The sequence below is a fragment of the Mirounga angustirostris genome, unplaced genomic scaffold, assembly GCF_029215605.1.
Source record: "Mirounga angustirostris isolate CCGP_5_RB_7025 unplaced genomic scaffold, mMirAng1.0.hap1 SCAF_3, whole genome shotgun sequence".
Lineage (NCBI taxonomy): Eukaryota > Metazoa > Chordata > Mammalia > Carnivora > Phocidae > Mirounga > Mirounga angustirostris.
In genome coordinates, this window is record NW_026991711.1 from 24745604 (window position 1) to 24808956 (window position 63353).

The 63353-nt window shown below is 34.6% G+C and overlaps 1 protein-coding gene and 1 pseudogene across 1 annotated transcript; both read left to right on the plus strand.

Annotated features, from left to right (window-relative positions):
• Positions 1-19547: 19547 nt before the first annotated feature.
• LOC135363728 (large ribosomal subunit protein P1-like) lies at positions 19548-29570 on the plus strand (annotated as a pseudogene).
• Positions 29571-50934: 21364 nt separating this feature from the next.
• Positions 50935-54223, plus strand: SLITRK1 (SLIT and NTRK like family member 1). Its single transcript, XM_045867735.2, has one exon. The coding sequence runs from the start codon at positions 51185-51187 to the stop codon at positions 53273-53275; it is 2091 nt and encodes a 696-aa protein (XP_045723691.1). The 5' UTR covers positions 50935-51184; the 3' UTR covers positions 53276-54223.
• Positions 54224-63353: the final 9130 nt, after the last annotated feature.

A 63353-nucleotide genomic window follows, 5' to 3' on the forward strand; every position in this document is an offset into this window, starting at 1 on the left:
GAAGAAGATGGAGGAGGAGGAGGAGAAGAAAAAGGAAGAGGGGAGGAGGGAAGAGGAGGAGGAGAAGGAAGAGAAAGGAAACAGGATTGAGAGAATCTTGACAGTATTTGCTGCTAAGGTTAAGAGGCTTCACAAATTGAAGCCATAATTGATATCAGTTGTAAGTCTTCTGTAAAAATTTTATAATTAAATCTTTTACTGTATTGAAATCTCTTAAAAGCCAACAAAAAAGGCATGCATCGTATTTTAAAGCTAAAAAAATGTCACTTGTTTTTAGTTTGAAAAGAAAAAAAGAATTTATTAGCTAGCTATAATAAAGACATTTTTACAATTGTCTGTAACATGTTATTATTTTTAAATCTAGAATGTTTTAAGGCCAAATCAGTAAATGATAGATCTTTGCTTCACTAGCTTTCAGCTTTGACAAAGTGTGAGATTCTAAGTTATATCATCGTTAATGACTATAATTAACGTATTAAGACTCCTTGAAAGTAAGATCTGAAGCTTTTCTGTTTTTTTTTTCTCTTTTGTAGGAAAGCTTCAGACAGTAAGCCTTTAAAAAAGAACTTAGGTCTTTGACTTTTCTCAGCAAATAATTCCTACCTTTCTGATTGTTTCTTTTAATTAACACAAAACAAAGCAAAATAGTTACTAGTATTCCTGAGAAGTACAAGGTCTTTGATTGATCAAAGTATAAAGCTTTTTAATTTTAAAATAATACATTTAAAATTTTATGTCTGGTATTCTTAATAACATTTCACTAAATTTAAACATAGTGTACTTTTACATTTGCTTAAATATATAACTACTGGTTTCATGCATTTATATAGCCACAGTATAGAATTGGTGAATGTTCCAGTATAATGGAAAGCTTGTCTAGGACTTTTGTGGATACTGACCATTGATTTCACTTTCGAGATATTCTTTTCTCACGTGACAAGCTTTTAATCCTTGTCTGTACTGCTCTTGGAAAGGACAAATATGAATTTCTTTGAGAATGGCTTGTAAGAGCTGAGTGGACCCTATTTTCTATGACCACAATAATTCAGTGACTTTCCCCTGCAGCTAAGGGCTGATCACCTTTCTATTATGATTTACTTAGAGGCAAGAACTCAATGAAACCTTTCACAATGGTAGAATTTGGACATCTAACTGTGGGTTAAAACTTTGATGATCTTTCTCATATCATAGCAGTCACTCAAATAAGCCCCTTGCAATTGTGGTACTCCAGAAGTACGGTTAGCATTCTTACTAAAATGTGTATCCATGTATCTCAAACTAGATTGTAAAAGATCATAATTTGGATATAAAAATGCTAAAATTTATAATAGATATTTAATATTTTAGGTGGAATTTTTCTATAATTTCCCTCTAGTTTAATCTTTACTTGTCAAAAAAAAAAAAAGGCTTTTTAGAGGGGGAAGGGAAGGGCAGAGGGAAATGGAGAGAGAGAATCTTAATCAGGCTCCATGCCCATTGGGGAGCCTGGTGGGGGACTTGATCTCACAACCCTGAGATCATTACCTGAGCCTAAATCAAGAGTTGGATGCTTAACTGACTGAGCCACCCAAGCGCCAATACCTGTCAAAATTTATCTCATATGCCTCAATAAGTAACACATTCTTAATTTGTCTGATTTCTTTCACGATTCTGTTTGTGTTTTGCAGTCTAAATAGGCTAGGCCTTAGTGTAATGAAATACTTAGCATTCTCTAAATTTTCTGGATCTGTGTTTTGGTGTGTGTTATTAATTTTCAAAAATTCTCAGACATGGTTATTTCAAATGTTTCTGTTGTTCAGTTCTCTTTTTCTTCTCTTCCTGTTTTCCAATTATGGATATGCTATGATTTTTTAATTGTCTCATGGATCTTGGATGTTCTTTTTTTTTCTTTCGTGATTTTTCTTTTTATATTTCAGTTTTATAAGTTTCTATTGACATATCTTCAAGCTCACTGATTCTGTCATTGGTTATATCAGTCTGCTGATAAGCCCATTAAAGGCATTATTTACTTTTTTAAAAGATTTTATTTATTTATTTGACAGAGAGAGACACAACAAGAGAGGTAACACAAGCAGAGGGAGTGGGAGAGAGAGAAGCAGGCTTCCCGCTGAGCAGGGAGCCTGATGCTGGGCTCCATCCTAGGATCCTGGGATCATGACCTGAGCTGAAGGCAGACGCTTAACAGATTTAGCCACCCAGTCGCCCCAATTATTTACTTTTCTAATAGTTTTTTATTTCTACCATTTCCTTTTGAGTTTTGTTTCCATTTCTCTGCTTATATTTCCCATCTATTCTTGCATATTGTCTATTTTTCCATTAAAGACTTGATGCAGTTATTTTAAATTCCTTATTTGCTAATTTCAAGATCTATGTCATATCTGAGTCTAGTTCTGATGCTTACTTTGTCTCTTCAGTTTGTGTTTCTCTTGCCTTTTAATATGACTTACAATTTTTGATGAAATTCGAACATGATGTATCAGGTAGTAGGAACTGAGGTAAAAGAATTTTAGTGTGAGGTTTTATTTTAGCCTGGCTAAAAGTTGAGCTGTTCGTAAAGTTTGCTATGACTGCAGATGCCAGATGCTTCAAATTACTCTAGTGTTCTATTGAAGACAATAGATTCTATGCCTTACAGATTACTTAGGTATAATGTACTATTAGTTAGACTGGAGTCCTGTTGATAATGGTGATAGATGTGTGTGTGGGAGGGGGAAAGATGCATTCTATAATGTTATGATTAATTCTCAGTATTTTACTGGACCTATGACCCTTGGCTATAAACTTTACAATGTTTCTTAGTGTTCTTTTTCTCATCATTAAGTATGACAGGAAAGCTAGAGGGCCCGGGAGTTGACTACATGTCTCTCTCCCTAGGTGGGATGAGACTCTATTTGTTTGTTTTTGTTTTTGTTTTTCCCTCAGGAGAAGGATTTGAACATATTTCAGAATGGCTACTTTCTCTTTCTCCTTCCAGATCCAGGAATGGGTTTTTTCTTGGTTCTTCACCATGAGAACATGGTGGCTTTTTTTCCCCAGAGGTAATATGTACAAAAGTTTTGGGCCCCACTAAGATTAAGGCCTCCAGGACTTTCTGAATCTCACATTTGTCCACAATCAACCTCTAGCAATTTGCCACAATTATCATATAAGAGTTTCTAACAGTATCGAATCCAGCAGTTTTTGCTTTAAGTAAGCAGATCTTGATTGTGATTTTCTTTATTCTCATGCCTTTCCAGATTTGAGGGTGGTGGTTAGCCCTGAAATCTCAATTCCCTGATGGGTCTAAGAAAAGTCATTAATTTTCAGTTTGTTCAGATGTTTCCTTATAAGGATGGAAATGATCATTTCCAAGCTCTTGTCGGAAATGAAAAAGGAAGTTTCGTATTTTTAATTTGAACAAATTAGAACAAACAACTCTTCTTTTTATGTACTAATTTTGTATTTGCATAGCTTTACTTCCACACTTTATGTAGATAAAATTCATTGAAAATGAATCACCAAATGTTCTAAGATTATAGGAGTAAATTTTATCAATAAGAAATAAAGAAATTGTTAAAACTAATTACCCTTGCGATAGCTGCTTTAAATTAGATTCAAAGAGATACTGAAAACTTATTTTAAATTTGGCTGCCCATAAAAAGAGCATCTAGGGTGTGAGTGAAGGATGTGAGTAGGATTGTGGTTTGTCTCTGAATACTGAGCTAATTAGAAGAATTTGATATGAAATGAAGTAGATGCATGTTGTTTTATATCCAAAGGCAAATTCTTTCAATAGAATACTTTTAAAATATCTTAAATTGTCACTGTTTGGTGACAAATAGTTTGATGGTAGACAGTAGGTATCATAGAAAAGTGACTGCAATCTATAAAATAGATTTATAACATGGATGATGTTCCTTGGCAAAAATCTAAAGAGGCAAAAAAATCCTATTTCTCATTTTTATTTTTTAATTTTTTAAAGTTTTTATTTAAATTCCAGTTAACATACAGTGTAATATTACTTTCAGGTATATAGTATAATGATTCAACATTTCCATACAACACCCAGTACTCATCACAACAAGTGCATTCTTTAATCCCCATCACCTATTTAACCCATCATGTACCTACCGTCTAGTAGCCATCAGTTTGTTCTCTATAGTTAAGAGTTTTGTTTCTTGGTTTGCCTCTCTCTTTTTTTCCCTATGCTTGTTTATTTTGTTTCTTAAATTCTACATACTAGTGAAATCATATGGTATCTGTCTTGACTGACTTATTTCATTTAGCACAGTACTCTCTAGTTCCATTGATGCTGTTGCAAATGACAAGGTTTCATTCTTTTTTATGGCTGAGTAATATTCCATTGTGTATATATACCACATCTTCTTTATTCATTCATTCATCAATGGGCACTTGGGCTGTTTCCGTAATTTTGCTATTATAGATAATGCTTCCATAAACATCAGGGTCCATGTATTCCTTTGGATGAATATTTTTGTATCCTTTGGGTAAATATCTAGTAGTACAGTTGCTGGACCATTTGTAAAAATAAATCCAAAATGGGGGCGCCTGGGTGGCTCAGTTGGTTAAGCGACTGCCTTCAGCTCAGGTCATGATCCTGGAGTCCCTGGATCGAGTCCCGCATTGGGCTTCCTGCTCGGCAGGGAGTCTGCTTCTCCCTCTGGCCCTCCCCCCTCTCATGTGCTCTCTCTCATTCTCTCTCTCTCAAATAAATAAATAAAATCTTTAAATAATAAATAAATAAATAAATAAATAAATAAATAAATAAATCCAAAATGGACTAAAGACCAAAATGTGAGACATGAAACCGTAAAAATCCTACAGGAGAAGGCAAGCAGTAACCTTTCTGACGTCAGCCATAGCAACTTATTTCTAGATAGGTCTCCTGAGGCAAGGGGAACAAAAGCACAAATAAAATATTGGGACTTATCAAAATAAAAAGTTTCCAGAGGTGCCTGGGTGGCTCAGTCAGTTAAGTGTCTGCCTCTTGCTTTCAGCTCAGGTCATGATCTCAGGGTCATGAGATCAAGCCCCGAATCTGGCTCCATGCTCAGCTGCGAGTCTGCTTCTCTCCCTCCCTCATTACTCCTCCCCCACTGCTTATGCAGTCTTGTGCACGCTCTTATTTTCATTTATTTATTTATTTTTATTTTTTTTTAAAGATTTTATTTATTTATTTGACACAGAAAGAGATAGCGAGAGCAGGGACACAAGCAGGGGGAGTGGGAGAGGGAGAAGCAGGCTTCCTGCAGAGCAGGGAGCCTAATGTGGGACTCGATCCCAGGACCCTGGGATCATGACCTGAGCCGAAGGCAGACGCTTAATGACTGAGCCACCTAGGCGCCCCCATGCTCTCATTTTTAAATGTTAAACTGAATAATCCATAAAGAAAATTTCTTTTTATACCTTACAGACTTTTCTTTGGCTCATTTGGAAGTCCAGAGTCCTCCTTGGGAATTCAGTTTGGGGAATTTTTGCTATTAGAATGTTTTGGTTCAGTTATATCTTCTATATTTAATTGATCTAATTTAGTCTCTGAAAAGTATAGTGTCATTAACTGCAAGTTAAGATGAAAAATGGAGGAAGAAAAATCAAGGACAGTTTTCAATATAATGTAGAAAATGATGGCCAAAAAGTCTAAATGTATGTGACTATTTATTATATACTGGTGTTTGTTTTAAGATCCTCAGTGAAATTAAGTTAATGACGTGCTTTTTACAAGTCCACTGTATTATAACATTGTAAATCTTTTTCTTTAATTAAAAAAAAGCAACCAAAGTAAATAGAGAATTTTTTAAAGATGTCTTTCTTTTTAAAAGCTCAAGATACAATGTCTCACTGCTAGTAAATAAAAGAGGTGGTTTTCACTCACAAAAATTAACTCAAACTGGATTTAAGACTTAAATGTAAGAAATAAAACTATAAAACTCCTAAAAGAAAGCATAAGGAAAATTCTCCTTGACATTGATCTTAGCAATGATTATACAGATATGACACCAAAAGCACAAGCAACAAAAGCAAAAATAAACAAGAGGGACTACATCAAATTAGAAATTTTCTACAAAGCAAAAGAGACAATAAAAAAATGAAAAGGTAACCTACAGAATAGGAGAAAATATTTGCAAACCACGTATCTGATGAGGATTAATACCTAAAATATATAAGGAACTCATATGACTCAATAGCAAAAAAAAAAAAGTAATTAAAAATAATCTAAGTGAAAATGGGCAAAGGACCTGAATATGCATTTTTCCAAAGAAGATTATCAAATGGCCAGCAGAGACATGAAGAGATGTACAACATCACTAATAATCGTGGAAATGCAAATCCTTATGATGATTAAGATGGCTATTATCAAAAAGATGAAAGATAACAAATGATGAGGAAAATGGGGAACCTTTGTACACTCTTGGTGGGAATGTAAATTGGTATAGACACTACACAAAACAGTAAGAAATGTCTTGAAAATTTTAAAATAGAACTACAATATGATCCAGCAATCTCACTTCTGGGTGTATATCTGGAGGAAATGAAATCACTACCTAGAAGAGAAATATGCACCCCTGTAATCATTGTAGCATTATTTACAATAGCCAAGACATGGAAACAAGCTAAGGGTCCATCAGTGGATGAACAGATGAAGAAAGTGTAGTGTGTGTATCCCCCCCCCCACACACACACACAGAAATCTTAGCCATAGAAAAGAAGGAAATCCTGCCATTGGCAGTAGTATAGATGAAACCTGAGAGCATTATGCTATGTGAAATGTCAGAAAAAGACAAATACTATATGATTTCACTTTTTATGTGTAATAAAAAAAAATCACACAGGAACGGAGAGCAGACTGGTGGTTGCCATGAGAAGGAGGTGGGGAGTAGGGAAAATAGATGAAGATAGTCAAAGAATATAAACTTCCAGTGATAAAATTAATAAGTTCTGGGGATGTAATTTATAGCATAATGACTGTTTAATGATACCATATTATATATTTGGAAGTACCATATTATATATTTGGAAGTTCCTGAAAAATAGATTTTAAAAATTCTACATATACAAAATGTAAATATATGAGGTGATGGATGTGTCAACTAACCTTATTTTGATAATTATTTTGCAACATATACACATACAAAATCACTACATTATACTTTAAACTTACACAATGTTATATGTCAATTAAATCACAATAAAACTAGAAAAAAAATAAAGAGATAGTTTACATAGGTAAGATTTATACAGCAAAAAGGAATAGAACAGGAATTGTATATTAGAGAAACATTCTAAATGAAAACTAGAGAGGAGATTGAGCATATGCATTTTGTGCTCCATATAATAGAATGATATATAAACAATTCATCATTTAACAATTAAGAAGCTTACAGATGCGATTATCTGCAAAACTCTTCCTAAGAGAAAAAAAACTTTAAATCAGGTTTGAAGATAATAATGAACTTGAGTTGGTAGAGCTAGGTATATAGAAAGAGTGAGATCAGAATTTGATTTGGGGAATTACTTGAGAATAGATACAGACAATTAGGACTGAGCAGTAGCATGTTGGAAAAGACTATTGAGCAAACTAGAATAAGATATATTAGTGAGTAAAGAGAGATAATTTAGTTAGGGTGGATTTATATGACAGAAGGAGCAAGATGAATGTTTAGATATTAACGAAGCATACTCGATGAATAACTAGAAAAAAATCTATCTGTTAGATAAAATAAATGGTTCACCAAAGAAATAGTCACCAGTTAATTCTAATTATTTGCCTAGTACTTTTTAATACATGTATCATTATTCCCAAAATCTAATTGGCTTTTGATTCTTCAACATCATTGGAACAGAATACAGAGCTCAAAAACATTCAACAGGATAGAGAACCCAGAAATAAACCCGTGATTATATGATCAATTAATCTATGCCAAAGGAGTCAAGAATATACCATGCGGGAAAGACAGTCTCTTCAATAAAGGTGCTGGAAAAATTGGACAGTTTTATGTAAAATAATGAAACTAGACCACTTCCTTACACCATACACAAAAACAAACTCAAAATGGATTAAAGACCTAATGTGAGACCTGAAACCACAAAAATCCTAGAAGAGAACACAGGTAGTAATTTCTCTAACATTGGTCATAACAACATTTTTCTAGATATGTCTTCTAAGGCAAGGGAAACAAAAAAATAATAAGCTTTTGCACAGCAAAGGAAATCATCAACAAAACGAAAAGACAACCTACTGAATGGGAAATATACTTGCATATGATATATTAGATAATAACCAAAATATATAAAGAACTTATACAACTCAACAGCCAAAAAACAAATAATACAATTTAAAAAATGGGCAAAGGACCTGAATAGAATTTTTCCAAAGAAGACATGAAGATGATCAACAGACACAGAAAAAGGTGCTCAATACCACTAATCATCAGGGAAATGGAAATCAAAACCACAATGCAGTATCACCTTACACCTGTTGGATAATGGCTAAAATCAAAAAGACAAGAAACAACAAGTGTTGGTGAGAATGTGGAGAAAAAGGAACCCCTGTGCACTGTTGGTGGAAATGTAAATTGGCACAGTCACTGTGGAAAACAGTATGGAGGTTCCTCAAAAAAGTAAAATAGAAATGCATGATCCAATCGTTCTACCATTGGGTATTAAAACAAAACATTAATGTGAAAAGATATGTGCACCCTAATGTTTATTGCAACATTATTTACAATAGCCAAGATATGGAAAAAACCTAAGTGTCCATCAATAGACGAATGGATAAGAAAAATGTGCTATATATACAATGGTATCTTATGCAACCATAAAAAGGATGAGATTGTGCCATTGAGACAACATGGATGGACCGAGAGAGTATTATGCTAAGTGAAATAAGTCAGACTAAAAAAGACAAATACCATACAGTTTCACTTATAAGTGGCATCTAAGACAAACAAACAACAACAAAAGATTAAATAAACAAAAAGCAGAATCAGATATAAATATAGAAAACAAACTGATGGTTGCCAGAGGGGAGAAGGGTTAAGGGTTGGGCAAAATGGGTGAAGGGGAGTAGGAGATACAGGCTTCCAGTTATGGAATGAATAAGTAATGGGAATAAAAGACACAGCATAAAGAATATGGTCAGTGATACTATAATACAATGATATTGTTTGGAGACAGCGGGTACACTTGTAGTGAACAGAGCATAATGTATAAACCAGTGGAATCACTATGTTGTACATGTGAAACTAAGGTAACATGGTGTGTTACCTCGCTAAAAAAAGTCACAAATTTGCAACAAAGTAATTTATGAAAAAGTTGATACTGCAGTACAGTGGAAAAATGATGTATTTTCAGTTAGGCTGTCAATTAGCTATCCATTTTTTAAGTGTGAGTTTTGATCTCTTACTCTGCAGACAAAAAACTATTTCAGATGGATTATAGATCCACATATGAAAAGTAACATAATGAAGTTTCCAGAAAGTAGCAGATAAGAATATCTGTATAATTTTTGGAGCAGGCAGATATTTTTTAAAGTGATACAAAGTCAGTAATCAAAGTAAAAATTATAAATATCACTACATTAGTGGTAAGAACACCTTGTCCTCAAAAGTTACCAGTAAGAAAGTGAAAGGGCAGTCCATATCGTAGGAGAAGAAATTTGCAGCACATAAATCTGACAGATTTCACAAATATAAAGACGTCTTCTGAATAAATAAGGAAGAATTCACCCAACATAAGAGAAAAATGGGGGGAAAATTTAAGCACTTCAAACAATAGAAGATAATCTAAATGGCCAATAAGTATTAGAAAGTGTGCTCAACTTTCTTAGTCATCAGGGGAAATAAAAACCTAAAATTAAAACCCTAAATTGGTACTGCTGTATACACAATGGAATGCATAAGAAAGACAAAAATGTTAAATACTGGTAGGTATATGGAGCAACTCAAACTCTCATAGGCTGTTTGTAGGGGAATAAATTGGTACAGGAGCCCCTCTTCCCCCAACCCGCACCCTCATCTGTAGGTTTACTTTCCACAATTTCAGTTGCCTGTGGCCAGGTAAGATGAGGAAGCAGATAATCCTCCTAACATATCACCAGAAAGTCAATACTAGTCAAAATGCCTACATCATTCATCTCATTTTATCTCACCAGGTAAGCATTTTATTATCTCATCATCACAAGAAGGGTGAGAACAGTACAATAAGATATTTTCAGACAGACAGAAACCACATTCACATAAATTAATATATTATAATTTACTTTATTTTATTATAGTTCCTGTTGTTAATTTCTTACTGTGCCTAATTTATAAATTAAACTTTATCATAGGTATGTATAGGAAAGAGAACATAGTATATACAGGGTTTGGTACTATCCATGGTTTCAGGCATCCACTGGGGGTGTTGGAGTGTCCCCTACGAATAAGGCGACTATTGTATAAGCACTTTGGCAAACTGTGTAGCGGACTCTACCAAAACTGTATATACTAACACCTTTACCCAGCAATTTAGTACCTAATATTACCAAATAGAAATGTGTTCCAAGGTCGACTAAATATAGGTATGAGACTTTTACAGAGCTATTAAAAATAGCCAAATATTGAAAAAAAAAAAACCCAGAAATATTCCTCAATATTGTAATGCATAATTATGCTATGGCATATTCAGTCAATGAATATTTAATGAATGAATACATAGCAGTAAGGGTGAACTTTAATTACATGTAACAACATAGGTGAGTTTCATAAGTAAAATATTGAGCAAATAAAACAGTCACAAAGGAGCAATGCTATACAATTCTACGAAAAAATAGAGAAAGCAAAATATGTGAACATATGTATGTGGCAGAAGTTAGGTTAGAGGTTCTCTGGTGCACTGTGGTCTTGGAGGGGGAAAGGGGCTTCTGGTTGCTGTCAGTGTTCTGTTTCTTTATCTGATTCTTGTTTACATGGTTGTGTTTACAAAGGCAAATTCATCAAGCTCCATAGTTATGATTTGTGCACTTTTCTATATGGGGTGCTTTATTTGAATAAAAATTTTAATTAAAAAAATTCTTATTGGGCAGGGCCACAGACATGAATCTCTAGGATTGCTGATGTAAACTCTTGTTTTAAAAGTTCTGAAATCATGGGTCACTTGGGTGGCTCAGTCAGTTGAGCATCTGACTCTTGATTTCAGCTCAGGTCATGAGGTCAGGGTTGTGAGATCTGCCTTCGGTTCAGGTCATGATCCCAGGGTCCTGAGATCAAGCCTCACATGACTCCCTGCTGACCAGAGAGCCTGCTTCTCCCTCTCCCTCTGCCTGCCACTCCCTTTGCTGGTGCTCTCCCTCTTTCTCTCTCTCTGTCAAATAAATAAATAAAATATTAAAAATAAATAAATAAAACTTCTGAAATCCACCTGCCTCTTAGGGCAGTAGGTACATCAGCCTCATAAAATTCTGACACCCATGATTTCATTCTTTTTTTTTAAATAGACCATGTCTTTTTTTTTTTTTAAGATTTTATTGATTTTATTGATTTTTTTAACAGAGAGAGATAGTGAGAGAGGGAACACAAGCAGGGAAAGTGGGAGAGGAAGAAGCAGGCTTCCCGCCAAGCAGGGAGCCCAGCGAGGGACTCGATCCCAGGACCCTGGGATCATGACCTGAGCCAAAGGCAGACACTTAATGACTGAGCCACCCAGGCGCCCAATTTCATTCTTTTTTAATTTAAGTCAATCAAAGACAAATTTTGCTTGGTATTTTGTTATTAAAATAAATAAGTTTGAGGTCATATCTGTCCAAGATGAAAAAGAGGCAGAATGGGTGGGTAATTTGTGTATGTGTGTATTTGAAGGGCATAATTGAAGAGTAGTGAGTAGACTGGTATGATTAACTCATGAGTTTCTGAAAGAAATGATGCAAGTGATGAGGTCGTAAAAAGGGAAAGATAGTTTGGTTTTAAATGATGAAAATGGAAAGGTAATTTAGAGTCAAGTAATTGAGATCTTTGAATGCTATGTTAAAGAATTTGAACTGTGTTTTGTAGAAAATGAGGCATCACAAAGTTTTTGAGAAGGAAAGTGACAGAATTTTACCTGTTTTTATGAAGATAATTCAGGTGGCAATGTGAAGAACAGATTAAAAAGATTAGAATCCAGAAACCTGGAGATCAGTTGGATAGATTTTACAACAGATAAAGCAGATGATGAAAACCTGAACCAAGATATTAACAAGAGGAAACGTTAGAAGAGAAAGGCAGAGAATTTTACAAAATGTAGTAGTAAGAGAACAGACAGAATTTAGCAGGTTAGTGGATATGGGAAATGGGAAAAAATGAATGAAGTAAGAATAACTTTAATATTTCTAAATATTGTGAGAAAAGTGATGAGAGCAAGCATAGAATTTCACCAGAAATAATAAACAAAAAAGCACCTTCAGGGAGAAACTAATGAACTCATCCTAGAGTATTAGAATTTGATATAATGGAGTTTGGTATAACCCTAGTATGAACTGGCAATGGAAAGCAAGGTGTAGAAGCAGGACTGGATGCAGGTGTATATTTGGTAGTTTGGGCACAAATGTCATCTTTGAAACCATAGAAATGATTTCCCAGAATCTTCCTGTCAGATTGAATCTTTATCATCATAGTTTTTCATTGTGTTTATATGTAACTTCATTTTATCCCACTTTACATATATATTTCTGGATTCTCTATGCTGAACGCAACATTTCACATTTATATGTTCTCCCACAGGACCCAACATGGTGTTAGGACCCAAAATGATCATTTACTACTAAATTTTTGGTGCTTTGACCTTTCAGATATCTGATAGCCTCATGCTTTTATATTCATTATGAATTTTACAACTTTCAAATATTAATACTATAAAATATATCACTCAGCTTCTCAAAATATATGTAGCAGAATAATCTACATTATATTTATTTATTTATTTATTTATTTATTTATTTATTTGAGAGAGAGAGTGAGAGAGAGAAAGAGCACAAGAGGGGGGAGCGGGAGAGGGAGAAGCAGACTCCCCGCTGAGCAGGCATCCCGATGCGGGACTCGATCCCGGGACTCCAGGATCATGACCTGAGCCGAAGGCAGTTGCTTAACCAACGGAGCCACCCAGGCGCCCCTACATTATATATTTTTATAATAGCAAATAGTCTCAACAATAGCGTGAAAAACCCTGATTAGATCCTATAGCCAAAATTTGGTTACCACCAGTACTAGGGATACTGAGTTAATTTATGCCTTCATTATTCCCCACGTGGATTATTGCATTAACCTCCAACTATGTCTCTCTTCAGTCTGGTGTTACATTTCCCTTTTCACTATGTAGCCAATAATCTCCCTGTCTATAATTTATACTCTTGCTTCCAGGTAGCTTTTAAGAATTTTCCAGACATTCCTCTTGTGGTTATTCCACATCAGTGCAGTTTTTATGAAATTCTACTATTAGGATTTAATGAACTGTATTAGTTAGAGCTCTCTAGAAAAATAGAATCAATTGGAGATATATAGACATATATATATGTCTATATATCTCCATCAATAGGATGTGAAAAGATTTATTATAAGGAATTGGCTCACACAATCATGGAGGCTGAAAAGTCCCCTGATTGCCATCTGTAAACCAAATACTGAAGAAAGCTGGTGGTGTAATTCAGTCTGAGTCCAAAGGCCTGAGAACTGGAAGCAATGAAGGCAGGAGATTGATGTCCCAACTCAAGCAATCAGGCAGAAAAGGCCAAATTCTTCCTGCCTCTGCCTTTTTGTTCTATTCAGGTCCTCAGCAGATTGCATGATGTCCACCCATATTGGGGAGCATAAGCTGTTTTACTGAATCTACTAATTCAAATGCTAATTTCACCCAGAAACACCCTCATGGACACACTCAGAAATAATGTTTAGCCAAATATCTGGGTACCCTGTGACCCAGTGAGGTTAATACATAAAATTTAACCACCACAGTAGCTGTGTTCCAGAAGCTCATTAGTAGGAATATTGTTTTATTATTTAAAAATCCTTTTTCCCCAGATTGTCAGATTATATGCTAACCTATGTAAGTGATTTTTCCCAGAATAGAAACCTACCCTTTAAAAATTAAACATTTAATGTAACCTTGGTTTAACCATTTTAATGGAAATTTTTCCAAAATTGATTATACATGTTCTTGCCTTTTAAATAACATGTACTAAATATAATTTAACTTTTATGTAATGATTTAGGACCTTTATTACCTACATCAGCTGGCTCTAACTTCAAGATTATCTGTTTCTACCTCTTTATATCACCCTCACCAATACCACTTTGGTCCAGAAAAATATCATGTATCATCTGGCTTGCTTTAATGTCTGCTTTCTGATTTCTTAACTTTTCCCCATACCCATTGCAGCCTGTTGTCACAGAAACTGGAATGATCTTTTTAGCATTTAAGTCAGATCATGTCACTTCTCAGCCTCAACACACTCCAGTTAAGTCCTATTGATTCTTACAATGGCCTGCAAACCCTTACATGACTTGGTCCCTCATTACTGCTCTTATCTTACTTTCTACTACTCTCTCAAGATACGTGTCATGTTTAGGGTTTTTGTGCTAGCTGTATTTACTTGTAATTTCTTCTACCCTTACCAATATTTTAATATATCTCCGAACCTTTGACACACTCACAACTACCCCCCACACACAAACACTGAGACAGAGAAAGACTTTTACTTTACTATGTAGCATTCACTAATGCTACAAAATCAAATAGCAACTAAATAATCTCATCAAAATGATGTCTAAAATTAACATGCACAGGCTCTAAGTGGCAGCCTGAAGAACTTCTTTAAGGAAATTGTATAATTTTTTGCACATGATTGAGTGGAATGAGTTTATTGCTGTCATGTTTTTAACTGTTCTAAATACTTGACATTACTGAAAAAGTCATCTCAACGTAAGTGGGGTGTTATTTTCTACAGCATATAAGGCACTGATGAAAACCATCAATAGAGGGTAGGAAGGAAAACAGCGTCATGTGTGATTGATTTAAAGTTCTAATTACATTGTTTCCATTTTTATTTTAAAAGGGATTGTTTGTTGAACCAGTGAAGAATGCATTTGAGATGCAATCCAAGGCATTTAGCAGATTCCCAATTATTTAAAAAGTGAAATTGAGAAAACAACAAAGGAAACACAATGGGAAATGTTTAGCTTTGTCTAAAGTATCAGAATCAATCCTGTTGAGAAAGATGAAAACTGAATTTTAAGGCATATAGAGATATTTAAGACATAAAACCAAGGAAAAGATGGCTGTTTTCATAATGAACATTATGACCTCATTCCCATATTACAGTGTTAAATATCAAAATTAAATTAGTTATCTTCTTTTCATTGGAACTCTAATGAAGTGTTAACAGTGCCAAATAAGTACCATGATAATTTGTTGCATAGTTTAGCATAAGCAACATTTTATTATTCTAACTTATAATAATGTGATTCATTATATTTATATACCTCTAACATCCAGAAGAAAATCCATAAGCATAAGTGATTTATGTATTCAGAAACTCATTCAATAGCTACAGAAATAAAGATATATGAAAACTGAACATGCTATTGATTGAACAGAGATTGACAATAGTTTGTGTTCATTGTTTGAACGGCTGACTTAATTATCCTCATTTCCTACATAGGGAAACCCAGATAATAGATAATGATTTGAGCCCCCCAAAAAAACAAACAAACAAAAAATCCAAAAGTGGAAAAAGGAAAACAACAAACATTGTGTTATATTGGATTCTATGATAGAAATATAGTCTTAGATCAAAAGCTAGTGGGAAATTTTCATTTTGGTACTGAATGACCAAGTGTCAAATATACTCTGTACGTAAAAATCAGGTCTCTGCAATAGCCATATGTTATCAGTCCATTGAGCTATTATATAGGAACCTCATTTATGTATGTATCATTCACTCTTCAGAGTAATTTATGGTAAGATGAGATGAGGTGACTTTAGATACTTCATTAACTATCTGTGCTCAATGCTGGTTAAGTAAGGATTTATTCTATTGTAAATATTAAAATAAAATCAAAGCTCAAACCATGACTGATTATTATATCACCCCATCATCATCATCTTCATCATCATAGTTAACATTTAATTTGTGTATATATCAGGCTCTGTTTTACATACTTAATAGCCTAATATTATTAATTCCATGACTCTTCAAAATAAACGTATAAAATAAATACTATGTTATCCTCACTTATGGTAAAGATTTTGAAGGATACAAAGATTAAGTAATATGTCTAATATTACACAGCTAATAAATGGCAGAGGTGAATTTTCAACACAGGCAAACTAATTCCTGGTACAAGATATAGAAAACAATTCAGTATATTGTGTAAGTGAGCAAGAGTCATTAGGAAACTTCTAATTTATAAATTTTAAACAATTTATTAACAGGGTTAGTGTTCAATAGTTATTTTAAAAACTACACATTATCAAAAACTATGATATAAATATAACAAAATAAATTGTTCATAAAATAATACCATCATGTGTATTATATCCTGTGTCTTTTCTTTTTAGTAATAATTTCAAATATAACTTCATTGGTATATTTTTCTTGTGTTGTCACATTTTTTTTTTCCTCACTTAACTCCATCCATGACCCTGATAGTATATTACTGTCATTTCTACTTGTCTACCCAAAGTGTTTTACCAGGACAGAAAAAAAAAAAAAAAAGAAGAAGAAGGAGGTTAGGGCTTTTATTATTTCACTCCATATTTTTTAATTTATTTTTATTTTTTATTTTTTTTAAAGATTTTATTTATTTATTTGACAGAGAGAGACACAGCGAGAGAGGGAACACAAGCAGGGGGAGTGGGAGAGGGAGAAGCAGACTCCCCGCAGAGCAGGGAGCCCGATGTGGGACTCGATCCCAGGACCCTGGGATCATGACCTGAGCCGAAGGCAGACGCTTAACGACTGAGCCACCCAGGCGCCCCCACTCCATATTTTTTTAAATTTGGTTTAGATTTATTAGGTATGTGTGGCGTTCAGTCTAGGTTTACAATGTTATTTCTTCCCACAGGTATTTCCTACAACACATTTTTTCTCATTTTTTTAGAAGAGCTTAATTTTTACAGCAATTTTAGGTTCAGAACAAAATTGAGAGGAAAATACAGAGATTTTTCATAAACCCCCTACCTCCACAAATGCATGGCCTCACTCATTATCAACAACTCTCACCAGAGGGTACATTTGTTATAATTCATTAATCAACATTGACATATCAAAGTCCATAGTATACCTTCGGATTCGCTCTTGATGTTATGCATTCTATAGGTTTGGACAAATGCATAATGATATATATCCATTATTATGGTATCAAACAAAATATTTTCACCACCCTAAAAATCATCTGTGCTCCACCTATTCATCTATTCTCTCTCCCTATTTCTATCAACTACTGATCTTTTCACTGTCTCTATAGTTTTACCTTCTCCAGACTGTCATATATTTGAAATGATATAGTATGTACTTGTTCAGATTGGCTTCTTTTACTTATAATAGGTAGTTAAGGTTCCTTCATGCCCTTTCATTTCTATGTCTGGATATACCAAAGTTTATCCATTTACCTACTGTTGGACATCCTGGTTGCTTCCAAGCTTTGGCAATTATGAATAAAGTTGTTTTACACCTCTGTGTGAAGGTTTTTCTGTGGACATAAATTTTCAACTTCTTCAGGCTAAAACCAAGGAGAATGATTGGTGGGTCATATGGTAAGAGTATTTTTATCTTCTGAAAGAAACTGTAGAGAATTGGTATAATTTCTCCTTCTGTGTTTGGTGGAATTCATCAGTGAACACACCTAAACGTGATGCTTTCTGTTTGTGTAGGTTCTTAATTATTGAATCAATTTCTTTAGTAAATATAGTAAATATAGTAAATATAAATCTGTTTCTTCTTGTGTAACTCTTAGTAGTTTGTATCTTTCAAGGAACTGGTCCATTTACCTAGGTTATCAAATATGTCCAGCATAGGGTTTTTTATAGAATTATTTTTTTTATCCTTTTAATGGTCGTGGATCTGCAGTGATGTACCATCTTTCACTTCTAATATTAGTAATTTGTATCTTTCCTCTTTTTTTCTTAGACTGGCTAGATAGAAGCTTTTTGATTTTATTGATCTTGTGAAAAAAAATCAGTTTTTGGTTTTGTTGATTTTCTCTATTGATTTCCTGTGTGTAATTTAATTGATTTCTGCTCTAAGTCTTATTATTTCTTTTATTGTGCTTTGTTTGGGTTTAATTTTCTCTTTTCTCTCAAATTTTCTAATATGGAAACTTAAATCATGATTTTAAATCTTTTTTCTTTATAATTTAAATACCCAATGCTATAAATACCCTCTGAACACTGCTTTTGCCGCATCTTACATATTTTAATAAGTGTGTTTTCATTTTCATTTAGTTCCAAATGTTTTTCATTTCTCTTGAGGTGTTTTCTTTCACCCGTGTGTTAGATGTATATTGTTTAATCTCCGTGTCTATTGGGACTTTTGAGTTATCTTTCTGATACTGATTTCTAGTTTAATTCCATTGTGGTATGAAAGACATTATGATTTCTTTTTTTTTTTAAGATTTTTTATTTGACAGAAAGAGACAGTGAGAGAGGGAACACAAGCAGGGGGAGTGGGAGAGGGAGAAGTAGACCTCCCGCCGAGTAGGGAGCCCGATGCGGGGCTCGATCCCAGGACCCTGGGATCATGACCTGAGCTGAAGGCAGATGCTTAACAACTGAGCCACCCAGGCGCCCCTAAGATATTATGATTTCTATTATTTTAAAAATTTTAAAGTGTGTTTTTTGGCCCAGAATGTGGTCTATCTTGGTGAATGTTCCATGTGAGTTTGAGAAGAATGTGCATTCTGCTGTTGTTGGATGAAGTACTTACAATACATTTTTTTAAATTTTTAATGAAAAAAATTCAAGCATATACAAAAACAGGAATTAGAATATAATAAACCCTAATTTGCCCACTACTCAGCTTCAATGAGTATCATCCATGGCCAATCTTGTTTTTTCTATATGCCACCCACTTCCCTCCACCATAAGATATTTTGAATCCTTCCCTAGACATCATTCCATCCCATCCAAAACTTGCAAAATAATTTTAGCAAGAAACACAGGTAACATTTTTCAGGGACTTGGTTCAGATATTAGGCAATAATTTATTTCAGATACCATTATCATTAGCTCTTACAGAAGTATAAATAAAAGTAAACATGTCTGGGAATTATCAACTATGTGAATTTTACAAAGTTACTTATATTCTCTATCCCCCAATTTACTTATCTGTAAGGTGAGAAAAGATTTGTAAACCACACAATTTCTTGTGAAGATAAAATGGTAAAAGATGTGTGAATGTCATATAAATAGTTGACTCAATGTAAGCTGAATTTGAAGTAAAAGGATGATTAAGAAACAGAGAACAATATGTTATACTTATGCCTCTTTTGTGTATATTATAGAAATATAATCAGAGTATGTAGAAATTGAAGTGCTGGTTCATGGATATCTTAATGCAGGAAGTTAAAAAGCTACTAAAGAATTACCCAAATCAAATTTTCCAAGAAGGTAATATAGATTATTATACTGCTAGGTTTATATTTGAAGTTTTTATAACAATCATTTTGTCACCATATGGATTTTGAAGTGATTGTTTGGCTTTTCATTTTTCCTTCTGTATATTATAATAACTTTTAGAGACAGTAAAAACAATATGGTTTGTATGCTGCAATTTTCAATATCTTAGTAAAATTTTAGTGTCTACAAATAGCATAAACTAATCATGAAAATAGAATTCATCTATTAAGTATAGTAGATAATAGCTTTGCCATTGAAAAATTAATTTATAACAAAGAAATTAATTAAAGCTAGAGTGTTCAATATATTAAAAAAAATCACATGAAAAGAGCCATAAAGGTAAATTAGAAATAAATTTTATTCCTGAGAAAATGATTACAACTATTTAGATTTTGTTATTTTGGAGTCGTTAATCTTTGAGCATTAAAAACACATTTAAATTTTTTGGCATAGCAGAAAAATCCATCTGTAATCCTCAACATATTTATTTTTTCAAGTTAAGGATATATATATCCTTATAATTTGTCTCTATATCTTTAAAACATAAAAATCATGTATAGGTACCCCAGTAATAGAGAATAACTTTTTAAGATCAAAATGCTTTTTAATATAAATATTACATTGGTATTAGCCAAATAGGCATGGGATAATGATGTAAGGAGTAAGAGTTTGCTGGTAGTATTTTGTAGTTAAAGAATCACAGAAAAGGGCGCCTGGGTGGCTCAGTCGTTAAGCGTCTCCTTCGGCTCAGGTCATGATCCCAGGGTCCTGGGATCGGGTCCCCTATCGGGCTCCCTGCTCCGCGGGAAGCCTGCTTCTCCCTCTCCTACTCCCCCTGCTTGTGTTCCTGCTCTCACTGTGTCTCTCTCTGTCAAATAAATAAATAAAATCTTTAAAAAAAAAAAAAGAATCACAGAAAAAAGTAGACTAATATATGGAGGGCAAATATGTTTAGTAGGACTACATCTATAATGAAAGAAACAAACTATGTAGAAGTAAAAATTTTTATTTTACTATCTAAAAATAAAAACATGGGTCTTTAATTTGGGAGTTTTTGTTGCACAAAAAGCTTTCCATCTTTAAATTGTTACAACTTTTTATCCAAATTCTGCCTTATGCTGAGTAATGCCGTCATCATTTGAGAGAATAAATATTTAGGTAATCTCTACCACGCTTCTTTTTTCTCTGACTTGCTTTCCATAAATAATACCATGAAAGTACTTTTGTGGGTATATTCATTATATTTGTGTTTTGAAGGGAGAAAAAGAGACAGGAAGCTCCTAACCAAATATTGTTAATATTCAACTTACATGATCATGAATATATGCACATATTTCACACATGAAATATTTTACAATTTGACATTAAAATAGTATTTTGCACTGGGTATTATAGTATTTCACAGGTTATGCAATAGCATTTTGCTTTAGATTAAGACCTGAATTTAAAGCAACGTGTGAACAAAGTACATACATACACATATACACAATAAAACATTATATATAAACATAAAAAATAACATTTACTAATAAAGTGTTTTACTAAACCTTTTTTATGGTTTATATCCTTAGTTACTATAATTCTCTGTAGATATTGATTTGAATTTGTTGTATATAAAATTAAAAATGAATATTTATATTTGAAAATACCTTTTTATATTTGTACCAATTGGATTTGTACCAATTTAATTTGCTCAAACTAAGTAAATGCATAAACCTAAAAAAAGAATATAAAAAAATAATTTGTAATAATTTGAGAATCATTTTTGATATTTTGATTCTGTGTTTAAACATTAATCTTTTATAATTGACTATAAACGGTATGCTATTTCAAGACAGTTTCTTAGACATCAAATGTGTTAGCACTGTGAAAGTTTCACATTCTAAATATATTAGTAATATAAGATGATATTAACTGTTTTCAGTAAATGAAATAACCCTTTTTTGTATCTTTGAGGTCATTCAGTAAATAAATATTGATTTTACAGAGTGTAAATTTTTACCTGAAATAGCCAGTTTCAAATATAAACATATTCACTTCCTGTGATATTAGGTAGTTACCTACACCACAGATGTTAATGAGGGAGATATATAGATGTCTTGTTAGAAAATTCAACATTCCTTTCAGATTTTATCAAATATTCATTAACTCAAAATAGCTACTAAACCGAAGTTAAATTCTATAAAAGATGGCATCAAGATCTATAAGGGTCTATGTTGTATTTATGATCGTTGTGACTTAAATAAAACCTAAATGGAAAACAAAATCATAAACAAAGAGGTGGCCAGAGCTTCTTGAATAGGAGTAGAATGATGATGCCTCACATAATAGAGTTTCGCTATGCAAGAGGAATGCATAGCATTAATAACTTCAAAATATATCCAATAAATTTAAATGACATAAAAACTATAAGTAAATTTCATTGAAGAGTAAGGCTTTAAAAAGTTTGCTATCTTAATAAAACTGGAAGGAAATACAGAAACAACCATCTCTACCAGATCTGATAATCTGATTCAATATTTGTGTTCAAAGTTTTCTTGCAAATGATTTTGGAAACATACAGAAATTTAGAGTGGTTTTACTTATCACTGCCACCTAAAGGGTTTTTTTTTCCACTTTTTTTTTTATTCTTATGTTAATCCCCATACATTACATCATTAGTTTTAGATGAAGTGTTCCATGATTCATTGTTTGTGCATAACACCCAGTGCTCCATGCAGAATGTGCCCTCCTCAATACCCACCACCAGGCTAACCCATCCTCCCATCCCCCTCCCCTCTAGAACCCTCAGTTTGTTTTTCAGAGTCCATCGTCTCTCATGGTTCCTCTACCCCTCCGATTTCCCCCGCCCCTCCTGCTACCTTCTTCTTCTTCTTCTTTTTTTTTTCTTAACATATATTGCATTATTTGTTTCAGAGGTACAGATCTGAGATTCAACAGTCTTGCACAATTCACAGCACTTACCAGAGCACATACCCTCCCCAGTGTCTATCACCCAGTCACCCCATCCCTCCCACCCCACCCCCCACTGCAGCAACCCTCAGTTTGTTTCCTGAGATTAAGAATTCCTCATATCAGTGAGATCATATGATACATGTCTTTCTCTGTTTGACTTATTTCGCTCAACATAATACCCTCCAGTTCCATCCACGTCATTGCAAATGGCAAGATCTCAAACAATGGAGAAAAACGAATCTGCTCTTTCCTGGATCATGTAGAAGGTATTCAGTACCATATTCAAGAAGCCCTTTTGTTCTAACTCAATATTATACCATGGACTTTGTATATATAAAGAGGTAGAAAATTCACTATTTGCTCTTAGAGAGCTTATTTATAGGTGATCTTGATGTGATAAATTATTTTAAGGGTTAAAAAGAAATTCTCAAAAAATTTTATTTCTTTGACTTGCATCCAATAAATCTAATAATGACTATGTTTTTTTAATTTGTTGCCACCCAAAGCAAAGCATTATCATGTTGGGAAATTGCCTGATTTTGACTTAAAAGGGAGAGTTTTTTTTTAATTGATTTGAATCATTATAAATGATGCCTGCATAATTATTCAATCAATCAAAAATAATGTAGCTAAATTAGTTTATGCCACAATAAATATATTGAGCCAATTTTTTTTTTACTTTTTTTTAAGTAATCTCTACACCCAACATGGGGCTCAAACTCACGACCCCAAGATCAAGAGTCCCATGCTCTTCTGACTGAGACAGCTAGGCATCCCTTAAGCCTCCCAAAAAAAATTTTTTTAAAGATTTTATTTATTTGACAGAGAGAGACAGGGAGAGAGGGAACACAAGCAGGGGGAGTGGGAGAGGGAGAAGCAGGCTTCCTGCCGAGCAGGGAGCCCCATGCGGGGCTCGATCCCAGGACCCTGGGATCGTGACCTGAGCCGAAGGCAGACGCTTAACGACTGAGCCACCCAGGCACCCCTTGAGCCAAAAATTTTTATTTTTTTATTTTTTTTTTATTTTTTTTTAAAGATTTTATTTATTTATTTGAGACAGAGAGAATGAGAGACAGAGAGTATGAGAGGGAAGAGGGTCAGAGGGAGAAGCAGATTCCCTGCCGAGCAGGGAGCCTGATGCGGGACTCGATCCAGGGACTCCAGGATCATGACCTGAGCCGAAGGCAGTCGCTTAACCAACTGAGCCACCCAGGCGCCCGAGCCAAAAATTTTTAACAGATGTTTTTTATCCAGTAGTTTATTACAGTACATATATGGACTTGAGCAAAAAAAGAAATTTAAGAAAAAAAATTTAAGATTTGGACTGTCATTTTAGAAGTAGGTAAATGGTTATATATATTTTTAAATATACCTATTTAGCATAAATATAGTCATAGAAATGATATTATTATAGTCATTCATTGAATTAACAGATACTTATTAAGTAAAATTTTATTCCACTCCTGTGCTTGACACTGAGCTGGTGTTGGGCGAAAGCCATCATTAAGAACAAGATCCCTTTTCTCATAAAGCTTACCTTCCAACTGTGTTCTTCGTAACTCATCTTGCCTCTGGGCCAATTCCAAATGACAATGATCTCATATATTTTCTCTCTTGAGTGTAAGAGTGAGAGCAAAAAAAAAACTCCATTATTGCCCTGAGATGAGGTCATTATGATTACGGCACACAAATCAGATTTTTTATTCAAAATTTGACATAAAAGACAAAGTTTTACATTTTGTGTATATAAAGAGAGACAGAGACAGAGACAGACCACCAGAAGCAGAAGATATGGACTATAATGAAAACCTATTTTTGTGTAATATTTCAATTTGATTTGTCTTGCCATATTAGCATGTGAACTGTATGGTATTACTACCTACAAGTCTGAATTGCAGATTTTTAGTTATCTCCATATCCCATATTTTGGTTTCAGCAATATTTTATTTATTTACTATAATATGACATTTAATGTAATATGTATTTGAAGCAAATACTTTTTCTTGCGCTTACGTTAAGATGTTAAGACTCCAAGGTGATCAGCATCAGTAAAATATATCATAAATTAAGAGTATAGCCTTCAGTGCAAGAGTGTGGATTTTACAATTAGATAAATTGTTTAGACCAGGTGTCCACCAATGACAACTGTGTGGATTAGACCAGTGTATTAGATAGTAATTACCTCACAGATGTAAACAGGTGCTAATAAGAATGCCATGTATCCACAAAGCTCCAAAAATTTTACTTACAAATACACATAAGCCAACACAGAATTCAGCACTTGGAATTGATTAAAGCTTGGACAGTAGTGAAATGCTTAAACAAAAAGAATTCTGAATAAAATTACTTGTCTTTGAGGCAAGGCAGGCCTAATTTTTCAACATGATACTCTTCTCTCAATACAGACATGTATTGAAAAGTCAAAAGGCATATGCAATTGCAGAGGGATATAACATTGATGTAATCGTAAAGTTACATTTTTATGATTATAATGAAGTAATTTAGTGGAGAGGACATTTGGAGAAACTATTCTGATGTGAACATTACTACAGCTCTTTACAGAATTCTATTTCTCCATTATCTAGATATAAAGCATCTATTTACTGATTCAGATTAATGAGGACTTCGGTAAAGTGCTTATTTGTGGCTTTAAAACCTAATGGAAATTTACTATATCAAGTAATAGCCCACAGTTCTTTTCAAAAATATGAAATTTGGGGTTTATATGAGAAACACAAATCTGCCCATGAGCTTTGTTATTCAGTGATGAAAATTCTATATCAAATGTAAAACATAGAAATATTTTGTCTTAATATTTCTGAAAAAAACAATAGTATGTAGGTTTAATTACTGAACTCATGGAATTTATGATATAATAGTGTTTCAAGACCATAATTTTCAGGCATTTTTGTTCATAATAGTATATACCAAAGATATTAATGCCATGTCACCAGCAAAATTAACACTGTGAGAAAGTCGGCATGATCACATAACTCTTTGTATATGTCAGAAGGGGAAAGAGAGAGAGAGATCGAAAAACCAAGAAAAGTTATAATCTAGTATTGACCTCTAAGATATTGGGTAGCATTAAAAATATGAGGACTTTTGGTCACTTCAAGATTAAAATAAAATACGCATAGACACATATGCATACACAAGTTACAAGATATTCCCCATTCTTCATGATACATAGTAATCTTCCATTTATTCAGTGATTAAACTTTAGGTAACTAAAGCTTATCTATTAAAAAGAGAGTCATCACAGGGCATCTGGGTGGGTAAGTCAACTAGTTAAGCATCTGCTTTCGGTTCAGGTCATGATCTCAGGGTCCTAGGATGGAGCCCTGTATATGGCTCCCTGCTCAGTGAGGAGTCTGCTTCTCCCTCTCCCTCTGCCCCACCCCCACCTTGTGCATGCACGCGCTCTCTCTCTTTCTCAAATTAAAAAATCTTTAAAAAAATAAAAAGAGAGTCATCACAATTCTTGACAACATCAAAAATACAAATAACATTGGGCGCCTGGGTGGCTCAGTTGGTTAAGCGACTGCCTTCGGCTCAGGTCATGATCCTGGAGTCCCTGGATCGAGTCCCGCATCAGGCTCCCTGCTCGGCGGGGAGTCCGCTTCTCCCTCTGACCCTCCCCCCTCTCATGTGCTTGCTCTCTCTCATTCTCTGTCTCTCAAATAAATAAATAAAATCTTTTAAAAAAATACAAATAGCATTTTTTTAGTGTTGTTAACTCATTTATAATTATGTAATTACTGCCTAATCTGTCCTAGGCACTGTCATATGTACTGAGAATACTATGTTCACTGAAAAGATGTTATCCATGCCCTCATAAAACTTTTAACTTTGTAGAAGGGAAAGGTATTTACAATAGTCACATAGAGTGACTATGTAATAGTTACAAAATGTAAAAGTGCTTTGAAAGAAAAATATGGAGCAAAACAGGAAATTATTACAACTAGACATTAAGATAGGGAATAGGTGGTGGTCTGAGAAGGTCTCTTGGTGGAAGCAATACTTCAGTTAGAAAAATTTTCCCAGACAAAAGGAACAGCATATATAATATCTCTAAGCTTGAAGAGAGCTTAATTCTTTGGAGGAATAATATAAATGTGGTTGCTCTGAAGTGATCACAGGAGTGATATTACAGAGATAGACAGGGGCCATCATCAAACACTTTGAGTAGGAAATCATGATAAGGACTTTATGTTTTAGCTAAAATGCAATTGGGAGCTGTTAAAAGGTTCTGAGTATCAGGACAATTATCTTTTTTGATAAGCATATTAAAAAAATCACCTCAACTATGGTGAAAAAGAGATTACTGCTTTTAATATTTTCCAATGATTCATCCAAAAGTGAAAAAAGCAAATATTCTTCAATGACCTCTGCCAAGCGATCAATACCTTCTGCATGTCTATCTTCTTTACATCCAAAACCTCAGTATGGTGAAATGTGACAATCCTAAAATTAAAAGCTCATAATATTCAAGAGGATGAGTAAAGAACATTCTTCAGAGATTCAATAAAATTCTAAATGCTGAGAGCAAATAAAGAAGTTGCAAGTGGTGAAATGGGACAGCAATAGCTGTAGCTTCTAGTACAAATGGAAGGACTGAAATAGCAAAGACTTGTCATAGGAGAACCCTAGGAAAAGTAGAAACTTGAGAATCCTACATACAATAAAGTGTGAGATTGATGTATGGTTCTAAACAAGAGGATTCAACATATGGCTTCTGTATATGAGCATAATATTCTATCACCTCTTGTACCATCTCATAAAGGCCTGGAAGCTAGGTACTTGGGCAAAGATTTAAAGGATTTTTTTCTAAAACAATTGAATGCCAAGTATAAATTCTTGTTTCTGTTGTACTCATCCTGTGACAAAGCTTACCACTGACAAAATCACACAAGTACCAAACCAACTTTTTATTGTCTCATTTTTAAATATGAAAGGACAGGGACACCTGGATGGCTCAGTCGGTTAAGCGTCCAGCTTTTGGTTTCAGCTCAAGTCATGAGATTTAGTCCCTGCATTGGGCTGCGCACTCAGTGTGAAGTCTGTGTGAGATTCTCTCTCTCCCTCTGCCCCTCTTCCTTCTCCCACGCTCTCTCTCAAGTAAATAAATAGATCTTTAAATATGAAAGGACATCCTAAGAGCCGTAGAACAATGAAAGATTGAGATTTTAAAAGTGAATCTAAAGCAGAGTTTCTCAGCCATGGCATTATTAACATCTTGGAAATGATATACAGTAGAAACCAATAGCATGTCCGTCCTATTTGTGATAATCAAAATTGTCTCCACACATTACCAATGTCCCAAGAGGACTAAATCATCTCCAGTTGAGAACCACTGCTCTACAGGAAACAGCCTGAGGAAAAGAAGATGATTTTAAAATAACTGTATATCACTTAAACACTGCATTCACAATATAAGAAAAATATAACATAAGAAGCAAATAGGAAGTAGGAAGCTCTTGAAAATCAATAGTATTTCTAAAATTAAATTAAAAAATAATAGACAACTTAGAAAAGTCAAGTAATATACCAAGGATATAGAACTAAAGAATAAAATGAGGGAAGATATGCTCATGAAAGACCCAAAATACAACTAAATATGAACTCTAGATAAAGAGCAAAGAAAATAAAAGCCAATAGAAAGAAATTTATCAGAAAGACAGGTATCTAGGCTGCATAGACTTGACGAGTGCTCAAAGAGTAAATGACTAATGACTTTGAAAGATAAAGAATAGATTCTAAACCTTCCCTGGAGAAAGAGTTTCCATACAAATTAATGAGACTTACATTTGAGTCACATTATCATAAACAGTGAAGCAGCTTGAGATCAAAGAAGTTATAACTTTATTGATCTAACAGAAAATGATCTCAAAAGAAAGGACTGAGATAAAGAAAGAATATAAGCAAGATATTGTACATATATGAATAAATCAAAGAAACAAAGTCAAACAAAAATTATCTTATTAAACTGAACTATAGTAGCATGTGATCTGTGAAGAGCGATTGCAGTTAATGTCTTCCAAAGCTTTTGCATTGTTAAGGATGAAGATAATTAAATAACTTAAGTTTAGATTTTTAGCCTCATTGACTTAAGTAGCATGGTAAAGTTTCTAGCATAACCACTAACATTATAAAAATAGAATGCATAGTGCTACTGGGTGGCTCAGTCGGTTAAGCGTCTGCCTTCGGCTCAGGTTGTGAACCCAAGGTCAGGGGATTGAGTCCCACGTTGGGCTCCCTGCTCTGCAGGAAGTCTGTTTTACCCTTTGCCCTTCCTCCCGCTCATTCTGTCAATCTCTCTCTCTCTCAAATAAATAAATAAATAAATAAATAAATAAATAAATAAATAAATAATCTTTTAAAAAATATAGAATGCCTAAATTCTAAAATAGTAGATGGAAAAGTTGGAATAAGAGGAAAAAGTTCTATCAGAATAAGACAAGATAAAAAGCACATAAAAAGGGGGGGGCAAATGGAAGAGACAAAATATGTAGGTAGAAATAAATCCATATATATCAGGAAAGCTTTTCCTCACCTGCCGCTAAGGTGTCGGTCTTTCTGAGGAAACAAAAGCCGCGTTGGGGTGAGGCTCTCTCTTTATCCCGTGACTAGCGCCATCCCCGGGCAGCCCTCGCCTGCACCTTGAGCTCGCCCGCATCTACTCGGCCATCATCCTGAATGGCGTTGAGGTGACCGTAATGGAGGATAAGATCAGTGCCCTTATTAAAGCATCGGGTGAAAATGTTGAACTTTCTGGCCAGGGCTCTTTGCAAAGGACCTGGCCAACGTCTATATGGGCAGCCTCATGTGCAATGTAGGAATGGGTGGACCCGTCCCAGCAGCTGGTGCTACACCAGCAGAAGGTCCTGCTCCTTTCACCACCGCTGCCCCAGCTGAGGAGAAGAAAGTGGAAGCAAAGAAAGAGGAATCAGTTGTCTGATGATGACATGGGCTTTACTCTTTTTGACTAAACGTCTTTTGTAACCTGTTCAATAAAAAGCTGAACTCTTAAAAAAAATTAAAAACAAATGTATCAGGGATGATGATGAATAAAAATAAGTTTGCCAGTTAAGATCTAAAATTGGCTGCTATGCCCTGTTTCTAACAGCCATAGCTAATATATAGGAAAACAGAGAAGATGAGAGTAAGGATGACAACAAATATATACTAAATACCTAGAAAAAGGTTTATTCATAGTAATATCAAAGAAAATGGATTAATGTCTCATAAAATAACATAAATATATGAGCAAAAAGTAATCTAATTTTGATGAAATTTTGGGAAAAAATCCATTGCATTATAGGAAATAAACATGCCTGAATCAAATATTTGATATTCAAATAAACAAAATTATAGAATATAAAATATCTGAACATGAGAATGCAACATCCAATGTTTAAAGAAAATGCATTCTTAAAGTAAATATGTATTGCAACTGATTGGGTTTGACATTTGTAAAGTATGGTAGTGAGACTGATCAGATGCTTGGACCACAATGCAATTTAACTTAGAAATCAGTATCAAAAATAAAAAGTATAGAAATCTTAAAATGCACTTTTAAATATCACCAAATAAACTTATATATCACAGAAAAATGGAAGTCAATGGAAATATGTATTAAAACAATGGATAAGGATATATTGAAAAAAATGATAGATTTATAATTTCTATTAGAAGAGAATAAAAAGATGAAATAGTGAGCAAAATAGCTAACTTAATTCTGAAAAAGAACATTTAATAAATCCAAAGAAGTCAGGAACCACTTAATATGAGAGAAGAAATTAACGGATTAGAGAACAAAGATTCAAAGGAGAAGGTAAACAAACAAACAAAAAAATTGACAATAAAAAAAAGCACCACTTGAAAAGAGTAATAAAAGAGATACATTTTTCTTGAGGATTCATCAAGAAAAAATGAAGATAGATACATATTAAAATGAAGAATGAAATAAAAACTCATATACCCGTTATACACAGTTTATCAAATATAATCATTAATCTGTTTCAACAATGTATTTTTCAAAAACTGTTTTCATTTCTTACATTTTTTAAAATTTTGGACATAAAACTATTTGTTTTAGCTTTTTCCCCTAGCTTTATTGAGCTAAAATTGACAAATAAAAATTATATATATTTAGAATGGAAAATGTGATGTTTTAATATACATATACATTGTGAAATGACTACTGTAATCAAGCTAATGCATATCTATCACCTCACATAGTTACCTTTGTGTGTGTGTGTGGTGAAAACACTTAAGATCTACTCTCAGCAAATCTCAAGAATATAATATATGTATATTAACCATAGTTACCAAATATATATGTATGCATGTATGTACATGTATTTTTTTTTAAGAACAAACTCTCAGGTAAAGGACAAATGTTTTCATTATTTATCTCTATAATCTGGACTATGGTTTATTATATAGCATCCAAAGCTCTGCCAGAGAAATCACAGAATATATCTAATTTCACCAGTCTGTACTCATCAAAGTTTAAAAGCATGGATGATAGCTATTGTCCTTTGTTACCATAAAAATCTAAAGTAAAGTTTTTCTTTCCTTTTTTGTACCTTATACTTACCACATTTTTTAAAGATTTATTTATTGGAGAGAGAGAGCAGGGGCAGGGGGTGGGCAGAGGGAGAGGGAGAGAAAGTCTTAAGCAGACTCTGCACTGAGCTCAGAGTCCAATGCAGGGCTCCATCTCTCCACCTGAGCCTAAAGCAAGAGTCAGACGCTTAACCAACTGTGCTACCCAGGCACCCTGCCACATTTCTTATTGAGATAGACTTGTGTAAGTATAAGGTGTCCTGCCTGTTGATTTAATACATCTTCATATTGAACTATGATTACCATCATTGCATTATTTAACACTTCTAATAGATCACATAATTATTTCTTTTTTGTGGTGAGAACATTTAAGATCTCATGGCAACTTTGAAGTATAGTATTATTGACTATAATCACTAAGCTGTGCATTAGATCTGTAGAATTAATTCACCTTCTAAAGTGAAAGTGTGTGTACCCTTTTACAACATCCCCAGTTCCCCCACCCTGCAGGCCCTGGTAACCACTATTCTACTCTGTTTCTACGAGATCTGCTTACTTAGATTCCGCGTATAAGTGATATTGTACACTATTTGTCTCTCTCTGTCTGACATATGTTATTTAGCATATTGCCCTCAAGGTCTACAAGTGTTTTTCTTCAAGAATTATAGCTGATGAGAACTCATAAATATAGATCTTTCCATGATAATAAAGCTAACCTTCTAAATATTAAGGAGCTCCGAAAACAGTATAATTTTCTCATAAAAGAGAAATACAGTGTAAAAAGGTAAGGAATTATCAGTGGCCATTACTTTGAAAGAAAAAAAAAAGAGACCTTTGAGGAAAAGTATGTAGATAATAATATATCCCATTATATTTTGAAGGCCTACAGAAGAGTGAAGTGCTCTGTAGATTTCTCTGATTGCTTCAACCATTCTCCCTGGCTTTCATCAGAGATATGCTTTTGCCATCGAATGAGTACTTTTTTTCACCAGACAAGGGGATGTTTTTCCTTATACTTAAATAATTATCATTTTATATAAACTATGGATCTATTGTTATTATGGAGCTGCTAAAATAAATGCATGCCTTATATTCTATAATTTAATTGTACATGATAAATAATTGTATTAGTCTACACAAAATAAGCTTATTATTTTAGCCTTCATAATTATAAATTACTATAAAACAAAAATTTCCCTTACCAGCATACTTTTATTGCTAATAACTACTGCTAGTTTTCAGTTGGCTTTCTTTGATATTGCTAGTGCCTTAATTTTAAAGTTGAATGAATGAGTGAATGAACAAATGAATGAACAAAAAAATTAGATGTATAATAAGGCTTCCAGTAAGATTTTATGTGTATATGCAAATATTCAAAATTCTTCTCAATGAAATTAGGAGTTGCATATGCTATGGTATCCTGGTGAGGGCAGCAAAACATTCAGCCTAATTTTAAAAGGAAATACTGTTCTATGTAAACTATAAGTTATTACAAAATCCAAAGTGAAGCTCTTCAATCCCAGAGGAGGTATCCAAGGACAAAACAACTATACTTTTCATCAAAACAATCACTATATCATCACCATTTTCTAAATCACAGTAGCTCTTGTATTTATTCATCCATTCATACCATATACCTATCTATCTAACTATATATATATCTCAAAGTCGTGGACTAGTATGATCTTAGGAACCACCTAGTATAACCTCAAAAGATAATAACATGTCTGTAATTGAGAACTAAGAGGACGCTCATTCCTATTAGTTATGACTAAGTTGCAATTGTACATGCAGCATATATTTTTTTCTAATTTCTTTTTTTTTAAAGATTTTATTTATTTGACAGAGAGAGAGAGACAGCGAGAGAGGGAACACAAGCAGGGGGAGTGGGAGAGGGAGAAGCAGGCTTCCTGCTGAGCAGGGAGCCCGATGTGGGGCTCGATCCCAGGACCCTGGGATCCTGACCTGAGCCGAAGGCAGACGCTTAACGACTGAGCCACCCAGGCGCCCCTAATTTATTTTCTATTTTAATGATTTATTTAAAGTATCAAACACCTTAAAATATGTTTTGTGGTATATTCAAGTCAGTAAATGTAATAGCATGTTCTGATATCTAATTTGAAGGTATGGTCGGAAGAGAGTCTATAAAATGATTTAGCTCTGTTTTTATTTCAATATACTAAAGCTAAATAGAAATATTATATTTTGATGGACTATAAACATGTTAGTGGCTGAATCAATAACATTTATTGAGCAGATACTGCATTGTTTTAACAAATATTTACTTGATGCTGTCTCACGGTAAAAAAAAATTGTATAAACATAAGAAATCTTGAAAATACATTATTTTATTGACTTGACAGTTGTTTAGGAATTCATTGCACAAGTGAGTAGATTTTTCTTTTCTTTTCTTTTCTTTTTTTTTAGGTATACAGTTTAACTGAAAACCAAGTTATTAGCTACAAACAGTAGTGATGAAGACGGCAGGTGGAATGAGGAGGAAGGCATAGAGAAACCTGGATGAGTTCAAATGTGCTTTTGGAGTTTTTACTCTGAAAAAATAGGAATGGCTCTAGAAACCTGAAATGGAACCTTAAAATTTTCAGCCTTTTCGGTGAGATACATTATGTTTCTAGTTACTTCAATGGTAATAATCATTTTGTGGAAAACACTTTTTTTTTTTTTTTAAGTAGACTCTATGACCCAGTGTGGAGCCCAACTCTGGGCTTAAACTCAGGACCCTGAGATCAAGACCTGAGCTGAGATCAAGAGTCAATGCTTAGGGGCGCCTGGGTGGCTCAGATGGTTAAGTGACTGCCTTCGGCTCAGGTCATGATCCTGGAGTCCCGGGATCGAGTCCCGCATCGGGCTCCCTGCTCGGCGGGGAGTGTGCTTCTCCCTCTGACCCTCCTCCCTCTCATGCTCTCTGTCTCTCATTCTCTCTCTCTCAAATAAATAAATAAAATCTTAAAAAAAAAAAAAATTTAAAAGAGTCAATGCTTAAACACCTGAGCCACCCAGGAACCTTTGGAAAACACTCTTCTAACTGAAAATATTCCATTGTACACACATGTGTCTTTCATGGTATCCTCTTAGTTTTTGTTTTAAAAAGTGATTTGCATATGTGTTTAATTGATACTATAATTTGAAATTTAAACACATACTTCCAGATGCTGAGGCTCAGAAATTACAAATTTCTTCTATATTCTGAGCCACTAAAGGAAAAATAAATTGGCAATGTTACTATCTCTTATTTGATACATGGAATTACAAATTGGATGTTGTTTTTATTTTTATCGTGAGAAACTGAAGAATAAATATGTACTGTGAACTTACTCTGAATGAGTGTAAAGCACAGTCCTATTTCCAAGTATCTTTAGCCTCGACAAGAAAATCAGGCATAGATACCCTATAAATTAAAAAAAAAAAAATGAAATGTGAAGTAATTTGGAAGTTTGTAATTTGTAGACAGATAAGCAAAGATATAAAGTAAAAAAGTTCAGAGTTAATCCTGAATTGTAATAGTCATCCATTTTTTTTTGTTTAAAAATTTATCTTGAGTATCTACTCTGTTTATTCCTGTTTCCCATGGGAATGTCTGGGGAGGACATACAGAAGTCAGAAAGTGATTTGATGAGCATGAGATCAGAATTAAAGCATGTAAGTGGATACACTTCCCAGGACTCACTTTTCCCCTTAACATTCTTGGATGTGAAGAATTTTGCCAATACATTTTTCTTTGTGATTCTCCTTTTATTTTGCTCCATTTCTAATGCTTTTCTTTTTTTTTTAGGTTTCCTGCCATGATACTACAGTATCTGTACATGTCTTTACCTAATGAGCTGGTCTTTAGGGTGACATGACATGTTTATCATCAGATAGTCTGTACCTAAAGAAGTATAAATATCATGGAATAATTAGTGAACAAACCCTGCTATTGCCATTCATACCACTGTATCGACCATATCATTATTTTGAGCACTGGAATATGTATATATGCATATACATACACACATATGTACATATGTACATACACACATAAATTCAGTTTACAATTATAATGGGAGATAGGGCATACCTATGATGATAACTACCATGAGACAGAAACGGAAATATGCTCTATGGATTCTAGTAAGTTCACACTTACATTTATTGGGGAGTAAGCATTACAAAAAAGGAACTGTTGTTTTGCAAGCTTTGCTCTGGCTCTCATGTTTGACTTTTGATACTTTTTAACATGTCCCGCCCTCCCCAGATTTATTGAAATTCAATCAGTATACAAAAAATGACACATAATTAATGTATACAATTTGATGAGTTTGGACATATTTATACACTCATGTTACCGTCACCACAATCAGATAAACAGGGTAATAAATATATCCATTACCTCCAAAGGCTTCTTTGTGTCCCTTTGTTTCTGTTTAATGTTGGGGGGGATAGGCTAAGAACACTTAACATGAGATCTACCCTCAACAAATTTTTTTAAAAGATTTTATTTATTTATTTGTCAGAGAGAGAGCACAAGCAGGGGGAGTGGGAGAGGGAGAAGCAGGCTCCCCGCTGAGCAAGGAGCCCGATATGGGACTCATCCCAGGACCCTGAGCCGAAGGCAGACACTTAACAGACTCAGCCACCTAGGCATCCCTACCCTCAACAAGTGCACAATACCTATTGTTAACTACAGTCACTGTATTTTCATCATATTCTCAGGAATCATCAATCCTCCATGATATAAGAAATAGTTTGGGAGAATCTAATAAAGCTTAGGTGTGCATCTAAGGTTTTGCTCAGCAAATTTACATAGTCATACATTTTAAAATCTTTCACAGACAGTGAAAAGCAAGTAAAATAATGTCCACTTAGATAATGAAGACAGTGATTTACAGTTTACAACATGCCTTTGTGTCCATCACTTTCCTTAATCTTCAGAGTATAGACATGAAATGGACAGGGCAGATATTGCACAACCGATAAATTGTGCCTCTTCTGTTGAGCTGCAAAATGTAGTGATTAAATTTATCTTTGAGCATTAATTAGTATTCTTTGTGATCTCAATTCTCTTCCACCTCTTTTGATTGGTTTTGGCATATTTCTTATATTTTTTAGCATTTTTAATTTAATTTGATAGTGTTTTATACTTTACAATTCAATAGTTGGCTAAGATTGAAAACTACTCCTCTCTTCTGTTCATATCATCTTTTCAATTTTTAACACATGCAAATATTTTGAAATCTATAAGAAGAAAAGAAATAATTGTGGTGAGTACTTGGCTAATATTACAAGACTTCCCTTTCTGGGGCGCCTGGGTGACTCAGTCAGTTAAGCATCTGATTCTTGATTTCAGCTCAGGTCATGATCTCAGGGTGGTGAGATCCAGCCCTGCTTCGGGCTCTGAGCTGTGTGTGGACCCTGCTTCGGATACTCTCTCCCTCTGCCCCTCCCATCCCTCTCTCCCTCTCTTTCTCTCTCTCTTCCTCTCAAAAAAAAAAAAAAATCCCCTTTCTCCTTTTCTTTTTGATCTCACTCATTTATTAATGCATGTGCATACTTCAACATATACAATGATAAAAAAATAAAACGGTCTACATCAAAACATTGTTTCACATAAGAAGATGAATATTGCCTCTAAAGTATTATTTCTGAAGGCATTGGCATTTGTGTTTTTCACCCAGCTCTTGAAATAATTCAAATTTATCATCATTCATGGCACAAACAGTTATGAGCATTTTTTAAGCTTCTTAACCTTTTACAAAAAGCAGACTGACAGATACTATAATGTTACTTGGAAGGAGGCTGTGAAGCATACAGAGCCCATTTATCTTTGCAGACAATTAAGGATTTAAACATGGATTAGGCCATGCAATCAAGTAGTTTGTACATAGATTACTTGGTCTTGGAACCCTACCAAATTATTTGAGTACAGCAGTGTTATTTCACCAAAAGCTATTATAGGAACAGCCTTAAAAACTCATTCCTGTATTTGCTCTAAGGAGTTATTACGTCATCCATAATATCACCATTTCTCAGTGTCTTCTATACAAAAACCTATGCCGAAAATATCCACTTAAATTCAGTACTTCTCAAAAAATGTGGTTTTCTTAAGGGAACCACAGTATTGTCCCCAGTTTTGTCCCCATATTACAAAGTAACTCTCCATATACTATTTACTTTCAGAATTTGGCCATCCACTAAAGGATATTGAAAAATACCTTGCACCGAGTGCACATATTTATAAATGGAAGTAGACTATTGGAAAGTAAGAAATACTTGTTTAAAAGAACAGACTATGAGCTGTGGTGATTAATAACATACAAGTATAACATTTTTTTATTATGCTATCCATACTGGTTAAGTGTGGAAAGAGAAAATAATTTGACATCCCATAAGTAATTTTGCAGATGTGACATCCCATAAGTAATTTTGCAGATGTGAATGCACTTTACGTGGAAGCATGCCCTAAAAACTAGCAAAAGTGTTATTATCCATTTTCATTTGGACACCATAATACTCAAGAGCAAATGCATAACCAAATTAAAATGCTTCTGAGGACCTATGGTCTGCAGGTTGGGTCCTGATGGCCTTTTCCAACTTGTTTTCTCCCTACAAGTATGCCTATATTTTGCTATTTTGTTGTATATATTTCCTATAAACTACCACAAATCCTTTGTGGAACCAGACATGCCATTAATTAATTGCTTAACTCTGTGCAGCCTCGCTGTGCCAGGCCCTCTGCCAGATGCTGGAAATACAAAGATAAACATGACACAATCCCTTTTTTCAAGGAGTTGAAAACCTAGCCAAAGTGGATCCCATTTTTATGGTACTTTGGAATATAGCAAGCTCTCCCACATTATCATATTTGATATACACACATGGGAAATTTAAAAAGTGCATTAGAAGTATGTTTACTCTTCCTGGGCACCGAACTGCAACAATTATTTTGTTCAATAATAGATCCACTGGGATGATGTTGCTAATGTGTGAAAACTCAAATCTGAAGTTATCCTGGGAGCATAACTAGAATTTTGGTGAAACACCCTTTGAATCCACTGTGTTACTGGATTCTGCTTTTGCTTCCATCATTACCGAATCTGTAGATCTAATATTTATCTTATAGATAATACCAATTGTGTACCAATCTGCATTGCTTCAGAAAAGGTAATTGCATTACCTCCAATCCAATGAAACAGAACGAGAAGAATCCAGAGCCAAAGATCAGAGTGAAACGATACCGTATTAAGAAAAACCTCTAACTTATTTATATTTTTATGCCTTTAAATATTTTAAATATGTAAAACAAAATGATTTGATGACCGTTTACCAAATAATAGTGACATATATATTGATAATGTAATTATTTGATTCTTATTATGCAAAATAGAAACTGCAGCTATTTGCATGACCTACTGCTCTCCGTGGTTTTGTGTTTTAATTGACTGCATTTTAAGAATAGATTTTAAAACAAGGCCATTTATTCTGTCATTGGTTTGCCCCCCTCCTCTTCATCCCATTGGTGAGGGAGGGAGTCGGGTTCCGGGGTAGTGGCTTTTCCATCCTCTAGCATGGCCAAAACACAAGACCTGACGCGGTCAATAATTGAGATGGATAGCAGGGGAGCTGGTGCAGCAAACCATTTGCCAGAGACATGTGTGCTGATACTAGTTGTAATAAGACTAAAATGAAAAAAGAAAATAAATCTCTTTTTTTGCATAGATTGGGAGAGCAATTTCAACATGTCTTTTGATTGACATGCTTGCAGATGTTTAAGAACTGGGAAGCAAACTGTAATTTATGGAAAGCGGATTTTGCATCCGGTTGATTTCCCTCAGAAACATTTCACTGAAATATGACATTTGATTTTGATTTTTCAAGACTACCTCAGAGACAAAGTGTTACGTGCTATCTCTCAATGCTATTAACATATTTTGTGTGCTGGTAGTGACTATCAGCAAGTCTTCCTTCAGCAACACGAGGAATTATAAATATGTTACTAAACAAGTGGTAAAATCTGGGAATAGACCATACAGTTTCAGTAGGGGTGAGATCACCCCAAGGGGGAAAAATTGACTCCAAAAAATTGGAGTGGCAGAATATTAGATATTATAATAGTTTTTGGACCTCGACAGGTCACAGGACATACAGGATATACAGAATAATCTCTATTATGAAAATTTCATGGGTGCAGGATTAGGAGAAAAAAGTCTAAAAAGGCTTTGGGGTGGGAAATAATAATGGAAAAAAATAAAAGTTAAGAAACAACACTATAGGGGCACCTGGGTGGCTCAGTCAAATAAGCGTCTGCCTTCAGCTCAGGTCATGATCCTGGAGTCTCAGGATCGAGTCCCGCATCGGGCTCCCTGCTCAGCGGGGGTCTGCTTCTCCTTCTGCCCTTCACCAGGCTTGTGCTCTCACTCACTCACGCTCTCACTCTATCAAATAAATAAATAAAATATTTTTAAAAAAAGAAACAATAGCATAAACCCAGTCAGTTAGGGTTTGAAGCTATATACTTAGTTTACCTAGAACTAATTTATCGAGCAAAAGACAAAATTTTGCTGAACTGGTAAAACTATAAATAAAATAGAAATAAAACTGTGCTAAATAATCACCTTCTAGAGAGTTTCATAAAGGTGTTCTTTTAATATAAGAGAACTGAAAACAAGTACAGCTATGAAAATTTCAAGTAAGTTATTAACACTACTTATTTTTAGATTAAAATAAGTAAATAAAGGATTAAAAGTATGAGCAAAATAACATGTTTTTAATGTCTTATGTTTTAATTAATATATTTATTTCCAATTTCAAAAGGGATGGAATATTTAATTATCAATAAGATATTTTCATTTCAAATTAGTAACATTTATTACAGTCCAAAGATGAGAGGCATTAAAGGGTAAGAAAATTTTTATTGTGTATTTGTTTTAATTATTTCCACTTAGTTCTTAAATCAAAGGGACAGTATTTACAATTTGTGGTAGTCATATTCTTCAAAGACAATTATTTTTATGCAGATTGTATGCTAACAAATAAACAAACAATTCAAAGTAGTGAAATTCATAAACATTGCAAATAAGCTCACTAATTAAGCTAAATTCAACTAGACTTAAGCACTTTGAGGTCAATTACAGTGATATGTAAAAATAAATGGCTATGTACAAAGGCATTTTAGAAAGTTACTGTAAAATAAACTTCTGCTAAATCTGCCTCTTTAATTAAAACCTATTCTACAAAAAAAAATTATTCAAGAAAACAAGTTATTGTATGAGTTTTAAAATGCAAATCTAGTATCAGTCATTTCTGACATAGCTATTAAACTAGTAAATTTTCTTTCTTTATTTAACGGTTTTCATTATATTTGAAATAATCTATGCAGATATATTTTCCAGGCCGGTCAATGGATTTTTTTAGCATGATGGTTTCAAGCTGTGCTGTACTGAAAAGAGGAGGAGTGAGTAAAAAAAAAAAGTAAGACAGGAAGAGAATATTATAAAGATATAGACAAAGAATAGAAATTGTCCATTATGTCTAAAGGTTTATGCTGGTTATTCATCCCAAATTCTACCAAACCTTCTACCTTTAGACATTTATTTCTCTTGATCAAGAAATTGTGTATCAAGAACAGAATCTTATGTTCTCAAAAATAAGTTATTCCAATTAAATTGAAAAAACAAATGATGATAAATAAGATTTAGTCACTTTTCCAAAATTCATACTAATTGGAAACAACCAACTAGAGACAGAAAACCATACTTCAGAAAACATATACACACACACAAACATATGCATGTATACCTCTATCTGTGTGTGTATATATGTATATGTACATATATTTGTTTATTAACTTATATAAGTAGGTACTAGATATGACATCACATCCTAGGCTTCATGATCGCCTTAGAGGACAAAGGCTTTGAACAAAGCAAAATGTTCCAGGAAAGGGATACCTCCCTGTGATTTAGATATGAATTTAAGATTGTAGTTGGAAATTGAGTATAAGCGTCGTATGTTTAATAAATGGCTGAAATAGAGGTGCTTGTTCAAGAAGAAACAGAAACGTAGCTAGTTAGCCTAGCTGCAGGGACACAAGTAGAAGGAGAAATAACAAAGTTCTCTCAAAGGAATTATGCAAGCCATGCAGCATCATATGCCAACATCAGCTTACCTTCTAGGGTGCTCCTGGAGAAGTAATAACTGAATATATGACTAAAGGGCAATGAAGTTAAAACCAAACATATCTACTAGGCATAAAGCCTTATTTCTCAATGCCACTTTTGAAGTGACACTGTGGGTTTTCAAACATGATTATAAAATTTAAATTCCTGTTCTGTATGTCTGCACGATCATATTCGATCATATTCTGAAACCCTGAACCATCATTGTCTCAAAAGTAGTCCCAAATTACCTACTTTTTGTACAATTATCTTTGATAAATGAGCATTAGAAAAAGGTTTGGTAGAATTTGGGATGAATAACCAGCATAAACCAGGACTTTCTGGAAAAATAAGGTATAGTTAGTCACTTTATTCCCACTTCAGATCAGTCTGATTTCCTGATTTATTCAAGCAGAAAAGCCATTTAGAGAAAGGTAACTGAGTAGCTCCCAGAATCTCTGGAAAGATCAGAGAACCAGGTTGGGTACATGGACAGGAAGGAAAGTGGCTCCATAATCAAAACTGGTTGAAATTGTGCCATAGCACTCCTCTGCTGAGGATGGTGCTACCAGTGCTCTAACCGGCAGCAAAAAGCTTGCAGCAATTCCTTCGTCAGCCCTGGACCCTGAGAAGCCCTTTGCCACAATTGTGCTGGGTATTCTCATTACTGCCATTGCTACCACAGCCAGAGGTAACTCTTCCATTTCTTTTCCCACGTGTCAACAGGTCTAATTTCAAAATCCAGACACGTGAGTTTGATTGGCCAGACCAAGTCATATGATCTGCCCTAGCCACCAGGAGATCTGGGAAAATGGGTGTCTAATGTTTTTATCACTTATGATAATATATGTGGTTTATCTCCAAATAAGACTTAAAAAGTGGGAAATTGACTAGTATTAGGAATGGAGTAAGAGATTCCCCCATAAGCACAGTGTCCACCTAAGTATGATTTCCTGAGTTTGATGCCAAAGCCCATATTTTCACTTCTCTAGGCAACTGCTCATGTGAAATAATGCTTTTTCACAGCCTAATAGTTACCATAAATATAAGAACTGACAATTCCAACTGATTAGAAAATAACATGTTTTCTAGTTTAATAAATAATATTTAATCCTTTTTCCTTAGGCAATTTAAATGCCCTATAGGATTTCCATTTTTCATAATATTGAAATCAAAATTAGTTACTAATACATAGTGCTTATGCAAAAATCTAAAAGAGATGGTGTTGACCTTTTTTTTTGTCAGCCCCTTTAATTAAACACTGCCATCTGAATAGACACTAGCCATCTACATGATATAATTTAATGGCCATCACAAAAAGGCCTCCACCTCTGTTAAAGGCATCTCTCTACCTGGTCTGCAATGGTGCACGTGATTCTACCTTTAGACATTTATTTCTCTGGATCAGGAAATTGTGTATCAAGAATCAAGAGTGAAAATGTAAGTCATGGCATTGTCCGTCTTACAGTTTTGCATTCTGGTGTTTTGCATACGGTAGGTATAAAATGATATATTATGCTTGCAGTGTATACATGTTTGTGTGTGGTTAGTGTGCATGTGTGTGTGTAAAAATAAATTAGTGATTTTAGTGCTGTTTTTGGAAAACTGATGAAACAGAATATGGGTCTAATACATTTTTTTAAGTGGTATATCATCTTGACATCATATAAACACTTGTAAGACAGATAGTCAAGTTTTGTCCTGAAATAAGTCCCAAGGAAGACATAGTAATGCATATGACAAAATAATAACAAAACTAGTGGGACAAGGAGAAAGATAAAGAAAGAAAAGATTTTATAAAAGAAAACAGGAGGAAAAAAGATAATTTAGCCTCTTTAAGATTTTGCCATAACTCTGAAAAGACTAACAGAATAGCAAATAATACGTTTGTTTTTTATACACTTTTAAAATCCAATCAGTAACCTAAAAAGTTAGCCTCACTGGGTCTACAGACTTTCATGATTTTTTAATCTTCTGTATTCACAACAGCTAATTTCACAATCCACTTCCCCTTGCAAAAGCAGCAATGCATCCCTATCATTAGCATCATCACACATTTCTTCGTTGTCAGCCAGGTGCATGGTACTATACTAGCTCTTAAGGGATACACAAAATGTAGGTTAGAAACTCATTTTCTAGAGAATAAAAGAATTTCATAAATATATGCATGATAATACAGGAAGAATATATAAAGCGTAATGCATGGAAAACATGAAACCTAAAAATGTACCTAAATAATTCACAGATTGTATCACTTTCCCAGGTAACTAGTCTGTGAATTAATTCTGTCTTTGAGCTTTCTACCTCTTATGATCTGTCCCACTCAATTTATCACTAATTCGCATACTGCTTTATTTCACTGATGGGGTGTATGTACCATATGTATTATGTGCCCAGTACTCTGCTAGGTGACAGATATAAAAATATAAAAGGGTTTGATCTCTGTCTTCAAAAATATTACATTTTAGTGAGGAATCAATGCTACAAACAATTTTTAAAAGAATACACAACTGGGGCACCTGGGTGGCTCAGTTGTTTGAGCGACTGCCTTCAGCTCGGGTCATGGTCCTGGAGTCCCAGGATCTAGTCCCACATCGGGCTCCCTGCTCAACAGGGAGTCTGCCTCTCCCTCTGACCACCCTCTCATGTGCTCTCTCTCTCTCATTCTCTCTCTCAAATAAATAAATAAAATCTTAAAAAAAAGAATACACAACTTACTAATTATTTTACTCAATCCATTAAGGTGAAAGGGACTCAGATACATAGGTGGCTTGATCTGAAAAGGACTCACAGAAGTAATTTTAAGCTAAAATATATCTCAAAACTTGAAGAGAAATGAAGAAGGCTAACAATATACTCAATAAGTAATCATAAATTGAAAATTATTTGCTCAAGTAAATGGGTCAGGATTGGCTTCACTTTAAAAGTACTGAGCTGATTGGAAAATATTTTAAATAATAATAGTGTTGGCAGAGGTTTAAGAAAATAACAAATCTCATCTACTGCTAGTAGAATATAAATTGGCAAAATTTTTGAATAGGCAGCTTATCAGTTTGCATCAAAAGTCTTAATATTTTTCCTACACTTTGATCTGGCAATTCTACTTCTAGGATTCTATAATAAAAAGATAAATAATAATGTTCACAGTGATTTGTGCACAAGGTTGTTCTTTGCAGCATTACTTATGAAAGCAAAAATTTTAGTAAGAACTAAATATCCAACAATGTGAAATTAGTTCAAAGAATTATTCTATGTCATACAAAGGAATTCAGCCTCTAATGTAATACAGTAGTGGTTGTTTAATAACAATGAAAATGTTCACAAATAAATGTTAGGTGCAAAAAGTATATTGCAAAATATATGTGTGTATGTTTATACTAATTTCTGGGTGTTAGAATTCTTTAGATTTTACTTTACTTTTTGCTGTTGTTTTCAGTGTTTTCTAAAATCTATACAAGTAACATGTATGCTTCACCTTAAAAATGTAATGCATTCTTTGTAGGAAACAAAAACAGAATTATTTTTCTGTGAGTAATTATCTGCAGGGCCTTGTAAGACAAATTTTAAAAAGTAGAATAAGTTCTGTTAAAAACAAAATAACAGACCCAAAATGGAGTTGCTTATGCTAAGCCCCACATTACGAAACTAAGACTGAATTAGTTTTGGCTTTCCTAGAAGTGGAACCTTAAATCACCACTAGTGAGGTAATCTGCCCTAGAGACCCCTGCCATGCCCTCAAGAAAAGTGACCTTGCCACAACCAATCTGATTTTTGCTAGTATAATTTCTTTGTTCCAGCTCCCTTCTGCCTATAAAAGTCTTTCATTTTGTACAGCTTCTCAGAGCACTTCACTATCTGCTAGGTAGAATGCTGCCCAATTCGTGAATTGTTGAGTAAAGCCAGTAAGATCTTTAAAATTTACTCAGTTGAATTTTGTTTTTTTAACAATTATTAAAAGATTATACTTAAGCACCAATTAATATAAACAATTGTACAAATATGTATTCTCATTTCATTGTAGTACAGTACATAGTATAGTATGGTTGACTCTTGAACAACCTGAGTTTGAACTGCATGTCCCACCATTATACAGATTTCTTACATTAGATACACTATATTACTATAAATGTATTTTCTTTATGATTTTCTTAATAACATTTTCTTTTCTCTAGCTAACTTTACAGTAAGATACAGTATAAAATACATATAATATACAGAATATGTGTTAATCAACTATTTATGTTATTAGTAAGGTGTCTGGTCAACAGTAGGCTATTAGTAGTTAAGTTTTGGGAGAGTCAAAAGTTATATGAGGATTTTCAACTGTGCAAGGGGTTGTTCAAGAGTCAACTGTATATACCTAAGAGTGTTACCCTTTTCAGGCAGAACTTTGGTTGCTTGATTTATGTTAAATTTAAAAAAAGAAATAAATTAGAATTTCCCTGTATACAAATTTACATTTTTGATCCATGTTCTCCCCAATATGTCCAAAATAGAGATTCATATGAGTTTTATTAGACAATGAGACTTTACGAGAAAATCAATTCCAATCAAAGATAGCTAAACATATGACCCAAAGCAGTATAAATTTAAAGTAATATAAACATGAAGAAATGCTACGTCAGGACACAAGTAAAAATGTGAAGGTATTTTTTTTTTTTTTTTGAGAGAGAGAGGGAGCTCCTGTGCACATGTGCAGGTGATGGGGGAGGGACAAAGGAAGAGGGAAAGAGAATCTTAAGCAGGCTTCATGGTGGGGCTCCATCTCACCACCCTGAGATCTTGATGGGAGCTGAAATAAAGAGTCAGTTGCTTAACCAACTGAGCCAGTCACGTGCCCCTGTAAAAGTATTTTTACATGTTCTCCTTAGTTTTCTGTTTATTTCATTATAAATAAAAGCTACATTTTGACAAGCAACTAAAATTTTTTTTTTCAGAATATGTTTTATGGTTTTGCCTTCAGATCATGTAATGTGATCATTATCTTGGTACCCCACTCCTAGAAAATTTTTAACAATCATACAAAAAGAAAATAAAAAGAAATAGGTGGAAACCTTACATTCTAAGCATGTTAGTTTACAGGTGTAATTGATTTATATTCTCATCTCTTAGTTTACAATTGTTATCACAGAAGGAAGAATTCCAACAACCCCTTTATCTTGTGAAACATAGGTAAGAATAGTAGTAGATTAAACTCATCACTAGTGAATTCTATTCTACAGTGCTTTTTACATTTATTCTTGGTTTCAAGCCCTAGTGGATATGCAAATACATTAATAAAACATCCCAAGTCCAAATGTGAAAAGTCTAAGGAAGCAAGAGACATTGGGACTTTTCTGAAATTATTTTTAAAGATTTTGGATTCAGAAAAAAGAGCCTGAAGGGACCAAAAATTCCATAAACTTCAATGAATTAATTTACTAGTAAGGAAACTGACCCATGGAGAGGTTAACTAAAGTAACAGCATTTAGAGCAAATAAGGAGTTAAGAGTGAGAATAGAAGTTTAGCTTATTGGTGTGTAGCTTTGTTACTTTTGGCAAAGTCAACTAGTATTATTCAATCTTGGTAAATTACTCAATACTCCTCAGTTTCAGTTTCCACATCTATAAAATAGAATAACAATATCAAAATCACTATACATAAGTTTTCAGTAGTTCCCTCTAGAATAAAAAGCATGGATAAGAGAAGGCTAAAGATGGGCTTCCTATATATAATTTTGTGTTTCTTAAATAAAAAAGAATTTCTTTTTAAAAATTAAAAATCAAAACTGAATACTTTTAAAATTATTGTGCAGAATAAATAATGAAAATATCTTTAATTAATGTTGGTTATGTTTTCTACTCTTCCATCTTAAATATGTAGTGCATGTATGGAAACATCTGGAAATTTGTTGACACTTGGGGGAAATAGATAATAAACTGATAATTCTATTTTTAATCTTAATGATTCTGTGATGTGTACATCTAACTTTTGTCACTTGAGAGATGAACCTGTTTGAGGAAGAATAAGAAAATATGAACACTTAATGATACAACTGAAATCCTTCTGGCCACAGCCCAGAATAAAAATTACAGCCCTGAGCAAATATTATCAATTCTAATCATCATCTGGAGTATCCTTTATTTCAGGCTCCTGAGATCATCTGTTATGAGAGGCAAAGCAATTGAAGTAGTTCACCTGAGCTCAAATAGATATAGTAGAATCCTTTTAAAAAGAGTTCATGCCTAAGAAATGTTCCCCTAAGGCATTAGAAATGTTTAGATCGCATACACATTGCCATATTTTTTTTATTTCCTACCAAGAAATTTACTGTTATACTTGAAGAGTTAGGCTTGGAGGGATAGATATGCTATTCCAGACTGCTTTATTTCTCTGAAATACATTTATTAAGAAAATAATTTTTTAAGAAAATTTTTTTTGGCTCATTGATGAGGGTGCATTTTCAACTGAACTACGTGTGTGTCCATATTCTTTGCTTGCAATTTTGCATTGAATATCTTCATATAGGTAATATTACCTTAATAATTTCTTCTGAGATTTGGTTGCTCATCTGGCCCTACCACATGCCCTTTCTTAGAGTGCAGAGATAATAAACTATTTGAGGAGGGTAAAACTGAGAAAAAAATGGTAACATACCAAAATAGGAAAATCCTGATTGTAAATTTTCTAATGTGATGGGTGCTTTGAGAGGCAAGAAGCAATCAGGGGACAGAGATATAAAGTTTAATGGGTGGGGGAGGGATGAAATCTGAATATCAATTGCTTGTTATCTTACCTGTTCCTTTAAAATCAACTGAAATATGTTCTTTGGGTCTCTTCGCATAAAGTATTTATTCAGCAAGTTGAATAAACAAGTAACCAATTAAGTTTAATAGTGTGATTTTAGATGATTACCATCAATATTTTTCTTTCTAAACAGGGAACATTTTTCTGTCTCCTTCAGAGCCTTGCCTACCCCTATCAATCACAGACACTGCATGAGGCTGCCTTCTTTCACAGGGTGGTTTCTGGGGCCAAGAAGTTTCAGACCTGAGTCCTATTACAAAGATTCAGAAATATCCTTCCCTTCAGCTTAACTCCTCTTGCACATCTGCATTTCTCAACAGCATAGCAGCTTTTCTGTGAAATGGTTTCAGAATAAGCTCTTCCTCTTTCTACATGTGGTAATGGGTTAAATGATATAAGAACCGAATTGTTTTAGAAGTGTAAAAGGTTGTCTGAAAAAGGCCTCTCTCTCTCTCACACACACACACACACACACACAACCAAACTGAACCTTCATCCATGCCCTCCCACTGAATTTCACCAGAAGAGAACACATTTGATTACATGAAAATATTATATAGATATGAAAACTGCCCCCCCCCAAGAATTAACTTCTGGACCCAGGGAAAAAAAAAAATCCCTCTATACTTCCCTGAATTTCCTCATCCCTAGTCCTTCCTGGAATTCTTTAACTCTCTAGTTTTTTCAAAATGCACACATCCTTGAATATTGGATCTTTTACTCAGATTATTAGCAGGCATATTAACAGCTGTCCAACTGTGTAAGACGTAATTAAAAGGGAAACTGATGTAAAAATATTTCTGCTTCTACTGAAGAAAGGAAATTAATAATAATATAATAATATCCTATAAATTCAAACCCTAAAATCATACACACAATTTTTAGACTATATTGATGGAAAACGTGTCAACTCTGTTAAGAAAAGTCAGCAGAACAGCTGACTTTTCCAACAAGCAGCATTCTCATATTCCCTCCCTTCTCAGATCTTTTTAGAACTTGGTTTTTATAAGCTCCATCTAAGTTCGAGGAACCAGATGATTCCCTCTCTGGGAAAAGCCCTAACTGGGTATTCCACCAGCACCAGTGACCCGGAGAAGAGAAACTGCCCACTACCTGCAGATAACATTCATATAGGGCCTTAGAAACCAGCGGTTTCTCTTTCCCTCTCTCTCTCTCTCACTCTCTCTCAAAATGCAACTGGTTATTTACTTGTAAGTGTTCTAAATTCGTCCATATGGATTTGGAAACTTTGTGTATATGAGTGTGTGTGTGTGTGTGAGTGTGTGTGTGTGAGTGTGTGTGTGTGGTGCGAGTGCCAGTCTGCGAGTGGATATTTAAGAGCACTCACGAATCATACTGGGATTTTTTTTCCTGCTCCCTCCCTCCTTTTCCGGTTCTCAGTGAAAGATTTCGGGTCTGGAATCAAAGACGCAAGCATGCATTGTATTTTCACCCCTCAGACTTAAATAACATTCAAGAAATATCAGAGAAACCTAACTCTCAACGACCAAATTGACTAAAATTCTATACCAAGTTTAAAAAAGAAAAAGTATGTGCCTAAATTATATACCATGAAACAAAAAATTCAACCCAGTTATATTATTTAAAATATATATATGATATGACTATATGTTCCACATAACCACTTTCAACATGCCAAAAAAAATTTTCAAAGACATCAAATATCATAAAACATTGTACTGCAGAGACGGAAGAAATGCATTTAAAGCACCGATGAAAATGGCGTGCAGTATAATTACCTCAAATTGCTGTTCGCTTGACACCCTGACACTAATTTTATTCAAGCCATTGGGAAATAAATGTTTTAAAAGCACTCCTTTCCAAACGCTGGAGGTAGTGGGGGCTGTGAGGTCGTTAAGGAAAGGAAAGGGTAAAGTTTTCAGCACGCAAAAAGAATTAAATAATCCATTTAAAATAAGCATCTATGTGGATCGACAGCCTTTAATGCCCACATTTTTAACGCTTGCCCTGTACGTGGATTGATTTTTTTTTTCTTCAGCATTCCCTCACCAGATGGATTTTTGCTACTGCAGATCAGTAGAGGGTGTCAGATCTTTCAGAGTGCACCAGGCTGGAACAAGCAGAGCTTCTTAGCAACTCTCTTCTACCCCCCTCCCCATTCTCGCGCTCTCTCCCTCCCTCAGACAACTCGCCCCCCGCCCTCCGCCCCCTCCACGTAATTCCGAAAGAGCAGAATAAAGAGGAGAAAAAGAAAAGAAGAGCTAGTAACCGAGAGCCGGAGCCCAGAAAAAAAGCTGAAGAGGACCGAAGGGAAGGAAAGGAAAAGGATGGACAGCTACAAAACGCAGCGATTGCGGAAATTTTCCAGCGCCATTGGCTCGGCAGCGTGAGTTCTTCGGTCGGGCGTGATTTCAGCACCGGGGGGACTGGACAGCACCTCGGGGGGACTTCTGGGCGACCTGCAGCCACAGCAAGAACTCCATCAGCCGCCTCAGCTACAGAAGCCGCCGAAAACCCTGCTTTGTATCAGAGAGGCAAGGTCAGTCCGACGCACAGCCATGCACAGGCAGTGCGCCTGTACTACGCTGCAAACCCTCTGCTTGTTTCTCTAACATGCACTTGCTTCTAATTACTAGCATTGTTCCTTTCCTGATTAGTGAGGACCACTAGACCAGGTTCTGTAAGGTGCATTTTTAATTTATATGTATATATTTAACTTCTTTTGGTAATTTTTAAAGGGTTGAGGGGGAGTAGGATTATTTTTTCTACTTTTTCTTTTCTTTCTCTTTCTTCTTTTCTTCCTTTCTTTTTCTTTCTCCCCTCCCCCCCTTTCTTTCTTTCTTTCTTTCTTTTTTTTTTTTTTTCTTTTGCTTGCCTTGCACTACGTGCCTGGATAGTCTGTGGATATAATTCTTGACTGGCGCCTGGGTTGTTGCAGTGCGGGGGGGTTAGGGAGGAAGGAATCCACCCCCACCCCCCCAAACCCTTTTCTTCTCCTTCCCTGGGTTCGGACATTGGAGCACTAAATGAACTTGAATTGTGTCTGTGGCGAGCAGGATGGTCGCTGTTACTTTGTGATGAGATCGGGGATGAATTGCTCGCTTTAAAAATGCTGCTTTGGATTCTGTTGCTGGAGACGTCTCTTTGTTTTGCCGCTGGAAACGTTACAGGGGACGTTTGTAAAGAGAAGATCTGTTCCTGCAATGAGATAGAAGGGGACCTACACGTAGACTGTGAAAAAAAGGGCTTTACAAGTCTGCAGCGTTTCACTGCCCCGACTTCCCAGTTTTACCATCTATTTCTGCATGGTAATTCCCTCACTCGACTTTTCCCTAATGAGTTTGCTAACTTTTATAATGCAGTTAGTTTGCACATGGAAAACAATGGCTTGCATGAAATCGTTCCTGGGGCTTTTCTGGGGCTGCAGCTGGTGAAAAGGCTGCACATCAACAACAACAAGATCAAGTCTTTTCGAAAGCAGACTTTTCTGGGGCTGGACGATCTGGAATACCTCCAGGCTGATTTTAATTTATTACGGGATATAGACCCCGGGGCCTTCCAGGACTTGAACAAGCTGGAGGTACTCATTTTAAATGACAATCTCATCAGCACCCTACCTGCCAACGTGTTCCAGTATGTGCCCATCACCCACCTCGACCTCCGGGGAAACAGGCTGAAAACGCTGCCCTATGAGGAAGTCTTGGAGCAAATCCCTGGCATTGCTGAGATTCTGCTAGAGGATAACCCGTGGGACTGCACCTGTGATCTCCTCTCCCTGAAAGAATGGCTGGAAAATATTCCCAAAAATGCTCTGATCGGCCGAGTTGTCTGTGAAGCCCCCACCAGACTGCAGGGGAAAGACCTCAATGAAACCACAGAACAGGACTTGTGTCCTTTGAAAAACCGAGTGGATTCCAGTCTCCCAGCGCCCCCTGCCCAAGAAGAGACCTTCGCTCCTGGCCCCCTGCCAACTCCTTTCAAGACAAATGGGCAAGAGGATCATGCCACCCCAGGGTCTGCTCCAAACGGAGGTACAAAGATCCCAGGCAACTGGCAGATCAAAATAAGACCCACTGCTGCGATAGCGACCGGCAGCGCCAGAAACAAGCCCCCAGCCAATGGCTTGCCCTGCCCTGGGGGCTGCAGCTGCGACCACATCCCGGGGTCGGGTTTAAAGATAAACTGCAACAACCGGAACGTGAGCAGTTTGGCTGATTTGAAGCCCAAACTCTCCAACGTGCAGGAGCTTTTCCTTCGAGATAATAAGATCCATAGCATCCGAAAATCGCACTTTGTGGATTACAAGAATCTCATTCTGTTAGATCTGGGCAACAATAACATTGCTACCGTAGAGAACAACACTTTTAAGAACCTTTTGGACCTCAGGTGGCTGTATATGGATAGCAACTACCTGGACACACTGTCCCGGGAGAAATTCGCCGGGCTGCAAAACCTCGAGTACCTGAACGTGGAGTACAATGCAATCCAGCTCATCCTTCCTGGCACTTTCAATGCCATGCCCAAACTGAGGATCCTCATTCTCAATAACAACTTGCTGAGGTCCCTACCCGTGGACGTGTTCGCTGGGGTCTCGCTCTCTAAGCTCAGCCTGCACAACAATTACTTCATGTACCTTCCGGTGGCAGGGGTGCTGGACCAGTTAACCTCCATCATCCAGATAGACCTGCACGGAAACCCTTGGGAGTGCTCCTGCACCATTGTGCCTTTTAAGCAATGGGCAGAACGCCTGGGTTCCGAAGTGCTGATGAGCGACCTCAAGTGTGAGACGCCGGTGAACTTCTTTAGGAAGGATTTCATGCTCCTCTCCAATGACGAGATCTGCCCCCAGCTGTACGCGAGGATCTCGCCCACGTTAACTTCGCACAGTAAAAACAGCACTGGGTTGGCGGAGACCGGGACGCACTCCAACTCTTATCTAGACACCAGCAGGGTGTCCATCTCCGTGTTGGTCCCGGGACTGCTGCTGGTGTTTGTCACCTCCGCCTTCACTGTAGTGGGCATGCTCGTGTTTATCCTGAGGAATAGAAAACGATCTAAGAGAAGGGACGCCAACTCCTCGGCGTCCGAAATTAATTCCCTACAGACAGTCTGTGACTCTTCCTACTGGCACAATGGGCCTTACAACGCAGATGGGGCCCACAGAGTATATGACTGTGGCTCCCACTCGCTCTCAGACTAAGAACCCAACCAGGGTAGAGCGGGGGAGCAGGAAGGCGATGCTCCCACCACCCTGTCCCCACCCCCGCTGTCATCCCAGGGGTCAGAGGAGCCCAGACCCAAGTCCAGCGCGCCCCAAGGCTTTATGGACATAAGTAAATAAATAGCTATGAACTCGCTCCAGTGAGAGGGTTTGACCCCTTAGCTCCCTCCTGGAAACAAAGAGCAGACTGTGGCGAGCTGGGAGAGCGCTGCCAAATCGCTCTTTGCAGCGAGCTCCTTTTGATAAAACCCGGCAGGGGCCCTGCTCAAAGAACTAGCCCTCTGCGGTGGAGCTGATGGGGATGGCTGCCGCGGTCCTATACGTATATACATATACCCACATCTATATAGAGAGATAGATATCTATTTTTCCCCTGTGGATTGGCCCCGTGAGGAGGGGGGCGTGATGGCTCCCTGTTGGCTATGCAGGGATGGGCAGTTGCACGAAGGCATGAATGTATTGTAAATAAATAACTTTGACTTCTGACAAAAACAAAAAGTGCTGCATGGCTCGCATGGAAACCACGCGCTCCAGGGACGCTGCCCTCCTTGGCGACTGGAGCCGGCGTCACGTTCACAGCACCCATCCTCTTACCTGATAAGTCCCATCGTATCAAACTTTCTATAAACAAAACACAGTATAATCATAAAGTGCCATTTCGCCATTATTTGTGATCGGTAGGCAGTTCAGAGCGTACGTACGTTTACTGTGAAAAAAAAAATGTAAAGGTTTTATTTAAGACATTTGCATGGCTAATCATCAGTCCATTTTATGAGTTAAAAATGTATTTTGTTGAGCGACGTTTTTATGGGTTGTTTTGGGTTCTTTCTTTTATTTTGATGGTGATGTTTTACTTTTTTTTTTTTTTGAGGGGGAATATTTTTCTATACATATCCAATAATGCCTTCCATCTGAATGTAAAATAAGTACCCATGATTTCTATTATAGTATCAGTGTAATTATTAAAAAAAAAAAAAGATTTTGAGGCAGTTAAGCATGACCAATTAATGTCATTCTAGTGCTTAGGCTGCGATCTTATGGTAGCAATTCTGTGCTGGTGTAAATCTTACTTATACAGTAGGAAAAAAGAACCGAGGAAGCACGTGAAACTTACTAATTCTATTCGAGGATTTTATAATGGCATATTTTTTCAGTATTAAAGTGAAAATGTTTTCAACTCTGGGTCCTTACATTTTTCCAGCTTCATGTTTGCAATTGGTAAATTGGATTTGCGGTGGAAGGGACGGGGGAGGGGGGCGGGTGGGGGTGGATCCTTTCTAGAGCCCTATCTAGGCTCTCTCTCTAATAGTTTTACTTAGCTTTTTATCCTTTACGTAGCTGCCCTCCTCCATCCCCACCCGGGCTTTTCCAGCTTTCCCCTGTCCATAAAGTAAGGTCTTCCCCAACACACCCTCACCCAGCCCCTTTTTTCCCTCTCCTTATGCGGCAGTGAATCCCTTTATTAATACTGGAAATCCCTCGCTGCTGCTTCTGCTGGTGCTGCACACACTGCAGATATATTAAGGATGATAGTAGAGATTTGATTTAATTGACTCTGCCTAGATCGGTCTCATTAAACAGAGTGGAGATTTCATTGGTCAGCACTCTTCGATGAAAGACAGCCCTAATGACTGGCATTTGAGATGCTGCTGGCGTTTTGAATTCAACATCTGCTGAAAACGGTAAAACTAATTAGTGCCCACCCACCCTCCCCGCCCCAACAACTGCATACTGGAATTTGTTAAAGCACTCATCTTTATGGAAATCAATCATTATCCTAAAGAAGTGTTTCTTTCCCATCATTAGTATTTCTGGTTGTGGCCTAGTAATTAACAAGAAATGCATCGAACTGTTTGAATTTTATGAGCCAGTGTAACCTGGCTTCAATCATATTCCTCTGGGATTTCTAAGCAGTCTATTTTATTAGCAGTTAAGGAACAAAAAGCAAGCAAAACTACACATATTGATGGGGGTCTGCATTCCACCACATATCCACCCTGGAGAAGTATGTTAAAAGACTGCAGATCACAGATTGTTTTTAAATTTTATATATATATATAAGCTAATGAAAGCCCCCAGAGCAGTAGTAGTAAGATTTGCCTTCTAGAACTCATATTTTAAAGTGAAGTAATTTCCCAGAACACTGATGTTCTGGAGTATGTATTATTTATTTTAACAGTTTTTAAATAAAATCTTTATTATAAACTGTGGCTAGAGTTAAGGCCATTCATCATTTTCTCTCTTGATTCTTTTATTTGTGGAGTGCATTTCATAGTGATAAAATTGGAACTTACTATCCGCTGACAAATATTATGGGCTGTTTATTTATTTATTTTTCTTACAAAGGCCTTAATTCTTTTTTTTTTTGGAAAATACAACCGGGTTCCCTGTAAGCAATCAACAGATTTACTTGTAATGGAAAAGTTGGAGGAGGAGAAGAGTCATATTGAACAATGTTATAACCTTAAGAAGGAAAAGAAAAGATGGTAGATATTCTACATCTTTGGTGAGATATCTAGTGAGGCATAATAGTAATTTTTAAAACTAATAACATGATTAGTCTAAGTCAGGAAACTAGAACTTCTCCTAGAAGACATTCTTTAGGGCAAGAAGTTTTCTTCATACTAATTAAAAATAAATTATGATATAGAGGACAAAGTTTAAAGAGTAAACTTATTTTTCAAATACTAGCTTTAACAGCTTTTAGTGGTTATCATGTGTCAGGCATGGGCTAAATAGTTTACATAATTATTTAATTTAACTCTTACAAATACAGAATACTTTAATATAATATTGCTATTGCTATTATACGGATGAGAAAAAAAATTGAGGCTTAAGGAAATACGCAATAACTCAAATCATAGCTGGTAGATACTGGAGCGATATTTAAACCCAATTTCCCTCATACTATAAAACCTCATTGTTTGAATGGCGTGATCATATATATTAACAGGATAAACTCTTAAAGAAGAGTATCCTTAAAAATATATATATAGCTGTAAAAATACTTTATAACAAATCAAAAACCCAAGTTGTATCTTCTTAATTGAGTACGTATTGGTAGCCCTTTATATTTCCAATATGTCTTCAGCAAAAGAAAATTGCCCTACATTTAAAGGGGATAACTTTAGTGTGTTCTCCAAGAATGTATAAAAAGGCAACATATAAGAAAAAAGAAGAATTGCTATATGCATTTATGAATTATAGATGTTCAAATCATTAAGTTATCTATTGATTCTAAAATATTAGAATTATCAAATATTTTAATAAACACTAATATATGTTTAAAAATCCATGTAGAAAACATAAGCAATGCTTTAATGTAAAAGAGCATCCATTATTAGAGAATTTTTTAATTTTGATAAAGAATCTCTGTCACAATTATATATATATATACATATATATAAACTAATATATAGCTATATATATTAGTTTGCTTTAAAGTAATATATATTATGTATTAGTTTAGTTTACAGGATACATACTATATATATGGTCTTAGCACATAACTTTCATTTAGAAGTGCCTAGCTTATTTTTGTTGTCTTTATGTGAAATGTTCACATACCTGTAGCTGCCACGTGCACTAGTTGAGGTATCTTGTTTCTAGTTAAATCATATTTAATTCATCAAAGTAAAAGAGATTTTAGTTGTACCAGATGGAAAAGGAGGAAAAAAGGAAATATCTTGTTCAGTTCCATTGCTTTGAAGAAACTAGTAGCTTCTGTGGTTGCTGCTGTAACTAAGAATATCCTAGAATTTAAGTTGTTGCCATAGAAATTTATTGTTTAACCATTTTCACATGTTTACCCAGGAGGAAGCTGGAATGGCTGATCTAATATTAACATAACAGGATTCTTTTTCTTAACAGTATTTCTATCAGATGTAATTAAAATTGTCAGGTATTTTAATAAGTGTTAAAAATTATATTGGTGATTCCAAGGACAGTTTGTTAATTTAGCTTTTTCCAGGTTGATAATAAATGTTATTTGGTATGTACAAAGAGGTGGATAAATGTGCAAGGGTGGATACTGGAAGGGTGCGTTTTTAATGTGTTGGTAGAATATTAAGAATATTGGTTTCTAATTCAGCTCTTTTGCTAGCTAATTTATAAATATTTTTTAATCTGTAAGCTTATTTGGAGAAAAATGGAAATATAAAATGTGCTAAAGATTTAATCTTAGCACACATTATTCAGGTGCAACATATTATTTAATTTTTAAAAGATGAACTAACTCTGTATGGTATCAGTAGATATAATAAACACATACTCAAGATTTTTAACTTATCTGCTTTGCTTCAATGTGGCGCTGAACTATAAAAAAAAAAGGCTAAAATTAAATTTTTCATATAATTGCCTGGCATTTTCTTTTAGCTATTTCTTTTATTTATTTCCTTTATCACCAAAAATATTATTAGTATAAAAAGTAATATACAGGACATGCAGGACTTTCTTCTTGGTATCAAAACTTAAAGATATGCCAATAAATAGTTCCATGAAAACACATGTTACAGAGCAATCCTGAAACCTGAACCAATATTGACTCTACTATGACCAATCAAAATTTGATGGGGTTTCAAAAAAAAATTGAATAGTTAAGATAATTATAGATTAAGTATTTAAGAACTACAATTGTATAATGAAATGAACCACTGAAAAAAATCATCTTAGATTATTGAAGTTCAATATAACCCTTTGGCCTCAATTGACTGGCAATTTCAGTATATTGGCTTAGGCCTCAATCATCTAATTAGTTACTCTCTTTCTTCCATTTATTTGTTAAATATATGCTATATTATGTACTTGAAATATAATTTTATTTCCAACTTGAACTTTGCACAAAGTTTACAAGAGGAAAATTATCTAATAGTTTAAAGAATTTTGAATGAGTTAGAACCTAAATATTCAATTGACAACATTAATTGGGCACTTGTTATGTGAAAAATACTGCAGAAGCTCTTTTAGAAAAAGAGAATAAGGCATTTCTAACCTAAGGAGTTTACAACCTACAGAACTGAGATATATCCATCCTTGTAATTTTAGAATAGTACATCATTTGCAATTATTAAAGAATACCATTAGAAAAGTTTTTGTTTCTTTTTTGGAGTAGTTTAAGTTTTTAGCCATTTGGAAAAGTGCAATGGTCACATCAGTTTTATTAGATGTTACATGAATAGTTTAAAAGCTTAAAACAATATTTTTAAATGAAAGAGGAACTTTAAGTACTTTGCTAGATTTATTTCTTTTTCTGTAAAATGGGAGTAATGTCTGCAATTTTGTAACTTCAGTTAAGTTTTTTAACTAATCATTCCGAAAAGAGACAATCAAGCCAATGTTTACCTTGAGTGAATGATAATTTTTCAATTTTAATTATTTGAGAAATCAAATCAGTTTGGGAAATTGAATAAAATACTTTATGATATCATAAGAATTTCAGAATAGTTATCTTTGGTTACTTGGCTTTGATTTGTGTTTATATACATAAAATACATTACAGTAACTTTAATGTAATATTAAATATACTTTTATAATTTTACTGTAAAGCTAATAATCCCATAGCCATTTGCTCTTTAGTGAAACCTGATATTCAGTTACTTAGTAGTATGGTCCAAATGTTTAACATGCAGAAAGCAGTAAGCAAAAATCATACATTTATTCACTTCTATGCCTTATTCCCTTTGCCTCTAATTCCATTTCTTTTCTTGGCAGAAGAATACAGGAAGGAAACATGTTCAGCTGCAGCATATCGATAGAAAAAGTCAAAATATAGTGAAAAATGAGAAGTGCCTCAAATATAGGTGATAAATGGCTAATCCATACTGCTATCAGAGAAGCAGTCTCTGCCTCCCAGGAAAGGGAGATGAGTGTAAGGGGCCACTGTTACCATAAACAGTAATGGCTCTTACCAGATTCTGTGATACTTATTGTGTACTTTCTTTTTGTTAAATCGAGATCTTTTTAACATTTCCAAACTGCACATGATATGAGAAAGTAATGCTCATTATTATGATAGCAATATGATTTGAATAAATTATATATAAATACAAAGAACTTCTTAGCACCATAAAATATCTTACCATCAAAAATTATTTTGCCGTAAAATAATAAGATTACAAAATAGTGAATGAATTTGAAAATTCATTGCCTATACACTAAAATAGAATCCATGTTTTAGGCTGCACATTTTTATTTATTAAAATAATTATTTTTTATCAATTATAATTAATCCTACATGACTAAATTATCGTATCTAAATATATGTTGTATAATATATGAAATGGTATCATATAATAATTATTTGCTAGTTTCTGTTCAGTTACATAATTTCTATAGCTAATCTGATTCAGTTGTGGGTCCAGTTAACTTTAATTGGATATATCTAGCACCAGTTTGTGTTTTGGTAGCTCATACAGAAAATGGTTAAGTATGGGTTTGTCATCATGGAGTTGTAAATTAGTGTTAGTGAACTTTTCAAGGATCCTAAATGAATCTAAATTGGTGTAATTCATTATCAGATGAATCTAAAGGAAATGAAATTACTACAGCAAAGAGTTTAATGCTGTTAATCCCTCTATTTCCTGAATGACTAAATGTTTTCTGGTGTCTCGATACATGCTTTAATGAAAATTGACATTATTATTATGATTATTATTATTGGAGTCAGGAAACCTTATATTTTGTTATTTTTCAACAAAACTTTGTTTTTATGACATTTGTATTTTTCACTAGAATGGTCATTTCTCTAACAATCAAATTTCATGTTACAGATGGTATTTGGTATAATTAGACATTAAGACATAACAAGCAGAGTATTCCAGGAGGATAATAAATCTTATGGTGTAATATTATGAGGAATAAGACTTGAAGCCAAGAATTAACAGCTGGAAGCAGCAATAATCCCCAAGAAATGAATTACATGGAATGTCATGTTACTATTATAACTTAAAATTTATAACATCAAATTAAGAAGAAAGTCAGATCAGAGCACTTTTGAACATGATTTGCATAAGTGTGGCATCACTTTTAGCCAGCCCCAAATTATTTATGCCACAAGCTTTTTATTAATAGAGAACATTTTTTCAGCATTTTTACATGAATAGCTAATATGGTGCCTATTAAATTTCTATCCCTGCAAGCCCAATTTACACACTTGATGAGTAATCAAACACATAAATTGGAAACAGTTACTTTCTTTTATAAACTCAGTTTTTAGTTCATAATATCTTATACTAGTATGACATATATAAAGAAGAGAAATTTCAGTCCATATTTATGTTGGCTTTTAAATCATGGTTGAGAAATGTTTTGACTACCACCTTTATAATACTATATTCCTCAAGACTAACACAATTGTCTAAGGAGGAAACATAGCATTGGTGTCAAGGAGATGCACCTTAATCATGCAAAATTTAGAAAACAAAAAGCAAAAAAAGAAAGAAAAACAACTATGGATGATGGAAATTTTACTTTGTTTGATTCAACATATATTTATTATCAACTATGTGACAGGCACTTATGCAGAGGCTCTAAAGCTAAGCAGAACAGACAAGATTTCTGCTCAACTGAATTTACATTCTATAGGGGATTACAGAAAACAAAACAAAAATAATAGTTAAGATAAACTTGAATAATGAAGAACCATGAATGAAATGAAATGGAGAAGGGGCTGATAATCTCTTCTTTAAAATGATCGTGAAAGTCCTATCTGAGATAATGCATGAACTGGGTGAAAATGGTAACAATCATTTGAAGACTTGGAGCAAGAGAGATCCTGGCAAATAGAACACCAACTATAAAACATCCTGATTTAAAAATGTGCATGGAATGTTTGCGGACTAGAAAGAAGGCTAGAGTGGCTGGTATCTGACCATAGGCAGAGTTGAAGTTGAAGAGACAGAGAGAAGCTGGATAATGCCTTATAAGCCATAGCAAAGAATTTAGATTTTAAATATAACAGAGAGCTTTAAGCAGTCAAGTGTTATGGTCCAAGCAGTATATTTAAATATCCATTTTGACTTGTTTAGTGAGAATGAATTATATGAAGGCAAGGAGCTGCTGTTACAGTTTGGGAGAGACATGATGGTATCTTGTACAATAGAGACAGTAATGGAGATGGACAGAAGTGTGGAGAGCTGGTGGGTATATTTTTGGTGTCAACAGCACTCTGTATTGCAGCAGATATGAGTGAAAGATAGAAAAAATAGTTGTATGTGAGTGTGTGTGTTTTCTTTATCAAACAATTTGATGGTGGTGTCTTTTATTTCTCAATAAAAAAATCTGGAGGAAGCAGGTGGTAGGTTTAGAAGCTGGATTTTGAACATGGTAACTTTGAGATGTCTATTTACATATTCTAGGTAGGCTGTTGAACATGGGCATATGGAGTTCAGGAGTAGTTTAGGGAGGAAAATATAAAATTGGAATTTATCACTAGCTTTTTATTGATGACTCCATTTGATAAAATTAAAAACTAAGCCTATGGTTTCATTTAACTGGTATATTCTATCTTCAGAGCAGATTTACTCAAAATTGAATATAAAGTTCATTTTAGAGACAAATGACATGGAAAAGTCATGAAACGTGTAATATCTTTAATATCTATACATTTTCCCTCAAATCAGAAAATTATATATAAAGCCTAGCAAACTATTCATTTATGAAAATCAATTGAAAACAGAAAAAATAGTATGGGAAAGGGTAAAAGCAGCTTGTAACAATCATACAATGTAAACTTTAAATTGAAATGCTTAAGCTCTTTGTTTTAATAAGCATAATTCTTTTTTTTTAAGATTTTATTTATTTATTTGAGAGAGAGAGACAGAGAGAGAGAGCACATGAGAGGGGGGAGGGTCAGAGGGAGAAGCAGACTCCCCGCTGAGCAGGGAGCCTGATGTGGGACTCAATCCAGGGACTTCAGGATCATGACCTGAGCCGAAGGCAGTCGCTTAACCAACTGAGCCACCCAGGTGCCCAATAAGCATAATTCTGAATGAGAAAGAAGCAATTAATCTTACCCATTGCAAGTGACAAAATACTTTTTCTTTTCATCCAAGAGGAAAGATTTCTGACAAAGGAAGATGAACTTTAGTAATCAATAATAAGACAAGAATGAAGATCAGGCCATTCTTAGTTGGTGGTCAAAGGTTGGACTCCATTATGAAAGCTTTCATTTTACCCTTGCTGGTGGACAACTCTGTATTTTTTAAAGACCCTCTGACACATTTGGCATTTAGTCCAACCCTTGAATAGACAGCATAATGACATGTATTTCATGTTTTCTTCATAGAACCATTTATCCACATGTACTATTCAGCTCACCATCAGTAACTGTCACTAATCCTTTACAATGTAAGTGTAATTGACCTTAATTTTCTAAGTAAATTGTGATAACCTTTCATTTATTGTAGTCCTGATGTAACTCAAATTTTCATTTTAGACATTGTATAAGGATAGTTTTCCCTCATCATAAGGCTCTGAGTGGCTTCAATTCTTTCTGAATAGGTGTGATGACATGTTGTAAATATCTCAGTTTATTTTTAAAAGGAAAGTTAAAAGCTGACTGAGAACTCTGCTTAGATTTTCACAACACAGCCTCATGGTGTGAGAATTCAGAGTCTTTGGGATTATTTATGGGGTCCACAACAATGAACCTACAATCAGAAGGCCTGGATTATGGATCAAGTCATCCTCTAACTAGCTCTGTGATCCTAGACAAGGCTCTTAATTCATACCTGAAATGAGACTGTTCGACTGGAATAAAGAAATCAAAAAACTTTTTTTGTAATGGTCCTGATTAAGTATTTCAGACTTTGTAGATTAAGAAGCACAATCTAGGACATTATATACATTATATACATACTATATAGTATATATATGTGTATATATATACATGTGTATATATATATATATATATATATATATATATATATATATATATAATATAAAATAAGAGAGGAAACAAATTTCCAAAAGTATGTATTGACAAAATTTAAAACTTTATTCAAACACACTGAAATTGGATTTTTATAGAATTTTTATATGTCACAAAATATTATTTATT

Excerpts from the sequence above, each read along its gene's own strand:
- SLITRK1 (XM_045867735.2), top strand. The coding sequence starts at position 51,185 with ATGCTGCTTTGGATTCTGTTGCTGGAGACGTCTCTTTGTTTTGCCGCT.